Source organism: Xiphophorus maculatus, chromosome 21 (assembly GCF_002775205.1).
Source record: "Xiphophorus maculatus strain JP 163 A chromosome 21, X_maculatus-5.0-male, whole genome shotgun sequence".
In the NCBI taxonomy this organism is placed as follows: domain Eukaryota; kingdom Metazoa; phylum Chordata; class Actinopteri; order Cyprinodontiformes; family Poeciliidae; genus Xiphophorus; species Xiphophorus maculatus.
Window position 1 is genome coordinate 24884056 of NC_036463.1, and position 69550 is coordinate 24953605.

General features: G+C 46.6%; 4 protein-coding genes and 1 long non-coding RNA gene across 5 annotated transcripts in view; 3 read left to right on the top strand and 2 right to left on the bottom strand.

The window, feature by feature from the left end:
* Nucleotides 1-4075, top strand: part of LOC111606241 — a 4783-nt gene extending 708 nt beyond the window's left edge. Inside the window, exons 2-3 of the long non-coding RNA XR_002751993.1 lie at nucleotides 1-1007; nucleotides 2867-4075. The exon at nucleotides 1-1007 is cut by the window's left edge and continues 307 nt beyond it. This is a non-coding gene — a long non-coding RNA (uncharacterized LOC111606241). The remainder of the gene's footprint in view (nucleotides 1008-2866) is intronic.
* A 2299-nt stretch (nucleotides 4076-6374) lies between these two features.
* On the top strand, nucleotides 6375-44407 carry rreb1 (ras responsive element binding protein 1). The gene is given in 20 exon segments (XM_023326503.1): nucleotides 6375-6940; nucleotides 23997-24091; nucleotides 29250-29360; nucleotides 29451-29682; nucleotides 30447-30516; nucleotides 30874-30963; nucleotides 31035-31198; nucleotides 32786-32930; nucleotides 33004-33149; nucleotides 34417-34606; nucleotides 34686-34943; nucleotides 35021-35465; nucleotides 35539-35850; nucleotides 35852-37061; nucleotides 37128-37528; nucleotides 37608-37769; nucleotides 37887-38021; nucleotides 38105-38217; nucleotides 38992-39637; nucleotides 39841-44407. Coding segments are annotated over 18 exon segments (5352 nt in total). The 5' UTR covers nucleotides 6375-6940; nucleotides 23997-24091; nucleotides 29250-29254; the 3' UTR covers nucleotides 40368-44407.
* Nucleotides 44408-47749: 3342 nt separating this feature from the next.
* rmc1 (regulator of MON1-CCZ1) lies at nucleotides 47750-55088 on the bottom strand. Its single transcript, XM_005811704.3, has 21 exons — nucleotides 54868-55088; nucleotides 54592-54668; nucleotides 54414-54498; nucleotides 54269-54325; nucleotides 54107-54193; nucleotides 53898-54038; nucleotides 52909-53012; nucleotides 52693-52782; nucleotides 52500-52605; nucleotides 52160-52268; nucleotides 52049-52093; nucleotides 51163-51216; nucleotides 50967-51095; nucleotides 50794-50900; nucleotides 50598-50717; nucleotides 50223-50300; nucleotides 50043-50147; nucleotides 49887-49955; nucleotides 49690-49777; nucleotides 49470-49607; nucleotides 47750-49230 (listed from the first exon to the last, which is right to left on the bottom strand). Exons 1-21 carry the CDS (start codon nucleotides 54964-54966, stop codon nucleotides 49151-49153), a joined length of 1968 nt encoding a protein of 655 aa, XP_005811761.2. The 5' UTR covers nucleotides 54967-55088; the 3' UTR covers nucleotides 47750-49150.
* Nucleotides 55089-55770: 682 nt separating this feature from the next.
* On the bottom strand, nucleotides 55771-61447 carry riok3 (RIO kinase 3). The gene is made up of 13 exons (XM_014473578.2): nucleotides 61129-61447; nucleotides 59728-59843; nucleotides 59515-59651; nucleotides 59006-59113; nucleotides 58820-58929; nucleotides 58605-58748; nucleotides 58412-58539; nucleotides 57986-58168; nucleotides 57464-57623; nucleotides 56822-56902; nucleotides 56650-56739; nucleotides 56459-56572; nucleotides 55771-56164 (listed from the first exon to the last, which is right to left on the bottom strand). Exons 1-13 carry the CDS (start codon nucleotides 61162-61164, stop codon nucleotides 56051-56053), a joined length of 1521 nt encoding a protein of 506 aa, XP_014329064.1. The 5' UTR covers nucleotides 61165-61447; the 3' UTR covers nucleotides 55771-56050.
* Nucleotides 61448-62984: 1537 nt separating this feature from the next.
* LOC102217121 (clavesin-1-like) overlaps nucleotides 62985-69550 on the top strand; it is an 8252-nt gene continuing 1686 nt past the window's right edge. The window contains exons 1-8 of the mRNA XM_005811705.2: nucleotides 62985-63142; nucleotides 63975-64463; nucleotides 65566-65736; nucleotides 66321-66439; nucleotides 67285-67459; nucleotides 67551-67661; nucleotides 68177-68406; nucleotides 69498-69550. The exon at nucleotides 69498-69550 is cut by the window's right edge and continues 1686 nt beyond it. Coding sequence (XP_005811762.1) covers nucleotides 64362-64463; nucleotides 65566-65736; nucleotides 66321-66439; nucleotides 67285-67459; nucleotides 67551-67661; nucleotides 68177-68406; nucleotides 69498-69550 — 961 coding nt within the window. The 5' untranslated portion in view covers nucleotides 62985-63142; nucleotides 63975-64361. The remainder of the gene's footprint in view (nucleotides 63143-63974; nucleotides 64464-65565; nucleotides 65737-66320; nucleotides 66440-67284; nucleotides 67460-67550; nucleotides 67662-68176; nucleotides 68407-69497) is intronic.

A 69550-nucleotide genomic window follows, 5' to 3' on the forward strand; every position in this document is an offset into this window, starting at 1 on the left:
CATGTGTTGCTGTTGCTGGCCGGCAGCAGCAGCAGCAGCATGTGCTCTTCATCCCCCACACCACCGACAGGTGTTGGCTTCATGTGACTGCCTGCCTGTCCGGACAGCGCTCCAATGGAGGAGGAGGAAGAGGAGGAGGAGGAGGAAGAGGAGGAGGAGGAGGAAGAGGCGGGGTGTGTAAAGTTTCATCAACAACAACTGTGTCAACTGTGCAGCCGCTGGGTTGGGAAAGCAGCAGCGCAGGATGCCTCTCCTCCTCTTCCTCCTCCTCTTCTTCCTCCTCTCCTCTCCTCTCCTCCTCTTCTTTAACTCCCCTGGATGAATGGATGAATCCACCCTTTTGTGTGCGATGGGCCGTTCCTCGGCAACAGCTCCATGGTTACAGTCCAATAAATAACATCACACTCGCTCCTCTGCCTCTCTGGATCTCAGGATGCGAAGGAAAAGTTTCTTTGCTTTTGTTTCCTGAAACTGTGAAGCAGATTCAGAATCCCAAACTGAGCGTCTGATCGGCGTCTCTGCAGCTGCGCCGTTTGGTGACTGGGTGAACGCACGCAGAGCCGCAGTGATGAGCTGAAAACATGCAAAGCGGCTCATTAGAAAACCCAAATCAGCTCCGGCAGAGGAACAGGTTTGGAGTGGGACGCGCCGAAAGAGAAGATCTTTGTTTTTCTGCTGCTTTTTGTTTCGTTTGTTTACTTTATGAAAATATAAAGAGCAGTTCTGCTGACATGACAACCAGATGTGAAGCAGAGTCTGAAAACTCTTTTCATATAGACTGTCAGTTGGTTTCAGGCCTGGACTTTGACTAGACCATTCTAACCTTCTAACTTTGAACTCTGGTCATTCTGTTTCCTCCATGTTTCCTTCTTGGTTTCTTCTCATCCATAAAGCCCAGGTTAATCTCCTGTTAGCCAGGGATGTCCAAAGTGTGGCCCGGGGGCCATCTGGGGACATCCGGATGATTTTGTTTGGCCCTCCAGTCGAACTCATCCCTTCAGCACAGGGTGAGATTTTTACAAATAAAATCTTCTTGAATATATTTTTTAGATATGAAACAAAGTGTTTTCCTTTAGTAACAGTGTTTCTGGTTCTGACATTTGCTAAGAACAGCGAGCGCTGCCCGGCTGATGTAGCCAAACGGACCAAAGAGACACGAACAGAGATTCATTTCAACAGAGATTAGAATACTTTGATTTATTAAAATATCATCAGTTTCATAAGTTACAAAGAAGATAACAAATTTACCACGGCTGTATGTAAATATCTGGTTTCTCTTCAGAATGTGAAGTTAAGTGAATCGTTTCTGAGTGAACTGAGTCGTTTCTGAGTGAACTGAGTCGTTTCTGAGTGAACTGAGTCGTTTCCTGTCAGCGTGTTGAGGATCCACAGTGGATCATCGTTAGGCGGAGCAGCCATTAATCTGAACGGGGAAGTGAAAGGCTGTGATTGGATTAGTGACGTAACCATGTTATCTGTCTGCCTGTCTTTCTGTGTGTGTGTGTATGTGTGAGTGTGTGTGTGTGTATGTGTGTGTGTGTGTGTGTGTGTGTGCGTGCGTGTGTGTGTGTGTGTGTGTGTTTGCTTATTTAGGACTGTTTCACTGATATATTAGGTCAAATTAAAACAATCAGCTATAACGCTGTTTATTGGGCCGATTTTCAGTTTTTATGCATTTAATCAACATGACAAAGAAAGTTTGACCTTTTTTTATTGAACTTGTCAATAATCTTTATAAACAAGCAAAATAAGATGAGATGATTTGGTGCCTGTCTAATCCAGCGGTGTCCAAACTGTGGCCCGGGGGCCATTTGTTGACCTTGGAATAATTTAGTTTAGTTCCAGAATGTTGTTCAGACTTTTCAGAGTTTTGCTAATTTAAAAAAAGAAACAGGTCAAAAATTCACAGCAGAAATTTCATCTCCATGCACTTCCTGTTATTGAAGCTATTAGCATTAGCAATGCAGCACAGCTAGCCTTTACATAAAGTAAGAAAATGAGCAGTTTGGAGACATTTCCTGAAAAGTTTAGTCTGTTTAAAGTGTAAATATCATAGAAAAGGATAAAAGTGTTGATTTTAATTCTGCTAAAGCAGAGCTAATTTTCTGTGTAGCGGTTTAGCATCTTTTGCTAATTTAGCTTTATTAAGAAAATGGCAGATTAAGACAGATTAACAAATGAAGTGCACATAACAACACAACTTAAATTGGGTGATAATTAAACAAATATATGTAAAACAATCTCATGAATGGTTTTGAGAGCAGTGAGTGACATGGTTTGTATCAACATGGCTGAAGTTAGCGCTTTAACATTAGTTTCCACTAAACACTGTGGTTGTAGCAGTTTAGCATTAGCAGAGCTTATATTTATGATTCGCACGGCAGCGTTAGCACAGCTAGCTCTTTAGTTAGCGGTGCCCAAACCAACACAAAATAAAATCCCATTTATCATGTTTGTTTTTACATCAGCTAGCTTCAGCAGCTACAGGAAGTTGTAAAAAGTGGTAGCATCATGACTAGCATTAGCCTCAGAAAGCTAACTAAGAGCAAACTGATGGCTGTTTTACCTTCCAGATAGTAAAATTCATCATGTTTACATCAGTTTGTGAGTTTTAGACTCAAACTGAGACTTTTTGTTTGGTTCATTCTGAGCCTCAAACTCATTTAACCAACAACATGTTAGCTTTCCATAAGCTGCAGTTATTTAATATGGATTATGTGACTAAATGGAACAAAATGTTAGCAGATGTTGAAATGTTTGTGATGCTTCAAGTGAACAAATGATGGAGCGGAAGAAGCAGGTTACAAACTGGGATCTGCTTCAGAGCTTCTGGTTTTACTTTTCTAATAAACTGTTGTTGTTCCAGCAGGTCGAACCAAACTGAGGGTCAAACTGAAGGAAAGAAGCAGCAGCAGCCATGACTCAGAGATCTTGGTTCTGGTTAAATCTCCCCTCAGATCCTGTTTCCTCCCGAGGAACCGAGTTCCTCAAAAGCTCCGAGTCCCACAGGAAGCATCGCTGCCACGCCGGCCTGTCCGGAGCAGGAACGCCGCAGGAACGCCGCAGGAACGCTGCAGGAACGCCGCAGGAACACTGCAGGATGCCCCCTCTGATGCCGCACAGCAGGAAAACTTCAGGCCAAACCTGGAAACATCTCAACTGAACAGCAGCAGAGAGGAGGAAGTGAAAACAAGAACTGCCTTCATCTTAACTTTATCAAAACTCAGTAAAAGTGTCAGACAGCTGCTGCCTTCTCGTGGTTCGGTGTGAAAGCGGCGCTGCTGCTGCAGGGAGCCAAACAGGAGCAGCTCAAAATGTCTGACAGAGCTGGAAACACCCAGATCCTTCATCAGCAGCAGGCCGAACCAGCCCGAGACAGGCGGAGAGGCTCTTCCTGCTCGGCTGCAGCCGCCCGCAGGGGAGGAGGGGTGTGATGGGAGGAGAGCTGCCTGCACTCCCTCCAGCAGGGGATGATGGGAGGAGAGGAGGAGGGGTCTGTATCTGGAGATGGAGGGCTGTCAGGAATGTGGGAGAGCAAGCAGACATGCAGCGAGCGAGGAGTCGAGCCACTCGCACTAAATTTAACAATGAGAGTCGGCAGAACGTTTAAATTTAGTCTGCAGCTTCACCGAGTCGGAGCGGCTGCTGCTCACCCGGCACAAAACATCTTCATCCTGCGGCCGAGCGGCGGTCCGAACGGGTCAGGTTCTCCTCCACAAACCACCGAGGAGCCTCAGGGTCTTCCTGAACAAAGGAAACTTTTCTGAGCTTTATGTTCAAGAGTTTTACATCTTTCATGACGTGGTGAAGAAATGAAGCAAACTTCATCTAGATCAGGTCCAGAAAACACAAAACAGAAATAATCTGAAATCCTGACAACTGAACTGATGATGAATCTAAAAGCTCCAAACTGCAAGACGCTGATTTCAAAGAATCAGGAAGTTATCGTTTGATGTTTTCTGTTTCATCCTCTTTATTTTACCCGTGAAAAGGTTTGCAGATTATAAAAACTGAACAAACAAAAGAGGAAAATCTGAAGAAAAACCTTCAGAAAGGACGAAATAAAAAAGAAAGAGATGAAGATAAAATGTAAATAAATTGACTTTATTCTCATCCAGAAAACAAATTCAGCCTCAGTTTGTTAGAAAACATCAGAATGATTTAGAGAAAGAAAGAAAACAACCAACTAGAGAGAAAATCTCCTGGATTACACAGTATGCAGATGATACAGCGATCTGCACGAGATTAGAGGATGGATGGATGGATGGATGGATGGATGGATGGATGGATGGATGGATGGATGGATGGATGGATGGATGGATGGATGGATGGATGGACGGATGGATGGACGGATGGATGGACAGATGGACGGATGGATGGATGGATGGATGGATGGATGGATGGATGGACAGATGGATGGACGGATGGATGGATTAGAGTCTAAATTGATGTGATTTCTCTTTAAATTTGTGTTTTATGGTAAAATATTTCCCTTTTGGTTTTACTTCCTCAGTTAAATTGAACTTCTTGATTTGTTGTCCAGAGTTCAAACGCAGCAGAAACATCCAGACGACACAAATTCAGATTATTATGAGTCAACATTTAGACAACAGCAGTAAATTAGTCCATGTTATTCAGCATTTAATTCTTTTGAAATTATTTTATGTTGATTTTTACAGAAGTTAGATGAGTTTTAAATGTAAATAAGTCTTTATTTTGCTGCTCAGATCAGAAACATGACGCAGATCTGGAGCAGAACAAACGTTTTTCCTGCTGGATGTTGAAATCCTGCAGTTTTTCCTCTGTGTGGAAACGAGCTGGACTCTGGAAACGGCAGCGCTGCCCTGAGGCCGGCTGACAGCGGCATCCTCTCCAGATCATGCCTCGCCATGCCTCAGCCCCCAGGCTGCTCCCTGCCCCCCCAGGCTCCCTGCCCCCCCAGGCTGCTGCCTGCCCCCCCCCCCAGGCTCCCTGCCCCCCCAGGGCTGTTGCTCCTTATCAGCGCTCCACTCAGTAGCTGCAGCCACTCTGAAGTGTGGCTGGGACGGTTTCTTATCTCTAAACGCCTCCATGGTGAAATAAAGGCTTGTTCTTGGTTTCATTGTCAATATTGCCTTTGCTGAAAGTGAAAACTGTGAGTTTCATTTGCAGCCGGGTTAAATATGACGATATATTACCTTTATTATTACATTCTAGAGCAACTTTTCACATTAAAGGTGGTTAAACTTAAGATTTAGTGCTGATTTACAAAGTTTCATAAAGAGTTGTTGGAACATTTTGCTGTTACATATATAAAATATTCCAATAAAACTGTTAAATAAACAGTTTCAATCATCAAGATGAACAGATTAAACAGAACCGAGCTGCTGCTGGTGGTTTGGTTCCAGTAGGAACTGATCCAGAAACCAGTGAATCCACTAAGAGGGGACCAGTTGGACCAGTGGCTCATCCCCATTATTTCACACGATCAGACATCCTGACAAGGAGACTGGCTTCAAGTCTCAGAAGACTGAATTAGAAAATAAAGTAAACAATAGTTCAATTTAGTTTTATGCATTTATTCCCCACATATACAGAAAATAAATAAATACATAATCAAGGTCTTTTTATTGAATTATTTTTTCAAGCTTTGTACAAAATAATAACACATTGTGCATTATTCCTAAATAAACAAAGTCCAACATATAAGTTGAGAGTAATTAAAACAAAATAATATATATAAAATTAAATAACTTTAATGGATTAAAGTTAAACTGTGATAAAACTGGAGTGCAACTTAACTAGAAACAACCAATCAGACCCAGGAGGCGGGACTTAGCTCTGCCAATCACAATTTGTTTTCCCATCAACAGATTCTGTTGTGAATGCTAAGGCTAGTTAGCATAGCCACCAGTGACAGTGGATAAACAGTTTTCCTGGAACGGTAAGTTGTTTCTTCACCATTAGCATGTTTAGCAGCGAGTGCATGAGTTGAGTCGCAGTGCTAAGCTCCTCCCCCTACCTGTGATTGGTTGTTTTGGTCTGGAGCATTTCTTCAGACAGCAACAGTAGCTCAGGGATCGATCTCTCATAACAAACTGTCACAACATTTTGTTATTCAAATACTTAAACAAAAACAACATATTTGTTTAAGCAAATATGTAAAAAAAAAAACGTATTTTTCATAGAAATTACATACTGCAGCTTTGACTCCAGTGATAGCTTTTTAAAAAAGAAATATTAAATCTTAAATTAAGTGTTTATGAGTTGTAGAATATATTTTATTTATTCATCCCTCCCTATTTACATGGCAGCAGGATAACCAAATATGTTCATTTAAACCCATAAAGTTTGTTTTGGTGGTTCATGGCCCCCATCTGCTCCCCCCTCCCTGCCCGCGGTGCAAACTTCCTGGACGCGCCCCTGGAGGCAACGTGTGTCCGTGCGTAAAGGCAGAGATGCTTGGTGGCCACGTCCCCTTGGAGACTGGAGACAACACGTGATGAGCTTTACTGATCAGGTTCAGAGGCAGAGAGACACCGAGACACGGCGAGAGACAGGCCGGGGCACGGAGCCTGGAGCCCGGCCACCACTTCAGCCAACCTCCGGAGCGGCAGTTACACTTCTACAGTTGAGTTCGCCTTGTTTGTTTCCTCGGAGAGGAGGAAGAGGAGGAGGAGGAGGAGGAGAGGAGGAAGAGAAGCAGAGCAGCAGCACCAGGAGGAGGAGGAGAGAGGAGGAGGAGGAGGAGAAGCCGGAGTAAAGTTTGTCCAAGTTTGCACATCCATTCGGAGAAACGCCATTTTGAGTCCTCTCCTCTTCGGAGCGACTTTGCAGCTTCTTCCTCCCTTTTTTTTTTTTTTTTTAACTTCATCCCCCCTCATCATCATCATCATCATCATCATCATCATCCTCGCCACGATGTCTCGGCGCAAGCAGCCCAACCCCAACAAAGTCCGCGGTAAGTCAGCCTTTTTCTGCCGCTAGCAGCGACCTGCTGCTCGTCTCTCAGCAACAAGTTAAACTGCCGACTCAAAGTTAGCCTCCGCTCCGTGGAGTGGGCTTTCCACGGGGTTTTTTTTCGCTCTCTCCTCTCCGTGTTGCTTCCTAGTTTGATGCGCATCCAAGCGGAGGAATTTCAGCTCCTCTTCCGCCTCTTCCTCATTCACTCTGCGGCTAATTATCACCAGCAGCTTCATGTTTTCACCTTCTTTAGCGCAACTTTTAGCAGCCGTTTGCACTTTTTCTGGCTGTTATTCGGCGGTTATTTTCCGCCGTGGGGGGGTGGGGGGTAGAAAAGAGAGAGAGAGAGACACGGAGGGGAAGAGGGGGTGGGAGGAGGGGGGGTCAAAGTCTGCTCAGCCGGAGGCAAGCATCCATATCTGGGTGCACTTTGGTCGGAGCCTCGCTGCTAGTTACCATGTGTAGCGCTATCAGTCCCAGACGGTAAGAGCTGCAAGCTAGCGGTAAGCTAGAGCTGCTTCTTCCGGTCTGCATGTCACAATAAAACACCTGTTGAGCCACATCGCTGTAAACGTTTCGCTTACAGACTCCATTCTGTAAAATCCGACATAAAAGCAACATTAATTACTAAAAACTGTTATTTCTGATGGTTTATTTAAACGAATGGCTAATTAGTGTACTGTTAGTTAACGTGCTTAGTTTAAATCTCTGAAATGTAGAAAAACACGTCACTTTCAGCTTGTTAAGTTAATATTTGTTAGCTGGTCAGTCCATGTTCCCGCTGGTGTTCCGTAGATTTGTGAACGTTTCAGATGTTTTGGTTAAGAAGTCCATAAAAACGGGTTTTTACATCCACTGCGAATGTTGCAACCTTGTTGGGGTGAAAAGTGATGATTTTGAAAAGAAAAAAACTGTCACTAACTGATCTTGTGTAGCTGATTAATTGGTTTATAACTTGTTAGAGAAGCTAAATAATTGTGTTTTTAGTGTATGAATGTGGCAGCCATATTGGATGTTGTGTAGATGTTTTTCGTCATGATTGATTAAGTAAATGTTTTCATAGATCTGATAAGTTCTGATTAACGATGTTTCCTCTCAGAAAACTGATAGACTGTTACTTTATGGGAGCTCATCTGTGAGGATATCAAAGATTGTTATATATATGTGTGTGTGTGGAAATGTCAATGTAATTGTTGATATTTTGTTGTTTTTGATGGTTTTGAACGTTTGCTTGCTTTATTTTGAAGGTCCTCTTCCTCGTTTCCTGCTTTCTTCTGTGCTAAGTGCGTCTAGCTTTGAGCACCAACACGGTGACCTTGCCCAGACACATTTAGCCCTAAATCGAGCCCGGTTCATTTATAAACCGATCCGACGCGGCTGAGGCTCGGTCGGGGAGTCCCTGCCGCTCGGTTTGCGCCAGTTTTTGCGGCAGTTTGTCGACTTTTCGCCGTGTTTCTGACACTTTTTCCAGCGCCTTCCTAGCAGCAGCATCGACGTGACGCCTGTTGCTGCATCCTCCTCCTCCTCCTCCTCCTTCTCCTCTTCCTCCTCTCCAGTCCCTGTTTTCTGTCTCCCTCCGCTGCAACTTTAATCAAAATCATTAAATCAGATTTATTTTCGCACCGCCAGCACTTTTCAGCCCCACACCGTCGTCTCGGGGAAGTTCCCCCGGCTCAGTTAGCTGTTAGCCGGGGTGTTTTCCGCGGCGCAGGATGCTGTTATGGCCGCTAAATAACTCCCATAACTCGGCCTTAACTGGGCCAAAGAGTCCCTTATCACCGAGCCGGGTCAATGATTGACGGCCTGGGTTTGGTTTGGCCCTCGGGAGTCAAACCGAACGGAGTCTCAGGGCCGGACCGGTTAGATAATGGTTCAACCTGAGGAGCTTTAAGGTCACTTTTAAAACGGAAAACATCCAAGTGAAACTCATAAAAGTTTAATTTATGCCCCCAAACAGCAGAAAACAAGACTTAAAGCAATAAAACACCACAGGTTAGTAATGTTGGGTCTGAGATGCACCGATCTGATGTTTATCTGGGCCGATATTTCCAGTTTTTAGCTCTGACCGGGTGGGTCTCTTTTTTTATCTAATGGCTCCAGAATCCTGTAATACAGGCAGAAACTCATAATTAATAATTTATTTGATCGTTTTATTCTGATATACAGAACAGAACTTTCAGAATTGAGCAAATATTTCCTGTTAGGTTATTGGTTTTTAATCCGCTCCCCTGGTTTGGTCATCTGAGGACGCTCTCCATGTGAAGGACTGACCTGCTGATCTAATGGCTCAAAAATGTAAAGTCTAAATTTTGGAAGATTTTAAGATTCAGATAGATTTTTAACTGAGCTGGTTCTGATGAACCAGTCCATCTTTTGTTCATTTATGAAGCAAAGCTAACAGATTGGAGCAGATTATTTCTGTCTTCTCTGTATTTTCAGTTTAAAGGTAATTATTACAGAAAAAGTAATTGAAACTTTTTTGTTTTAGAGAATAAAACATGTAGGACTTCTCCTCTAAATGACATAGTTAGATTGTTTTCTGAAGCTGTGACTGATGTTAGCTGGAACAGCTCTGCTGTCGGCCATCTTGGTTCCTCCAGATGAAGCTTTCATCTTTAACATTTCCTGTTTTGAGGCGTTGAAGCTTCAGGAGCCAGACTCCGTCCTGGATGAGCTTTATGAGACAGGATGCAGCGGCGCGGTGTGTGTGTGTGTGTGTGTGTGTGCTGCAGCAGTGTGTGTGCTGCAGGATCTCCTCCATGTTGGAGCTGCATTTGATTCGGTTCAGATGAACAGTTACCATTTCAGTAACAAATTCAACACTGAGGCCGAGCCGACCCAGACTCTGGTTAGAGGGAGGTGTGGGCGTGGCCTGTATAATATGGGCGTGGTCTGTTGGATGGGGGCGGGGCCTGTGCAGTGGATGTGGATTCTTCCCTGTGGGTCTGGATGCTGTAAAGTTTCATCATCTGCTGGTTGGGTTCGGCCTGCAGGCGGAAAACAGGAAGAACAGGAATCAGTGGAGGAGAAGAAGAGTCAGGATGCCTCCGCTGTGCAAAAGTCTTAGTCCAAGCATGTTGGAGCAGAACGGAGAGATTCCAGGAAATCCTTGGAGGAAACAAAGAGCCGGACTCTTCCTCCCTACTCTTCTTCTCTACTCTTCCTCAGCACTCTTCCTCACTACTCTTCCTCCTTGCTGGATGAAGTGCGGCGCACAAAGAGTGCGTTGTGTTGCCGTGGGGACCGGCTCCCTGCAGTCGGAGTTGTGTGAAGACATGATGCAGCTTGAGGAAGAGGAGGAGGAGGAAGAGGAGGGGGGCAGCCAGCCGACTGATTCCTCATTATCTGCTCTTCATCATCCCTCCTCCTCCTCACCGGGTCTCTGACCCGTCGGAGCGACTCGGAGTGACCGGGTCAGCTCCAGAACCGAGTCTCTGCAGGTTCTGATCCGATTCGGTTCTTCTGACTTCAACAGTCAGGCAATAATTAAAATATGATTTATTTCTGATTTCAGGTTTAATACAAATATCATTTATTATTCAATAATAAAAAAAGATCATTTAACTGAATCCAGATTAAAAATAATATTGTCTCTAAAATGTATATTTAATAATTAAAACTAAAAATTTATATTTAAAAAAAAACAAAACATTAACCTTAGTATATATTCAGTAATCTATTATATTTAAATAATTATATTTACAAGTTATGGTTTAGTTATCGGATCATTTATATTTTCTTTTTGAGTTCAAAGGTCAAGCAGTAAAAAACGGAGCTTTTAATTAAAATACATCAATATTAATTATATATAAATTAAATGTATTCATAATAGTAATATGTATTTATTACTAATAAGAGTAATAATCATTTTATTTATCATATTGATTGTGATTTATGATTATATAATAAATAAAGGTAACTAAACATAAAAATTAAAATCAACACAGAATCTAAATACAAAGTAATGCAAATAAAAATGAAACAAAGCTGATAATATTTAGTTAATATATAAATAAGAAATTACATTGATTATATTTGCAAATAGTAGAGAATCATATTTATTATTATTTGAGTTATTGTTGTCGAAAATCCACTTAAACTGTATGATTTTATAGTTTTTAGTTTATTAACATGATCTGTGTAATAAATTCAATAACAATAAAACAGGAAGGATTAATTATTTACACGGAGAAATGGAAACTTTTTTATTTATTTAGATTCTTTTAATAAAATGAATCCATGAAGTTAATTAAGTGATCAAATGAAAACATGAGACCAACTGGAGCCGCTGACTCATTAATGAAACTAATGTGATAATTACGCTGCGCTCACGTGACCCGGCGGGGTGTGTGTGTGTGTGTGTGGTTAATGTGTAGAAACAAAAGTCTCGGGGGAGGAAGACGGCTTTTAATTAGCTGCTTGACTTCTGTCCCCCTGGACACAAACGTCCCACTGAAACTCCCATTAACCACACACACACACACACACACACACACACACACACACACACACACACACACACACACACACAGATTAGCATGTCGTTACACAGCAGAGAAATCCAGACCAGAAGCCGTTGATGCTGATGGAGGAGGAGGAGGTGAAGCAAGAGGTCACTCCTCCTCATCTTTCCTCCTTTCTTCTTCTTCTTTCTCCCTCCCTGTTTTCGCTGCTCTCTATTTATAGCGCCACCTTTATTTAGATGAGATTATGTTGCAACCCCCAGCAGAGAGGAGGAGCAGGAGGAGCAGGAGCCACGTTTCACCCATAAACATGAATATCGCCTCCTTCTCGTTAACATTTCATCTGCTCTCAGTAACGTACTTAATATGTTGGGATTAAATATTTCTTGCAGTTAAACAATAAAAACTTTGTTAAATTTACCAGCAGATTAATCAGGTAAAGAAAACTGACTGTTTAGTCGACAGAAATATAAAATGTAAAAATCTGCAAACAAAAGAAGCAGAAGAAATTGGTCAGTCAGACACAACTTGTTGTTTTTCTTCCACACTGCAGAAAACTCACATTTTTCTAACATGGTGTACAACGCTGATGTTGCTAACTGTGCTAATCTAGCAAACACAGTAACCTTTGCTATCTATGCTAACATTGCTAACACTTACTTGTGCTAACGTTAGCTCTAACGTTGCTAACTTTACTGAAACAGTAATATTATAAAAAGATCAGATTAAATCTAGTTTTCCTCTCCTGGCTGAGATTATAATCTGCAGTCTCTAAATGTTGCTGAAGTTCTGGTTCTGTTTGCAGATTTTGGGTTTTTGTGAGACGGTAATAAACGATTCTCTGATGTGGAGGTGATGAGGAGCTGCTCTGATTGGCTGAGAAGCAGACAGAGAGGAAGAGGAGGATGATGAAGGATGAGGGGGTTGGGTCTAACACCTCGGGCTGGACCAGATGGTTTCCCACCTTCATCCTCCTCCTCCTCCTCGTTTGAACCGGAGCGCCCTGAGAAACCAGGCCTCTCTGTCCCCGGGCTTTTATTTTGAAACCATCAGGTTTTCCCATATAACTCTTTAGTTTGGTGGTTTCATAAAGTTTATAAAAATTATTTGGGTCATTTTCTTACTGTGGTTCTGATGAAACGTTTGGGCTCATTGCAGCTCGTAGTTTTTCTGTTTTGTGTCTATAGTTTTAAATGAATCTGTGTCTTTTGTACGATTTTTTTCTCTCTGTTTATTTGTGAGGATTTTTTGGTGACAGTTTAAATTGAATCTCATTAAATGAAAGTTTCTCCATATTTCGGATGTTTTTGCTTTAGTTTTGCTCCGGTTCAGTTGAAGCTTCGTGGTTCTTCCAGGTCTTGATGAGCGTTTGCTCATCTTCACGTCGTCGTTTGGTTTTCAGGATGTTTTCCGTTTTCCTGATTTTAGTAAATATTTGGGAAAAGTTTCTGTAAGTTTTCTCTCAGCTGGACTTCGTGCCTCACCTTCCTGTTGGGCCTCAGGTGATGTTGGAAGCGTTGAACAGGATGAAGAACGGCGGAAAATGGCGGCAGTTCGGCTTGGTTCTGCCCGGTTCCTCGGCGTTGCGTCAGGCTGACTCAGCGTTATGGGATGCTGTCTGAGCATGAAGGTGTTGCTGCTGAGTTATTAGCTGGAGGGACAGAAACATGGATGCAGGAAGTCCCATCCTGATGCTGGATTTCAAAATAAAACGGGAGGCGAGAGGCTGGGTAGTTGCCGTAGCAACCGCTGTGGTTGCATTGCATTTCTCAGTGGACCTGAAATGAGGAAGTGGTCATCTGCAGGATGTTTGGACCGCGTTTCTTCTTCTTCTGTAAAATCGATGTTAACGCTGATCTGCAGTCAGTGATGAGCTGCTGCTCACACTGAAATGTTTTTCAAATTTCATTTACTTTTTTCCACTTTTCAGGAAATCTTTTCACCACATCTTCAATTTTTTTAGATCTTTGTTATTAATAAACACAAAACAGGCAGATTCTGTTTGGTTTTGCTTTTATTTTACTTCTCCAGGTTTGTGTAACTTTGGGGTTTGTGTTGAGGTCACTGTGAGTGGGGAAACTCCTGCTGGTTGATAGGCGATCGGCTGCTTTTCCTGCTGTTGGTTTGATAGGCGATCGGCTGCTTTTCCTGCTGTTGGTTTGATAGGCGATCGGCTGCTTTTCCTGCTGTTGGTTTGATAGGCGATCGGCTGCTTTTCCTGCTGTTGGTTTGATAGGCGATCGGCTGCTTTTCCTGCTGCTGGTTGATAGGCGATCGGCTGCTTTTCCTGCTGTTGGTTTGATAGGCGATCGGCTGCTTTTCCTGCTGTTGGTTTGATAGGCGATCGGCTGCTTTTCCTGCTGTTGGTTTGATAGGCGATCGGCTGCTTTTCCTGCTGCTGGTTCATAGGCGATCGGCTGCTTTTCCTGCTGCTGGTTGATAGGCGATCGGCTGCTCTTCCTGGCCAGCTGGCCGCTCTGAGGATGAGGAGCGTCTCTGGCTGCGGAGGCCTCACAGAGAGCAGCTATTGTTTCCACACTTCCTCCTTCTCCTCTGCTCTCCTGATGAGAGGCTGCCTCACTTCCTGTTAGCCGTCCTCTTCCTCATTCTCTGAGGATGGACCAATCAGGCGATGTGGCTTAGATCAGCAGAAAGAAATGTTTTCAACTCTGAAAAAGAATGTAAAAGCCGTCTTGATGCTTGTTGACAGAATCTGAACATTTTGTTCAGCTTTAATCGTTCCAGCGGTCATAACTCATCATAACTGAGGAGTTGTGAAACAAACGATCAGCATCACGTTTGGTCAGATTGTAGCCTGGATTTAAACCTCTCAGTGTTTCGGCTGTTTTCCAGTTTCCTGGAAGGTTAATGGAACAACAGCAGGTCGTTAATATATTCATAAATGACCTTCAGGTGACAGAAGGTCGATTTTCTAACCGTCTGAAGGTTCAAACAAAGTATTGGCACCCCTCACAAGTTCAGAGTCACACACAGCCATAAAGTTTAAGATCTGCTCCTCCAGCATCTTCCTCCTCTTCATCCTCCTCCTCTTCCTCCTCCTCCAGTCGTTGGGACATTCTTTCACAGCAGAGCCGCTCGGACTTTGGACTCGCTGTAAATACGGCTTTATTTGCAGCCAACAAGGTGAAGGTAGCTCCAGCCGTGTGTGTGTGTGTGTGTGTGTGTGTTCTAACCGTCACACACACTCCTGCAGGGTAGTTAGCTCCACAAGCTGCTTATCAGCAGCACAGTCTCACCACACCCACACACACTCTAACACACACTCAGAGCTGCTGGCATCTCACATAACAGGTCTGTCTGACACCAACACACACACACACACACACACACACACACTCACTCCTCCACCCTTCATCCTTCCATCCTTTCATCAAACACTCCTTCGCTCTCAGGGTCAGACATGTTTCTACTGTTCTACTGATGATGAGGAGGAGGAGGAGGAGGAGGTTAGCTAGCTGCTTTAGCGGCCTAAGCCCCGCCCCCTCAGCAGGAAAGCCCTGTTAGATGTTATAGGCGTCTGAGTAGAACGCCTGCAGCCTGCAGCTGTTCTGATCGCGTTCTTATAGCAACATTACATCACAGATTAGTGCTGAGTCAGCAAAGTAAAATGGTGAGTCAGCATATTGAAATGTAAACAGAAGAGCTGAATCAATGCGTCCCCCAATCCCAGCCATCATACTGCCACCACCATGTTTGGATGGAAGCCCCCCCCCCCAAACCCCTCCTGTGCATTTCTGCTGACTCATCATTTCTACCAGCTGCTGAGGAAGACGAGGCCAGAAATCCTCAATAAAGGTCCATCCTCCATCCATCCTCCATCCATTCATCCATCCATCCTCCATCCATTCATCCATCCATCCTCCGTCCGTCCGTCCATCCATCCTCCATCCATTCATCCATCCGTCCATCCATCTATCCATCCTCCGTCCATCCATCCATCCAGCCGTCCGTCATCCGTTCATCCATCCATCCATCATCCATCCGTCCATCCATCCATCCATCCAGCCGTCCGTCATCCATCCATCCGTTCATCCATCCATCCATCCATCCATCCATCCATCCATCCTCTGTAGTTGAGCTGCAGCATGTGAATGGAGTTCTCAGAGCCTCATAATCCCCATTAATCTGACTGTTAGCTGTAATCTGACACACACACACAGGGCTGCAGGTTCTGCTGTTTGTTCTGCAAACATGGGGAACGCCCGTTACCATGGCGACCACGGGACAGCATGCCCCCACACTTTGTTGTTCTTTTTCTCTCCCTCTGCGGATCAGAAACTGGTTTCAGGGGCGTGGCCTGGTTCACCTGAACCCTGCCGGTCGCCACGGCAACGTCTTCAGGTTGATCAGTGGTTTTGATCTGGTTCTGGTCTGGTTCTGATACCTGCTGGTACCGTTGGATCTGGACTGATAATGATGCTGACAGAATTTTCTTTTTCTTCTGTTCATTAAACGCATCACAGCTGAGAAGTCCAACAGTTTTAATGCGTTTAAATGCACCAGACAGCAGCAGGGAGGCTTTTATTTTGTAGGAGCAGTTAGTGGGGTTGCCTCGGACTTCCTGTTCGTAGAATGTGGTCATACTTCACACTAATGATGACAAACACTCACCGGGGTAAATAACAGGCTGAATCACAGACACACTCCTCGATTTTCAGTAATTACAGCCTGTCTGCACGCACACACACACACACGCGTGCACACACACACACGCACACACACACACACACACACTCCCCTGGTGTGTGTGACACAGTGAGGCATCCTGACTCCGCCCTCTGACACACACCTGAACATCGTCACAGTAAACCAGGAGTTCAGATTGAGTCTCCGGGCGTGTCGTCGTCATGGCGACGGCTCATCCTGTCCTCCTCTTCATCGTCTCGGTGTGTGAAGGTTCAGGACGTCTCCGTCTTCCGCCTGCAGACAAAACATCCACAAACACTCGATATGATGAGTGTCAACACTCTGTGGCAGAAGCGGGCTTTGACTAGGAACTCCAGGATATATCAACTTCCTGCTTTTTGTTAATAAAATATGAAGCTAATGAACTTCCTGTCAGCTCAGCAGGAAGCTGAACTTTTCTCATGGTGATGTTAGAAATATTTAATCTGCAGATGATCGAGATTTCACCGAAGGAAAGAAAATGATTCTTATTTCTAAAAGGAATTGGATTTTTTATTCATTTACAGTTTATGTATTTTTAACATCAGTTAAAATGTTTGTGGTTAAATGAAAGAGACAATTTCAGTCAAATGTTTACAAAAATGCAAATAAAAACATCCCTAAAAGTTTTTTCAGCACAAGTAAAACAAATAAAAACAAATTTACTCTGCATTAAAAATAATGACATGTGATACATCAGCATTAATATCAGGATGTCAGCCATGTTTTATGGTCCAGTCGGTAAAACTGGGTCGATTGTTTACCTCCGTCTTGTTGCTGTTTGTGTCTCTGGGGGGGGCGGAGCTTGTTGGTCATGTGACTGTGATGCAGCAAAGCATTATGGGATGTTTACCTGAAGCAGAGCAGCATCTGTTTTATCTACTGGTAAATATCAGTAGTTATCAGCCTTCAGTTTCACAGTGACAGCAGGGGGCGCTGTGACGGTTGCAGGTCTCTGACCAACCAGACCGGGTCAGAACCAGGAGAACCTCCAAGCCCAGCTGCTGACAGGAGGCTCAGGGTGTGTGTGTGTGTGTGTGTGTGTGTGTGTGTGTGTGTGTGTGTGTGTGTGTGTGTGTTCAGAGGATTAAGCTGCTGTCTGTTTTCCAGGGAGTCTCTACCTGTGAAGTGGGCGGAGCCTCAGGTGTGAACTGGGATTTTCATGAGAAGGTGTGTCCATCAGAGTCCATTCAGCTTTTTAACAGGAAATAACAATAAACCGTCCCAGGGGAATCCGCTGCACACACACACACACACACACACACACACACACACACACACAGCTCTCTGGGTGTGTGTTTGTGCCTGCAGGCAGTTCACAAAGAGGCTCAGATTCTTTTCATTCGTCTGAAACCTGGTCCGGCTCGGCGCCGCGCCCCGCACCGAGCCGCTGGCGACACCACGCAGAGGTGCATCATGGTTGGCTCTTCCTCAGGAGGAAGAGGAGGAATAAAGAGCATCTTTGGTCTGTCGTCAACTGAACTGCATCATCTCGTTACAGCTGTGTGTGTGTGTGTGTGAAACATCAAGGCTGTATTCTTCCAGCACAAAGACGACTCTATAGACAGAAAAGGGGCGGAGCTTCTTCCTGCTCCTTATTGTTCTGACCTCCAACATGAGTCACCTTCTGACGCAGTGCATGCTGGGAAATGTATGCTGCTGCTGTTCACTAACATCCTCATCATCACTACAGCAGCTCTGGGCTTTTGTCCCTTAGTTCAGTAGTTGTTGCCATAGCAACAGGTTCAGGCCTTCCTGTTACCTCCAGGAACTGTGGCTCTCTCTCGCTGTCCTGCAGCCTCTGCACGGTGCGTTCAGGAACTTGAAAATTGTTGGATTTTAGAACCAGACCCGAGTGAGCTGGACATGAACTTCCTGTGGTTCCATGATGGGACCAGAACCAGAGTTCCCCTCACTGCCTGCTGTAGCGTTAGCCCCGCCTCTCCGCCGGTCCAGGCTTTAGCCCCGCCCCATGCAGTCCAGGCTTTAGCCCGGCCCCATGCAGTCCAGGCTTTAGCCCCGCCCCATGCAGTCCAGGCTTTAGCCCCGCCCCATGCGGTCCTGTCCTGATCTCTTCGTGTCTCTGATCGGCCTTTGCTGGTCGTCAGTTAAACTTTTTCCCGCCCTATCGGTGACTCAGTTCCTCCAGCTTCAGTTTCCTGGGATTCCTGCAGTGGAGGAGAAGCGGCGCGGCGAGTTTCGGTCTGCGGTGGGTGAGCGCGTCGCCCCGAGGCCCGGCCGCGTGCCGCGACACGCAGCAGCTCCTCTGGACTCAGTCAGCCTGAACCGCCGGCGATGAAAGAGTTTATCCTGCAGAGTCACACCCAGCCTGCTGCTTTCTGTGAACTCCAGGGGAAACAGCAGAAATCAGTTTCCAAACAGCTTCGCTTCACATCACAACACCCAACTTACTGCAGCAGACGGAACAGATCGGGCCGGGTTCTGTAGAACCAGAACAGCTGCTGTCAAAACGTAACAGCTGTAGTTTATAGTTTAATAGTTTATTTAGCCTGAAAACATGGTTCATATTTACTTGTGTCAAAGTTACAGTTTAACTAAATAATTAAGCTAAATATAGATAAACATTTAGTTAACTAGACAAATATTTAGTTTACAAACTGAATATTTAGTCAGAAGCTAAATATTTAGTTTTCAAGCTAAGCAAGCTAAATATTTAGTTATCCAGGTAAATATCTAACTATTTTGTTAACTTGTTAAATAAGCTAAACATTTAGCTTAATGTTTAGCTACATATTTGAAGCCGTGACGTTTACTTTGACTATGCCTGGGTAAGTCGGGCTCCTTGGCTTCCTGTGGAGTCGCTGCTGTCGGTTTCTGCCTAGCTGTTTAAACGGCTGCTGTGCCGTTATGGATGTGGCCAGCTGTTTGAGAGAACAGGCGGGGTTTCCCTCCTCGCGTGTGTGTGTGTGCAGCAGCTGCTGAGTGTGTGTGAGCAGACGATGAATGTATCGCTTGTTGAGCAGAGAGACAACTGCAGGAGGAGGAGGAGAGTTGGAGTCCTCTCAGGATGGATGGAGAGCGCAGGAGGAGAACTGGGCCGTCTGAACCGCAGCGACACGCAGGAGCAAAACCTGGAAGACGTTTAAGGGGCATAAACAGCAGCTGGTCGACGAGTCGGGAGATCCAATCACAAACTGATTGATCATTATTGATCAGCAGAACCAAATGAAAACACGTTTGGCTCAGCAGGCATCAGAATAACAGAAATATAAAATAATCTGCTGAGATGAGGTAACTTTTCCCTGACTGAAGGCAGCCAGGTTAGCATCTGTTAGCTCTGGATGAAAAGCAGTCTGAGAGGTCAGAGGTCGCTGTTGTCTCTGACACCTGTCTGTGCACGGGTGTGTGGGTGTGTGTGTGAGACAGCTGCTCCTATGTTACTCCTCTCCTCTTCCTCCTCTTCCTCCATGTCTGTAATTACAGAAGAAACCTGGACAGAGGAAGAGGAGGAGCACTGACACGTGATGAAGAACGTCCAGTTTGTCCCTCTGTGTGTTTTCATAACGGGAGGCTGTGTGTGTGTGTGTGTGTGTGTGTGTGTGTGTGTGTGTGTGTGTGTGTGTGTGTGTGTGTGTGTGTGTGTGTGTGAACGGACAGAAGCTGCAGGTTTTATTCTGCGTAATGAATCTTTAACATCAGAATAAAAGCAGAAATAAATCTAACACACAGAAACAAAGTCAATAAAAACAAAGCTTTAGAAAACATGAAAAATTAGAAAGTGAATCAATAAATAGATCAGGATGAAATAGTTATGAGCTTTATGGCCACCGGATCGGGCCGGGCCGGGCCGGTTCCTGCAGAGGAACTGGAGATGGTTTCATATTTATGATGAAACCATCAATAGGATTCATTTTATTACAGTGTGACCTTTGAACCCAGAGGTCAGTGATAGGAGATGAACCCTGCTGACTGAAGCGGTTTCTGGAGGGAAGCGGCCATCTTTACCGGTTTGGCCCGATTCGTTTTGGGTTTGTTCAAGTTTTTCTCATCATCAGCTGATGAGAAAATCTGCAGCGTTTCAGTTTCTGTTCGCTCAGGAGCCGGTCGCAGGGACAGGAAGTGGCAGCGCCGCGTCACGCCGGCCCAGATGAGCGCGGGTCAGAACCGGGCCGGTACTGTGGGTCTGAACAGAACCGGGTCAGGAGCGGCCGTGTCCTCCGGCCTATCGGCTGTCGGCTTGCAGGCAGCCGGCCAATCAGGGCAGAGTTTGCTGGGAGCGGCTTGTCTGGTCTGACTGGATTCTGAAGACGTTTGCTTCTTTCTCGGACTTTCCGTCTCCTCGTCTCACTTCCTGTTTTGCGTCGCCGTTAGCAACCGCTCTGCCCATATTCTCTCTCTCCCCTCATTCCTCCTGTCGCTCGCCCCTCCATCCTGCTGGGATTGTGAAACTTCCTGAGTGTCTGAAGCATCTCTGAACTTTCCCCAGTTTTCTCTCCTCACTTGGCTCAGGTGCTCCTCCTCCTCCTCCTCCTCCTCCTCCTCCTCCTCCTCCTCCTCCTCCTCCTCCTCCTCCTCTCTGCCTCCCTCTCCACTTGTCCATGCCTGTCACCAGAAGCGGAGCAGCATTCTTTGGCGCTCACATTCCTGCTCTCGCTCTGCGGGTTATTTTTACCGCCGGTGTGCTGCTGCTGCTGCTGGCGTCCCGCTGCAAGCATCACTTCTTCCAACTGCACTCTGCCCATCACAGCTCTGGTTTTCTCCCAGTCAGCCCAGTTACAGTGTAACAGGCTGACCAGGACACCGTGTGAACGTCTCGGCTGGCTAATGTTTCATGCCTCGTCACTCGGTGTGGTTAGAGGAAAACAGGCTGTTCCTGTTCGGCAGCAGAGACAGAATTTAATTCACTTTTATGACATTTTGTTTCAGAAAAGCTGCTAATAACCATGATGCTAATAACCATGATGCTAATGTCATTAACGCTGGAAAAACCTTTTTGTTTTATTTGCTTCATTTACATCTTAGGCATTAAATGTTTCCTTACATGTTGTTTAAAAGCAGGTCAGCATAAAGGCTGTTAGCTTATAAAACTATATTAGCTAACTTGCAATAGTTTTTATAAAGTTTATCTAATCATTTAAAATGAAAATAATTATTTTGTCAGCAATATCATCATCAGTCTGAGTTTCTACATCAAAATAAAACCTTTAATTGGTTTCCTTTTGACATTTTGAGGAAACGCTACATTAGCATGCTAACGCTACTGTTAGCATGCTAAAGATAATCTCAGCATGTTTTTTAAGCTTTTTTTTTCCAGGCAAACTAATCCAAGCTAAGCAGCTAATGCTAATATGTAACTGATTTTTATTTTGAGTAAATAAATTTGTTTCCTTTTAACATTTTCATTTTGTTAAACACTTTTTCTGTCGATGGAAGTGGAGGCTGAAGCTTAGCATGACTCAACAGAAATATTAATCCGAAATTCAAGATTTATCAAACTTTATGGAGATTTTATAACTCGGCATAAAGCCTGATATGTGTCGTCTTTGTCAATGTTATCAGGACTGATTATAAATCATTAACCTTTGTTGAAGCGTTTAGCTGCCAACAATGCCTCTGACTGTAGCAGAACCAAGCTAACGTCAGTTAGCGAGCTAGCTCATTAGCTGCAGGCTTATCGGTGGACTTTGTGGCGGCGGGGGGGACATGGTGATAAATCCTGGGTTAGGTGGGAGCCGCAGCGCCTCCCTGTATCAGCTTACACCTCCTTTATCTCCAACAATGCTCAGCTCATTAACAGATCCTCCTCTGGACAGTAATTTGGCTCCAGAGTTTTTATCGTCTGAAACCGTTAGCCTGTTAGCTGCATGTAAACCACAGATCTGTTGCTGTGATTTGTAACTAATTGAGCTTTAAGACATCTTTATTTTGGAATATAATTTCTGTCAGCTATTATTGGTCAAATAAAACCTGGGATTTGACTGGATGTGTGTTTTCTATGCATGCATACCTCTGCATGCACATCCTCAGATTATCTGCAGTTTTTCTCCCAGTTGCTCCTGATCGGTGATGCAGACCGAGTCGGTTTCTTTCCTCCTCACCTCCATCCTCAGTCGCCTCCTCCTAATTAGCCTTACCAACCCTCTAAGCTCTTAATCTTTTCTTCTGTCTCCATCCCCCCTCTCCTCTTCTTTTTCTTCCTCATCCCTCCATCCATAAATACGTGGCTGAGCCCTGCAGCCTGTTGCTTCCCTTTTATTCGCCCATCTTTCTGTCTTATCTCTTGTTTCCGTTAAGTTTCCTCACTTTGTGCTGCCTGACAGCAGCAGATTACCCTCTTTGTGCCGTGCGGCTAAGCCTCCATTTGCAGCAGACACGGCCTTTGTTTCCTCTGCTTAGCATCCTCTTCCTCCTCTGCTGGATGTTCTTATTTTGACTCCTCCTTTGGATCCGCTGCTGTCCAGCTGTCATTATTGTATCAAACGGTCCATACAGACGTACAGGGTGTCCTTGTTATCTGACTTTGGCCTACATGCTGCAGATACCAGGTATCTGTTGGCTTCCCATCATGCATCGGGCCGCAGCGGGCCCGCATGGCGCTCCCGTTAGCGTTATCAGGCAGCGGTGATTGCATCAGCAGGCTGACCTCTGACCTTCAGACATTTGGAGCTGCGTGTGTTCAGAGTTTAACTGTTGATGCCTCAGAGCTGCTGCAGGCTGATTACAAACTGTCTGCTGCTTTCTGTCCATGATGCTAAAACAACTTCCTGTTTGTCACTTCCTGTTCTGGTGTGGCATCGTTTATGTTTACATGTTGGTCAACATCCCAGATCTGATTGCAGAGAAACGGACTAAATAGACAAACTGGTGCTATAAATGTTCAGAATGAAATCTGTTGTTTTATTTCATATTAATAATAAAAAGTTAGATTGTTGTTGAGCCCTAAACGTCTTTCAGACCCGGAGAAACGTTTCACCGTCTGCAGGAATCAGTCTTTAACAAACGACCCACAGAAAAACGGAAAGTTCTGTTCTGATCCGAGTTTATGGATCATAATCCATCAGGGCTTCACCCTTTCATATATATACATTATTTATCTATAATCAATTCATTAAACTTTCATTTCTGTCATAATTCAGAATATTTGCATCAAGACTTTCTGTCCTCTGAACATGAGGTTCTGACCCGATATCGATCCAGTCTGAGCGACGTCCTGCCAGATATCATTTATTAGCCAGAAGACTTTCTGTACAGCAGAAACAGATTAAACATTTATAAAAATGACTTTACATCACCTGCTGTCAGACATGGAATGGGTCCAGAACCGGGAACCGGGTCGGTGGGTCGGTACAGAATGTCTGTATGAGATCTGATGAGAGAAAATATCAGTTTCTGTTATTATTTTATTTACATTCATTTTATTATAAAAATAAATCAACAAAACTCTGATTTCAGCAAAAAATATTTCTTTGACTTAAACAAAAAGTAAACATTTAGTAATTTTAGTTCTAACTGGATTTTAAACTAAATATCCAGATATTAACGAGTTTATTAACGTTGGCTTTGTTTTTGCTTATTAATATTTTAGATTTGTTGTCATTTTGTGACGTCTGAACATGTTTTCTGTTAAATGTTCAGAACAAGTTTGGTTCTTATTATTGATTGTTAAAAAGTTTTTGTTATTTGATGCGTTTTTGTTGTTGTTTACTTCCTGTTATTTCCTGTTGTGTGTAGGTGTGTGTTATTGTGTTATTGTGTTGTTGTGTATTGTACTGTAGGTGTGTGTTATTGTGTTGTTGTGTATTGTACTGTAGGTGTGTGTTATTGTGTTATTGTGTATTGTACTGTAGGTGTGTGTTGTACTGTAGGTGTGTGTTATTGTGTTGTTGTGTGTTGTACTGTAGGTGTGTGTGTGTGTTACTGACCGTCTCTCTGTTTCCCCCGCAGTGTGAACGCTCCTTCAGACTCAAACACAACAAACCCCGCCCCCTTCCGCCCCGCCCCTGAGACTCGAGCGAACATTGATTAACGAAAAAGAACGGGTAAATATGCTCCTTCCTCTCATCCCTCCATCCATCACTGACCTCTGACCCCTGCTCCTCTGTCCATCCACCTGTAAACCTGCCCTCCTCCTTCCCGTCAGATTTCTCTCTGAAATGATGGAACTTTGTTTCTGATTCTCATCACGTTGGGCTCTGTCTACTTCCTGGATGTCTCAGTTTCCTAAGCTGCAGCTTCCTGCCTCACTTCTTCTGTTTATAGATGCAGCCAGAGGTCATCCGGGGTCATCCAGGGAGACCTGTTGACCCTTCCAGGGGTCAGCAAATATTAGCTTCAGGCAAATATCAGGATTTTACTTCAAACATGGAAAAAGGAACATGAAGTTGAGTTTCAGACATTTTTCTGGTTGCATCCTTAGAAAATGCAACTCACTGATGGATCCCACTGATGGATCCCACTGATGGTTCCCACTGATGGTTCCCACTGATGGATCCCACATTCACCAGTGAAACGGGGCATTCTGCTGCTTTTTGGGCCCCAGGAACCTCAGGGTGTAAAATGGGACCTGGATCCGGTTAAAATCACAAAGTTCTGAAGCTGAAATTTGTAAATTTTTATAAGCAAGATGAGGTATGAAAGTTTGGCTGCACAATATTAGAGGAGAAATATTTTACATTATTGGCAATAATGTTGGCAAATATTGTGATGATCAATCAAATTAAAATAAAATGTACTATTATAAATTAGAGATAATGTTTTAAAAATATCACTATAAACAGTTGTCTTTAACACAGTGTAACATAATAATGTCAGTTTACATAAAATAAACTAACCAATCTAAGCTGTTTATTCAGCGTTTATTAATATAAATGTTCCCTAGATTCCTTTACACCAGTCCTATTTATTATAAACAATAAAAACTGCAGTAAGTAATTTCCAGACCATCAAACTGTCCCCAGCCTGCTTCCGTAGATGAGATAAAGCGGCTCACAGACATGGATAAACCTGTGTGTCTGGGAGGAGAAGAACCTGCCTCCTGATTGGCTGGGAGCCGGCAGATCGCTCCACTCTGAGAGGAGCTCTCTGATTGGCTGAGGTGCTTCCCTCCCCCCGCCCCTGCTGCGGTATGCCGTACAGTGGAGCTAACTCATGGCTGATGCTATCTCTACACTATCACGGCGGTTCTAAACTCCACTTTGCTCCACCGCAAACACAGCAGTCAATGTGTAACCGAACCGGGCCGGGGGGGGAGGAGGGGGGTGATGCAAGACAGAAATAAAAGATGGAGGCAGGAGAGGTGGAAAGCTGGTGTCTGTCAGTCTGAGGCGCAGAGGAACCGAGGAGCAGAACCTGCCAGCTCGGTTTCATAAGAGACGGTTAACAAGTTTGGGCAAAGTCCTGCAGGGAGACAGGAGTGGAGGATGGGTGATGGCAGCTGAGTGTTAGATGGAGGCCTCGGAGGGGACGGGACGGGCGGGGGGTCAGCGGGAAGGTCCATCAATCTCTCGCACATGAGCGAAGCAGCGAAGCGCTCTCTGGTGACTCCCGAGAGTGTCAGCTTCCTGTTGCGGTCGAGAGTTTGAGAAACAGAAAGAGATAAAGAGAGATGTTCTTTCAGTTTCTGCTGCTGGATTCAAAGACAGCGGCAGCATCGTTTCTTACGGCGCTTTCTAAATTTAGCTTAAAAACACAGTCAGTTATTCAAGCCGACTGCCTCTACAGTAAATGTGCCAAACATCGGACACTGGTCACAGTGATGAGCTGCTGCTCTTCAACACGAGGCTGAAATGTTTGATTTGGTTCCTGTTTGAACAATTACAGCCTGTTTTAACAGAGATAGTTGGTGTTGAGGTGAGAGGAATCCGACAAAGTTCATATTAATCTAAAATGCATCATGGTTTAGCTAATTAGCAGTGGCTAGGCTAATTAGCATAGCAGCTCAGTGATGGGAGCTATTTTCTATATTTAAACTTGAAATAGTCATTTTGATGTTTTAGTGTAAAATTATATATATATGAATATTATGATTATTGCAACAATCAACGAGTAAGCAAAGTATTAAAATGAACAAATTGCCTATACTTCAAAGCATCACAGTTTAGTTATAGTAATGGTTTGGTAGCTTAGCGGTTTGCTCAGCGTTGGATCTGATTTCTGGTTTTAAATCTAGGATTAAATAAATTATATTGTTGGGTTTATATTTTAATGTAAAATATTAATATAATTCCTGCAACAGTCAAGAAATAAAGTAATATAATAAAATGTTAAAACTTCACTGCATCAAAGTTAAGCTAATTAGCATAGCAGCTCAGTACTGGAGCTGTTTTCTGGTTTTTAATCCAGATTTGTTTCTTTTGTAGCTTACTTGGTGTAAATTCATAAACTTAGTGTTATTGTTTGTTAGAAATGGTTAGTAAATTTATCCTGTGGTGTGACAGCATAATAATTATAACTTTAGGGTTACAACCACCTGTTAGCTATGCTGAAAGGCTAGTTTTTTTATTTTTAGCATTAATAAATGTCTCAGTGAAACGCAGATATATGATGAATAAAATGTTTTTCAGTCCAGGAGGAAGTGTTCCAGTAAAAAATATAAAAGTATTTTCTATCAAACTGGTGTTAATGGGCTGAAGATTTATGTTCCTAATAAACACGGAGAGAGATTCAACTTCACAGCTAATCTCTGGAGAGAGAAAACAAAACCTCAGATTTAGAAAGTTGTTTTTTCTTTGTTAATCCTGACTTTAAATCAAATATATTCATCAGAAGCGGTAATAAACGGCGGTAGTGTAGAGTTCTGGTGGCGGACGCGTTTCTATGATGCTTGGATGCATAAATCTGGAGCAGTGGGAGTTTGTTTGCGTTTGATTCCCAGGTCGTATCTGATGGTCTGAAACAAAGTGATGGATGTTCAGATGAGGACAGAGAGACAGTTAGACTGAGGTAATAAATAGCCAACATATGGTGAGTGGATCCTGTCCTCCCCCCACTCCTCTATCTGTCTCACCATACATCCCTCCATCGCTCCGCTCTCACTCTGCCAAGCTCTGTTAACCGACACCAGATATCCCACCTCGCTCCAGCCGCGATGTAAAAACAGACGGAGGGAGTTAAAATAAAAGACTGCAGCAGCATGAATTTACTGGGCTGAGAGCGAGTCAGACAGCTCACAGCCAATCACACGGCTGCTTTTATTTCTGTCGAACTCTCAGAGACGGCCTGGGCGAATGAAGAGGCTGCAGAGGATTTATAGGCCTTCCTCCCCCTCCTCAGCTCTCCATCCTTCCTTCCATCTCTCCGTCATCCCTCCGTCCCGTCTGTCACAGAGTTACATCCTCACACAGGTGCCTCTCAGCAGGAGGCGGGACAGGAAGCCTTCGCCCTCAGTTTGGGCTGCAGGCGCCGTTTCCAGATGCTCTGCTTCATTTTCACAAACAGCCTGAAACATCAGTAATCAGCTAAATTAATTCTTCTGATCACTTTCTTTAAAACATGAGCTCCAATAATTAATATTTGTGCTGAAATATTAAAATATTTTTGTACCTTTTCTGTAGGATTTATTTAAATAAACGTTTCAAACTCTTTCCCTTAGTTTTGTTTCAGCCTCTTTAAACAGATTATCTGCTGTGACTGGATCAGGAATTGGATTATTAATAACAATAATAATCCAACAGTTCATGTTTAACAGGCCTGTTATTACTGGATTATAAAACCCAGAACCTTATTTGGTTCTGAAAGGGTTAACAGTCAGATCGGACCGCCCACTTTATCACTTTCCCTAAAATGTCTCGACCCGGCCCGGAGCCGAGTCCGACTGACACAGATCGCTCCTTTTACTCGCCGACTCGCTCGCTGTGACCTTTTTCCAGCTTTTGCAGGGATGTGCAGGAATGTTGGAGCGTCAGCGCTCTGTGGGGGTGTGTGTGTGTGTGTGTGTCTCTCTGTGTGTTTGTGTGTGTCTCTGTGAGTGTGTGTGTGTGTGTGTGTGTGTGTGTGTGTGTCGCAGTGAGAGCTGACGGCCGGGAACAGATGTAGTAACATCAGTTCTCTCTGAGGTGCTGAATATTTCCTCTGAGTCGGAACCACCGGTTTGGGTTTAAGCTCCTTTTCAAAGCAGAAGCATTTCAGAACATTGGCCTAGTCCAAACCCGGTCCAAACTGAAGCCAAACAGCATTTCTCTGGCTCTTTAACACATGAAACATAAAATCACTTTAACAGCATGAAGCCTACCATCTTAGCCGTGGTTCTGGTTCCTGCAGCAGCTCTGGATCTTACACGAGGTTCTGGATCTTCCCGGCTCCCCTCACCGTCCTCTGCAGGGCTCTGATGGAAAGTTTAGGAAGTTAAAGTTACTAAAAGTTTTCTATTTAACGCCTCAGGGGCTCTAAATGTTGCTGAAATTGTTTTTATTGTATTTCTAAAGTTTGCAGCTAATTAGCAGCAGCTAAGCTAGTTAGCATAGCATAGTTAAAAAAGTATTGGTCTGACGATTCTGGTGTAAAATATCATTAATATTATTATAAATGAATAACCAAAGCATCATAATGACCTTTGTTGTGTAGAAGCCCAAAGTTGTTTCTGTTAAATTGTTAGTTTGATGTTTTTACTGTTAATATTATTTAAATAATCAAAGAATAAACAAAATATTCAAATTCAAAAATACTTTATTGATCCCAAAGAGAAATTAAATGTTGTCAGAACCGGATCTGGAACAAGTTTCATCCTTATCCAGTTCAGTTCACAACAGAACCGGAACCGGGTCCAATTCAACCCGGTCCGGTCAGCAGAACCTCCCCAGCGTTCAGCGGGCCTGAACTCGGCTAAAGATCCAGATCGGATCATTTCCATTCCGACTCTGAGGGAGGGAGAGGTTCTGGATCACAGGAAGTTCTGGACTGCTTGGCGATCAGAACCGTCTCCTCTTCAGCTCCTTCCTCTTCCTGTCGGAGCGAAGAACAGCGACTTCCTGTGGGGGCGGCCCAACAGGAAGCAGTAATTACCTGCTGCTGGGTAGAGCCAGGTGTGGAGGCCTGACCCGGTCCGGTCCGGTCCGGTTACAGCCGAGCCAGACAGAAATACAGAATGTTGATCAGCAGGAAGGTTTTCCCTGGGAATCTTGGGAATGCTGCAGCTTTCCAGACTGCGGCGTGACTTCCTGTTTGACTTCCTGTCTGACTTCCTGTCTGTTCTCCTTCCAGCCGTCATGGAGAACCCCACAGAGGAGCTGCAGGAGGAGGGCGGAGCCAGCGGCGAGGCCACCATGGAGGAGGCGGAGCTACAGGACCAGGCTGCGCACACCAACCTGAAAGGTAGGCAGCCGCACGCCGTCACGGAGACGCCATGATGGACGCCATCGTGGCGTCTGCAGCGCAGCAGGAAGTAACGGTCTGGTTTCTCAGCAGCGATCAACGGAGCGTCTGACGGAGCGAAGGAGGCGGCGAGCGAAGGAGAAACACTCCAGAACGGAGAACGAGGAGGAGGAGGAGGAGGAGATCTGTCCTCCATCAACGCCATGATGTCCACTGTGATGTCAGCAGCCGGGACCATCAACGGAGGAGGAGGAGGAGGAGGAGGTGATGAAGGAGGCAGCGGCGTCACCTCGGCCAACTCCTCAGCTGGACCGTCTCCCAGGTGATTCCAGATGTTCTGCACACCTGCAGGTTGTTAAACATCCGGAGTCCCTCAGAGCTCCTGATGAAGACCATCCTCATCATTACTAATATGAATTAAAATAATTTACAATAATAATATTCAGCAGCAATTGATTAATTCAGTTTATTTAAATATTTAATTTTATTCATTTTAATATTTTTCTTAATAGGTTGTTTACATAAATAATTGCATTTTTATTTTATTCTGTACATTTAAATTATATATTTTCTTTAATTAAATTATTATTATTTTGGGCGTGCCGTGGTGGCGTAGCGGTTAGCGTGACCCGTATTTGGAGGCCGTCGCGGGTTCGACTCCCGGACCCGACGACATTTGCCGCATGTCTTCCTGCCTCTCCTTCCCCGTTTCCTGTCAGCCTGCTGTCATATCAGGGGCACTAGAGCCACAAAAGACCCTGGAGGGGTAAAAAAAAAAAATATTATTATTTTAATCAAACTTTATTCTATCTTTAATATTTATAATAGAAGAAAATTAAATAAAATTATTCAGACTTTCTGTCTTTAAAATAAATATTTTCTCTTATTTTCAGGACATTTTGCTGCCTGATTAGTTTTTGAACGTAGATTTAAAATGTTATTAAACGATCATCAGATGTTTTCCCTTTAATCGCCGAATCAGCAGAAATCTGACAGTTGATCCGTTTCCTGTAACGATCTGGTAGCTGCTGCCTTGCTTCAGGGAATCAAACCTGCAGCGTTCTGACCCGCTTCCTCTGTCTGCAGCCCGTCGCCCAGCAAGTCCCTGACAGCCGCCATGCGGGCGCCGCCCAGCCGCAACGCCCGCCGCAACCAGGTAGGCCCGCAGGCCCCGCCCCTCTCCCATCATGCAATGGGGCATTCCTGCTGCCGTCAGGGCTTCCTGTGGCTTCAACAGGAAAAGGGAAGTTCTGGCGGGGTGTGGTGTGTGTGTGCGTGTGTGTGTGTGTGTGTGTGTGTGTGTGAGAGCAGTAATCTGCAGAGATTGTTTGGTCAACGTTTCCTCAGAGTTCAGCGGCTCAATGAGGCGTCTGTCCTGCGGTAGGGGATGCATCCGTATGGGGGACGCGTCCCCTACCGTCAGGATGTGGAGCTGGGGTCCTCCAGTGAGGTCCATCAGAACCAGAACCAGTTGAACCAGTATGTCCGGCTCACACTGCTCTGATGTTTCCAGGACTCCAAAGACGACGGCTCGGCCTTCATCTGCCCGCTCTGCGACAAGAACTGCCAGACGCAGCACCAGCTCACCATGCACATCCGACAGGTAGGCCCCGCCCCCGCAGGTCCGACCCACACACCCGCCGACACACACTGACACACTCCTCCGCCCCGCAGCACAACGCGGATGCCGGCGCCACCGACCATTCCTGCAGCATCTGTGGGAAGTGTCTGAGCTCGGCTTCGTCTCTGGACCGACACATGCTGGTCCACAGCGGGGAGCGGCCCTACAAATGCACCGTCTGCGGCCAGACCTTCACCACCAACGGCAACATGCACCGGTACACACACACACACACACACACACACACACACACACACACACACACACACACACACACACACACACACACACACACACACACACACACACACACACACACGCACACACAGCAGGGCCAATCAGAGCAGAGAACAGTCACAAGCACAGCAGAGAATCGTCCTGCTTGTTTTCAGCTGCTGCAGCCTGAGGCATCGGGGGAGACAGGAAGTTTAAGCAGATTCAGATCCAGCCGCCATCACACCCACCAGAGCTCCACCCGGCCAATTATCAGCCGGGTCCAGGCGCCATTGCCGGGGCCGACGACCCATTAGGCTGCAGGAAGAGGCCGGGTCCAGAATCAGGTTTTAGTAACCAGTAGCTGGTCCCAGTCCTCCCAGCGCTCCCTGTTTGCGGCGCTGTGGTTCTGTGAGCGTTTCTGTCGGCCCGCTAGCCGTGGGCAGGAAGGAATGACGGAGGCTGACGGACACACAGCCGTCATTCTGCTCCAACACCACGATCCGTTTCTGTCCTGGAATCAGTTTCAGTTCAGATCTGAACTTTAAACGACAATTAGAGTAAAATATTCCAAAAGGAAAGAAGAGGAGGAGAAGGAACAACGAAGGAGAACGCAGCGACTCAACGCCAGAGAAACCCAACAAATCAGCAAAAACCACCAGAGACGTTACAGCAGGAGGAACATGGAAACAGAAACTTTAATTCTTTAAAACAAGAATTAAAGTTTTGCTGTAACTTAAGAATTAGAGCAGAGGAAGAAGCAGAACGAGGATTCAGTCAACAGAAATCTGTTCATTTCATCCAACTTTCACATTTTATGCAAAATAAGTTTATTAATAACAGCTTATTAATAACAGTTTATTATTAACAGTTTATTAATAACAGCTCCATTAGTTTGACATCACTGTTTCCTCTGGTTCACTGGTCACCAGCCCTTCCTCCTCCTCTTCCTCGATGTTTTCTCAGGTCTTAACTTTCTTCCTGACTCTCTTCTTCTTTCAGTCTCACTTTCCTCTCATCTTTTTCTTCTCATTCCCCCTCCTCAAACTTTTCCTTGTTTCCATCCCGTCTCTCTCTCTCTCTCTTTCTCTTTCTGCTGACTCTGCGTGTTTGCTGCTCTCTGACTGGACGGTTCAGGGGTCACGGGTTTGTTTGCAGCAGCCTCTGCTCCCTGATTGGGCCCCTGCTTCCATGCGTTCTGATTGGTTGATGAGCGGTTTCCTGTCAGCTGCTCCAGATCTGCTGACTGGCTGTCAGGACCTCTTATGGTCGTCCAGCCGGCTGCCTGAGGCCGCTATTAATAGATGACACCTTGGAGCCCCTCTTCCTCTTTTTACTCATCTTCCTCACTGGTTTCCTAGCAACCTTCCTCACCTTCGTTTCCATCTCCTTGTGTCCTTCGTTTCTTGCTCCCTTTTTCTCTCTTTATTTATATTCTTTCCTCCCTCTGTCTCTTCATCTCCATCACAATCTGCTGGCTCCGCCCACTTCCTGTGGACTCAGTTGGCTCCACCCAGAATGTTTTCCCAGAGTTCGTCCTGCAGTTCCTTCCTGATGAAGGTAATGACCTTTGACCTCCTCCCCCCCTCAGGCACATGAAGATCCACGACAAAGACCCGGCCAGCGGCCTGGTGCCCCTCAGCAGCCCCCCGTCCCCCACCAAGCGGCGCCGTCCCTCCGTGAAGCGGCGCCAGGGCCTGGAGGACGACCCCGGAGACGAGCCGCCCGCCAAGAAGGTAAGAGCCGCGTTGCCCCTGCCGCTCCGCCGCGGCGCTCCGCAGGGAACCAACATCCCGGCTCTGTGTCCAGGTGACGGAGGAGGCGGGGGCAGACGAGTCGGCGGTGCTGCCGGGGGCGGAGGAGGAGCTGCTGCCGTGTCCCATCTGCTTCAAGACCTGCAGCTCCAGACTGGACCTGGACGCCCACATGGACACGCACCCAGACACCCTGCTGAGGTAGGGAGGCCAGTTACCCCAGTTACCCCCATTATCAACCAGCTACCTCCCATTATCAACCAGCTACCTCCCATTATCAACCAGCTACCTCCCATTATCAACCAGTTACCTCCCATTATCAACCAGCTACCTCCCAGTTACCACCCGGTTCTGGGTGAACAGAAGTTCTGCTGGATTTTCAGCCACCAGATCAGTTTTCCTTTCACATTGAGATTTGTTGGGTTTAAAGATGGTTGGATGTTTGGTTGGATGGTGAAGTTGTTGCATTCTGACAGGCTGTGTTGTCATGACAACCATTCCCCAATGAAACAACAACTGGCTGTCGCCATGGAAACGAACTCACCTGTCCCACAAGAACAGACACAAAGTGAGTTTGTTATTCATGGAGATGGAGGGATGAGAAACTGGAAGAAAGAAAATGATCAGAATAAAATATGGAGAGAAAATGATGGAGGGATGATAAAAGGAGGAAAAAATAATGAATAGAAAAGAAAAGCTGGGAAGAGGTCAGCAGGCGGCGCTGAGCTCGTTATGGAGGGAGGAGAATATTTAGAGGTAAATCCTCGTTAATCAGCCGGTAAGAGGATCGACTGGAGGGAGGGATGGAGGGAGGGATGGATGAGGGAGGAGGAGGGATGGAGGGATGGAGGAGGAGGAGGATGGAGGGATGGAGGGAGGAGGAGGAGGGATGGAGGGAGGGAAGGATGGAGGGAGGGAGGAGGAGGAAAGGTGAGATGGAGGGAGGGAGGAGGGATGGAGGAGGAGTGATGGAGGAGGAGGGATGGAGGAGGAAAGGAGGGAGGAGGAGGGATGGAGGAGGAAAGGAGAGATGGAGGGAGGAGGAGGGATGGAGGAGGAGTGATGGAGCGGTGGTTTAACGGAGCAGCAGGATGAATTTCAAACTTTTGAGGATCAAACTCCTGATGTTCTGGTTCGGTTCTGCTGGTCTGGTTTCAGTCCCAGGACCTGGTTCTACAGGTCAGTCCATTATCAAGTACTGGTACCAGATGCTATTAGCTTCCTCATGCAGCAGAACCGATCCAGGGTCCAAATGTTTCCAGGAACTGGAACCAAACGGGTCGTAAAGCTGAAGAGATGAACCGGTTCTGGGTTTCATGTCCAAATCATTGTTAAAGAATCAATGACAGAGTAAACAAACCCTGACTCCGCCCACTGTGACGTAAACAACCAGTGACTCCACCCACTACAACGTAAACAGAGTTTTAGATTAGATCTAAATCTGGTTCTCCTGGTTTCTGCTCTCCAGGTGTGATCTCTGCTGCCTCTCTTTCCGGACTCACCGCGGACTGCTGCGGCACAATGCGGCGGTCCATAAGCTCCTCCCCCAGGACCCCAGCGGCCACCCCTTCATCCAGAACAATCCCTCCATCCCCACCGGCTTCAACGACCTGGCCTTCATTGACTTCTCCTGCAAGAAGTTTGCTCACATCGCTCAGGTGCGTCCCGTCGGACCGGCTCCTCGCCGTCCCACGGTTCTGCCTGCGCTCTAACCCGTCCGTCTGTCCGTCCCTTCAGGTGTGGTGTGAGACCAACCTGCGGCGCTGCATCAGTAAGTTCCACCGCTTTGTCTGTGACTCCTGCGACAAGGCGTTCCCGCTGCGCTCTGCCCTGGACCTCCATAAGACCGCCTCCCACCCGGACAGACCTGCTGAGGCCGGCGAGACGCCGAAGGAGAACGGAGAGACGCGGGCCGACGAACATCAGGAAGCGGGGAAGCCGCCGTCAGAGCAGAGCGGCCTCCTGGAGGCCCTGGGCCTGCAACACGTCTCCCAGGTTTGCTCCTCTCCTGCCTCCTGAGGCCCAGAGCTGCCCAGAGCTCTGGTTCTGATGCCGATGTTCTCACGTTCCAGGTGAAGTCCGGTCCGACCGACGACGAGATCCATCAGGCCCATCTGGACAGCATCAAGGTGATCCACGTGGAGCCTCCGTCCTTCAGCCTCCCTCAGGAGCCGGCCTCGGCCTTCCTGTCCGGCGGGCTGGGCGTGGCCCTGGGTCTGGGCGGCCTGGCGGCGCTCAGCATCCCGCTGCTGGAGGCGTCCGGCTCCGCCCTGCAGGGCCTGTCGCACCGGGACGCCCTCGGTCTGCTGTCGCTGCAGCCCTTCCAGGCCGGCTTCCTGCTGCAGCCGGAGGGGGGCGCCGCCACCGCCGGCGCCGCCTCCTCCAGCTGCAAGCCCGGAGAGTCCGGCGGCTCCGGAGTCATGGAGCTGGCCGACATCCAGCAGATCCTCAAGGTGGCCACCGCCGCGCCCAACCAGATGGGGCTGCCGCCGCTGGCCAAGGCGCCGGGCTTCACAGGTCAGCCCTTCACCAGCTTCTCCCAGTCTGACCTCCAGACCGGTTCTGCTCTCTAACTGGTTCCGTCCTCCAGGTCAGCTCTCGGGTCAGAAGGCGATGCCGCCGCTGAAGCCCAAGCCTCCCATCAGCCCCCGCTCCAGCCTCAGCACCACCACCCCTCCGCCCCTGCAGAGCTCCCAGCAGGCCTCACTGGGCTGCATCAGCCCCAGCCTGCCTCCGCCCACTCCCTCCATCTTCAAGACGCCCTCCTCCTCGGCGGGGGGCGGGGCTCACATGGAGGCCGAGTCGATGGGCGACGCCAACACGCCGCTGTCCGACTCGCCGCCTGCCGCCACCACGCCGCTCCAGGAGGAGGCGGGGCTAAGCATCAGGAAGGCGGGAGGCAAAGCGGGGAGCACTGGCGCCTACGGCTAAAGGCTCGTTCCCCTGCCGCTTCTGTGACCAGGTGTTCGCCGTCTCCGGCGCCCTGCAGGCCCACATGCGCTTCCACCTTGGCATCCTGCCCCACCAGTGCAACATGTGCGACTACGTGGCGCCGGACAAGGCCACGCTGATCCGCCACTTACGCACGCACAGCGGCGAGCGGCCGTACGTCTGCCGCATGTGCCACTACCCCTTCACTGTCAAGGCCAACTGCGAGCGCCACCTCAGGAAGAAGCACGCCAAGACGTCCAGGAAGGACATCGAGAAGAACATCAAGTACGTCACCTTCAGCAGCGGCGCCGGCATCACCACGGCGACCACCACGCAGGAGGCGGAGACGGGCTGCGAGACCACCTGCCGGTTCTGCGGCGAAGGCCTGAAGACGTACCGCGCACTGCAGATCCACCTGCGGACGCACAACGGCTGCCAGAGGAAGCCATTTGAGTGCCGGCGCTGCGGCGCCGCCTTCCTGGCCAAGCGGAACTGCATCCACCACCTGCTGAAGCAGCACCCAGAGGTCCAGGAGCGCGAGATCGAGGGCCACATCACCACACTGCTGCCCTCTGCCGCCGCCGGCGCGGCACTGAACGGCCTGGGAGCGGTGAAGGCGGAGGAGCTGCTGTACCCGGCGGAGCTTGACCAGCCACTCGACTTCTCCGCCAAGGGGCGGGGCAGCCGGACGGCGTCTCCGGCCATCAAGACGGAGAACGCCTCGCACGGCTTTGACAGCGCCGACCCGGACCAGCCCATCGACCTGTCCATCCCCAGCAAGCGTCAGCGCCGTGAGGCCGGCGGCGGCACAGAGCTGAAGACGGAGCAGAGCGCCACTGTGGAACAGCAGCTCGCTGCGTCTCCAGAGGAGAAGGCGGCGGGCGCCGTTCTTCCTGTGCAAGCTCCGCCCCCGACGGGCTGCTACCAGCTGCCTCCCGCCGCCAGCCGGGCACAGCGCCTCAAACCGCTGCTGCCCAAACCCTCCGCCTCCTCGCCACCCTCGGTGAAGGACTTGGCGCCGCTGGCCTCTATCGCTCAGATCATCAGCTCCGTGTCCGCAGCGCAGGGCATGCTGGACGGCGCCGCCCAGACCGCGGCGCCGTCCTCGCAGCACGATACCGAAGCCTCCGGACCCGCCGCCCCGGACCCGCCCAGCGACGACGTGTCCGACGGATCCTCCAGGTACTTCCCCTCCTTCTGCCGTACTGAGCCACCATCTGCGGCGTCTGACTCTTCCTCTCCTCACAGGCGGCGGGCGCGGAAGAAGCCGGCCGCTCTGGCGGCAAGGGAGAAGGCGGCGAGTGGCGCCATCGACCTAGAATCCAGCGGAGAGTTCGCCAGCGTGGAGAAGATGCTCGCCACGACCGACGCCAACAAGTTCAGCACCTACCTGCAGACCAGCGCGCCCGAGCCGGCGAAGAGGCCCGAGACGGCGCCGGTGGCGACGGAACAAGCCGCAGCCACCGGAGTGGAGGAGAGGGAGTCCAGGGCGAGCGAGGAGGGGAAGCCGGCGGCGGCCATGACGGTTCCTCAGACTAAAGGAAAGAAGAACGCCTACTCCAACTCGGTCCAGAAGATGACCTGCCCGTTCTGCCCGCGCGTGTTCCCCTGGATGAGTTCGCTGCAGAGACACATGCTGACGCACACAGGTAACCCGCCGCACAGACTGCTACAGCAGAGCGGCAGGAAACCAGGCGGCCAACTGAAGCGTCTCTCCGTCTCCTTCAGGCCAGAAGCCGTTCCCGTGTCCGCGCTGCGACGCCTTCTTCTCCACCAAGTCCAACTGTGAGCGCCACCTGCTGCGCAAGCACGGCGTGACGCACCGGACGCTGCGCCGCAACGGCGCCATCGTGAAGAAGGAGGGGGACGACGGCTCACAGGAGAGCGCCGGTACGGGCCCCGACCACGCTCCCCTGCGGTTTATGACCCGGTCCACCGCTGCCACCCGGAGCCTCATGTTGAGAACCCCGGGTTCCTCCTCTTCACGGTTCCTTTGTGTTTCCGCAGAGAGCCAATCAGAGACGGAGCAGCTGCCACCAGAAACCAAGGACCTCGCCCCAGAATCAGGCTCCGCCTCCACGGCCAACAGTCCCGCCCACTCTGACATCACTCCGCTAAGCCCCACCCCCAAAGCAAGCCAAGGTCAGCCAACGAAAACAGTTCAATCTATTAATACCTCAACTGTAAACAGTAAGCTAATGCTAACGCTAACATTCGTGCCTCAGGCTGCAGTCCATCTGCAGAGCAACAAGACACAGAAACCACTGAGCAGCCTGACCAACAGGGGGCGCCAGAGACCAAAGGAGCAGCAGCAAAACAACCTCCGCAGAGCAGCAAGGTAACAGCCTGTCAGACAAGATTCAGGGCTAAAACCAAAACATTTACTGTCCCTTTAAATCCTCGGCTGAAATCATAATGCCTGATTTTATACCTAATTAAGTTATTACCTCTGTTCTGTTAGATGTTAAATTAACTAGATTAATTTGAACACTACTAACTCACCATTAGCCTAAATGTAGCTATGATGCTAACTAGCTACACAGCTAACTTTGTGATGCTAATTTTCTACCTACACACACACAAAACACACCTGAGATTAATCTGCAGAGTCAAATAATTCTATTATTACCATTAAAATGGTATTTAATGGTTTTTTATTTCACTTTATATTTAATGTTGGCCTTCAGGGGTCACATGATTCTGACCCCCCACTTGGTGTCTGCCACACGCCCAGGGGTCGCGACCCCACATCTGAGACCTCTGTTTTAAAATGCATCTAAATACAGAAAGTTCAGTCCTACAGGCTTTTAAAATAAACAGTCATAGGTTTCATATTTATGTCATTATTATTTATCATAAAAGTCTAAAATAATTCTTTGATTTAACGACGATTCAGTTTTACTCATTTCTGACGCTAAAAAGTCTGAAACCCAAAATAAAATTCGTTTTTATAATTCTGGTGAATTTACAGATATTAGTCTAATTCCACACAGTCGGCTGATTTCAGCCTTCTGCCTCCCATAAACCACATGCAGTTCACACTCCAACCACCAGATGGTAGCAAAGCGAATAGCATCTCTAGCATAACCAACATGTCTTCCTGCTCCTTCAGGCCGAGAACACGGACGACGACGACTGCCACAGCAACAAGAGTCTCGACCTGAACTTTGGCAAGAAGCTCATCGACTTTAAGCTTTCCACTTCCTCCTCAAGCTCCGCCCCTCCAGAAGAGCCACGCCCCCCATCTCCTTCAGCTGCACCCCAAGACGCCCCGGAGATCCCCGAAGAGCAGGACAAGCCGGCGCCCTCCTCTTCCTCGGCCAGCAGCCCAGCAGGGAAGCAGCAGCCCGACTACAAACACGTCTGTCGGGTTTGTACAAAGAGTTTCCGCTACGCAATGACTCTGGCTCGCCACGAGAGGGCGCACCTCTCAGAGGAGGAACAGGCGGCGGCGGTGACGGAGGAAGAGGAGGGTCCTTTGCCTGCGAAGGAGGAGGAGAGCAGAGCTGCTGAGGCGGAGGAGAAGGAGGCGGAGATGGAGGAGGAGGATGGAGGAGAACGGGAAGGAGAGAGCGACGGAGGCGAGAGCGGAGAGTCGGAGGAGGAGAAGGAGAAAGAGGAGAGGAGCGACGAAGAGGCGTCTGAACCAAAGAACAACGAGGGAGGAAGGGTGGACAAGAGGAAGAAGATCTGCACTGAGTGCGGGAAAAGGTTCTGGTCTCTGCAGGACCTGACGAGACACATGAGGTCACACACAGGTAGAGGACACCTTGACCCCGCCCCCAGGGTATATAGGCTCCGCCCCCATGGCAGATAGGCCCCACCCCCAGATCAGATAGACCTGCCTCCATTGCAGATAGGCTTCGCCCCTTAGCTCAGGTTCTTGGTGGAGGGAGGAAGCTGTGGTTGCCATGGTGACTCCCTCCTCTGTGCTGCAGCGTGACGTTGTGTCTGTCCCCAGGCGAGCGGCCCTACCAGTGCCAGACGTGCGAGCGGACCTTCACCCTGAAGCACAGCCTGGTCCGCCACCAGCGGATCCACCTGCGGCCGCGCGGCGCCGACGGCGACGCCAGCGAGGACGGAGACTCCTGCGCCCCCACCCCCACCTCCACCTGCCCGCCGTCCGAGAACGAGAGCGAGTGCGGCAGCGGCGCGGCGGGGGCCAAGGAGCTGGAGGAGGAGGAGGACTCCAAGGAGGAGGTCGAAGGTCAGCGGGAGGGTTCCGGGTCGGCGGAGGAGGAAGACGTGGAGAAACAGTCCGACCCGGCCCCGCCGCCCTGCGCCGACCCCCACCAAGCTACTGAATCAAAGACGAGCACCAGCACCGACTCACCCGCACCACCAGACGGCGCCAAAGATCCCGCCAGCTGCCCAGCAGGGGGCGCCGCGGCGGACGGTTTCATCCAGGGGCTGCTGGAGATCCACAGCAAGCCGCCGCTGGAGCGCCGGCTGCCCAACGGAGAGCCCCCCCTGGTGGGCGTAGACTGAGGGACCCATCACCGCAGTGCCATACGACGAAGGACGACGACGACGACGATGATGATGATGCAAAAACCAGAGCGTAAAATCTTCTCCTGAAAGACAGAACCTCGTTTTCTTGAAGTGCCTTACTACTAGTCCGACTTCTAAAGATGTTTTTGTTGCTATATCTTTATCTGCGTTATTCTGGAGGATGGATCTAAATTTTTATAGCTTTTTATGATGACAGTGATTTACTATTTTTGTGCGGGAAATCTATATTTCAGCAATAAAAAGAATAAATGATTACGATTTATTGTTCTAGATTTGTGTTTTGAGAATCGATGATCAACTTGGAGACGCGGACGGACTTGGGAACTGTTCGGGTCGAACCGGAGCGGCGACGGACTTCTGTTTGCTCCGGTTTGAACATCATGTTTCAGATTTAGACTGAATAAAATGGCGGCTGGCGGTGGGACTGAGGAAAGCTGTTGTAACTGGAAACCTGCCGGTTTAACCGCCATCTCTGCATGGAAACCTTCAGACTGATCCGAGTGTCTGGGGGGGGGGTCTTCGTTCCTGTTTAAACCCATCACACTATCCCCCCCAGAGGCGTTTCTCTCATCATGATTCTCAGTTGATTCCGCGCCGTGCAGCGCTCCACGCCGCTCGCCGCGCTCGGCTCTTTCTGCATGTTTGCATTCATATTTAGGTGTGTTTGGGGGGGGGGGCTTCTTGTTTTGTGGATTTTCTTTTTTTAACTGAACAAATTGAACGTTTTGTTTTTGTGTTTTTGAGTGTGAATGTGGCCTGTCTCTGGCCTGTCTCTCATCGTCGCCCCCTAGTGTTTGTTTTTAACTCGCAGGGCCTCCGACATGCTAACACGTAGCGGCACTAACGCCTGTTTCAGGTTCAGTTTACCTCAACTTTTGCTTTTTAACTGAAGCTGTTAGCGCAGCTCCGGTCGCAGCCCTGAAAATCCAACGTCTTCCTCCCGGGTCGCCCGGTTAAACCGAGGCGGCCGCCGCTAACGGCCGCTAACGAGGCGATGTCGGAGGTGTTTCTTGGCTCAGACAGACACGCTGTCTCGAAGTGTTTTCAGCTCCGTGTCTCAGAACGGGACAACTCTAGATCAGTGTAGCTTCATCCAGACAATCTGACCTTCAGCTCAGTTAAACCTGCATTTATTCCCCTACAGTATTATCGTCTGTCTGGCGTTTCCTGCGTCCTGTCTGGTTTCATCTCCTCTCTGAGGGTCCGCCTCAACGCGTATTTCCTTTACAGCTGACCCCAAAGGTCTTCAGCTGAGCATTAGAGACAATCATTGGTTTCCAGAAGAAGATAGGTGACAGCGGATGGGTTTATAAAGAATAAAACAGGTTGGTGTGAACACTATTTGGTGTCTGAAACCTGCTGCACAAGTTCTTAAAGGGCTAAACGTCCATTAGCACCAACCTTAGCAGAGGGACGGTAGCCTGGCTGTCTCTTCTTTTCTTGCTTGTGTGTAGAAAACTTTGCTTCTTGTACATTTTCTTTTTTAATATTAGATGACCTCATAAGCAAATCAAACCTCAGTGGCTTATATTGGAACTGTACGGCGGTGATGGTCGGTTGTTTAATGATTCTCTAATGTCTCTATTGATTCTTCATTAGAGACAAATCAAGGATTAGAGAAGCGGAACCGCTCCGATTGGCTCATCGCTGCCCTGAACTGGCACTAACGTTTTCCAAACCTAATACTACCACCTCTTCTGTTCGTACTACTAACTACAGTCAGGAGAGAAAGGCTCGGCCTCTTTAGCTGCTTCTGCAACAAACAACTGGACTTTATGACTTCAAAAACTTTACTTAATAATTATGTTCAACCATTAATCAGGTATCTGAAGCTTAAAAAAGCTGTTGAGTTGTAATTTTCTACCTGAGGTTGCTAACGCCAGCTAGCGAGCTGCTAAAAGCTTCTTTAGCTAATTTGTTGCTTACTCTTTATGCTAATATGTAAAAAAAAAGGCTAAATAAAATCTAAATTGGATGTTTTCAGTTTAATTTTTGATTAATTGAAGATAAGAAAATGGTTTGATGGGTTTTAGTCAAGATGCTACTCGGCTAACACGCTAACAGGTCGCTGTTTCGTTTTAGTTTTCTGTCAGATTTCAGTCAAAAATTGGATTCAGTTTTTCTTTCATAATGATGAGCAAATTCTGTTCGATGAAATTTACCAGTTTGGTATTAATTTACCCAAACATGTAACGTTGTTGATGCTAGCAAAGCTAACGGATAAAAACTGTTTTATTGGCTAATGTTTCCATTCCCTGAGTAGAAAGTTTTCTGAATAATGTCTGAAATTTTATGGCAGATAAACAGAACTAAAAACTCATTTGCTGAAACCCAAAACGAGCTAGCTGCAGCAGCGGTTCAACCAGGCTAGCTGCAGCAGCGGTTCAACCAGGCTAGCTGCAGCAGCGGTTCAACCAGGCTAGCTGCAGCAGCGGTTCAACCAGGCTAGCTGCAGCAGCGGTTCAACCAGGCTAGCTGAACTGTTACAAAAACAATAAATCTTTGTGTTTAGGAATGAAATTCTGTCATATGAATTTTTATTACTTATTTTTCTTTCTAAAACTATTTTGCAGAGATTTATAGATAAATGTTTTAATTCTTAGTGAATATGGGACGTGGCTAATAGGCTAACTCCGGTTCACTGAAACTAAGCAGGAAACAATTATTGTAACTTTTCTTTTTACGTGAGATGAAATAAAATTACCACCAAATTATTTGCAAAATGTGCAAATTTGAGACTAATTTTCACAAACCTGCAAACAAAGTTAGCGCTAACGTTGAAGTGAAGCTAATGCTAAACCTTACCTTTACTCTTTAGTAAAAAAACATAAACTATTTTTTAATAATTAAGTTGTGAATATAGTCCATAAATATCTTTGTTTAATCTGAAATGTATTTTGATTTAAGATGCTAACGGGCTTCGTTAGCTTCTGTTGTTGGTGTTAGCTGTGCTTTTCTCATGAATTCAACTTCCTGCAGAGGTCGGTAAAGGAGCGGCCCTTTCTCTCTCGATGGTTTCTGTCTTGTCCGCTTCCTGTGTCCTCCCTGTCCTCGGGGGGTTTGTCTCCATGTCTGTCCCGTCTGCGTGTGCGGCCATATGAATACTGGACTTCCATTCGAATGCACATGGACTGTTTTTATTGTATTTATTTGGAGCCCAGGCGTGTTTCTGTGTGTGAGTTTAATTGTCTGCAATGACTTGAGAAGAAGCCATGTATTAAAATGTCACATTTATGCTGCAGAGTTGTTGAGAATCTGGTGTTTTTGTTGTGGCCCGACCGGCTTGCTCAAGGGCCCGGCAGGAGAGACTCGGACTAGCAATAAGAATCCTTCTGAATCCAAAAGCTTTATGTAGATTTTCCTGTGTGAGTCGAGAACAGTCTGTCTGGGTCTGTTGGTTCTGTTTATTTTTAGTTTTCTTATATGACATAAATGCATATAAAACTGTGAAAATCTATTGTGATTAATTAAAGGGTGAGTTTTAGGTTAGATTTTTTTTGCATGTTAATCTAATTTGTTCATTATGGATGATTTCTCCTTTCTCCATCACTTCTTGTGCTACACACATATAAAAATATCAAAATCTATATAATCTCGCTCTCAGGGTCTTTCACAAATCCATGATTTGAAATGCTTCTTGTTGTTTTCCTCCTGAGTCGCAGCTTGTCCAGATTACTTTGTCTTTTTTAAAGATGACATCATGATTCAGATCTGTAAATCACTACATTTAGCACTTGACTGTGAACTCGTCGTTACCAGACACAGAAAATGTGGTTCGATTTTTGGTCTCCAAACTCTCTGATCTGAAGCCTTTCTTGTTTTATTTAATGACTTTTTCTTTGTGTACTGGACCTCAATCACAAAGCATTATAAAAACACAGTCTGGATCTTTTGCTGTCCCCTGCTGTTGGCAACATGACAGTGTTTCACAGAGTCTAGAGATGTAAGCCTCCTCTGTATTCAACCCAATAAGAAAAAGCAATAAAGATTATGTAAAGGAAAGGTGTGTGAATCAACACGGGTCATACTTCTGTCTTCTTTCATCGTCGGAACTGGATTCTGGGCCTTTCAGTTCTTTCATTAAGGCTATTTAACACCTGATAGACTCAGTTCTCTTTCTCACTGAGTCAAACCAACCTGTTCCCCTCCTGGCCTGTGGGGGCGCTGCACCAAGAACCACTGAAGGAAACGACACAAAAACCTCTGAAGACACTGAGAGCAACTTCCTGTTTCACCAGATGGAAACAAGATGGAGGCGTCAGATTTTAGTGTTGGAGGATTTCTCTTTAGTCTTTGGCTGAAGACCAGGAGCCATTTCTGCTGATAGCGCTAGGCTAGCATGTTAGCTTTGGTTGTATTTACCCAGAATGCCCTGTGCTGTAGTCCACTTCCTGCTTTTGGAGAGGTTTCCAGTCCGCTTGACGTTGACATTCAAACCGAACCAAAGTTCACTTCAACCAAACCCAGACTGAGGTTTGGAGGACCAGAGGTCAGAGGTCGATTAGCATTCACACCTCACCAACTGAACTGGACTTTCTAGGCAAACGGACTGAAGTTGGTCTAAACAGGTCTGGTGTCACTGCAACTTTAAATCTTCAGTACCGTAGGAACGTTTGGTGACAATCTGTTGATGTTCCAGCTCTTGGTTCTGTGGTCAAGAAGATCTTCAATTGTCCATCTCTTCAAGAACCCAAAGATGGATTATTCTATTTCTCTGTAGAATCTCTAGAACTTCTCTAGAACCTACTGACTGTGGCTCTTTGAGTCTATAAGGGCGATTTAAAGGTTTTTCTCTAGTACCGGTTATGATTCAGTCACTGGGTTAGACATCAGAAGACTGACAGTCACTGATTGAGTCATGAGCTGGACTCCCTTTCAACAAGCCAACCCACCATTTTAAAAAAGGTACAACTGAGCAGAATGTCCAACATAACTTCCATCTCCTCCATCGTTTGTGTCAAGTATAGATCACATTTTGCTACTTTTCAGACTCTGGGACCAACTAGATGACGACACATTCACTAGAGCACTTATTCCACTGTAATGGAAAACAACCCAAAAAGGGCAAGGGCCCTTTAATCTGGGCTTTGACATCTGGTGTTCTGCAACTTTAAGAAGTGTCCCTGGGGCGTGCTGTGGTGGCGCAGCGGGTTAGCACGCCCCACGTTTGGAGGCCTTAGTCCTCGACTCGGACGTCGCGGGTTCGACTCCCGGTCCCGACGACCTTTACTGCATGTCTCCCCCCTCTCCTTGCGCTCCTTCCTGTCTGCCTACTGTGGAAAAAATACGAGCCACTAGCGCCGCAGAAACTCTTCGGAGAAAAAAATGGAAAAATAAAAAAAGAAAGAAGTGTCCCTGGTCACTTGAATCAGATGGCTGAATTAACTCATCGTGCATTGAAGTTCACCAATGACCTGATGGATTCAGGTGTGTTGAAGATGCAGCTAACGCCGCGTCTTCAGGCCTGGATTTGAGAAACCCGTGGTGTAGAGTTAATCAGTCGGGCCTCGCTGTAGCAATGTGTCTCAAAATGTCTGCCTGTCACTTTTTCCCAGGATGCTTTCCCAAAACCATCTCGACTTTTAGTCCATGACTGAGATTACACAATCAAGAGTGGAGCTGGGAAGGAGGCCAGACTTTATGCAGCTTGTGAAGACATCGCAGAGACACGATGAGGTTTTTGTGGTTGGAGGAGTCAAAGAAGATCTTCCTGATTGAACCGACGGTCCCACAGGACAGTGTGAAAGACTCACAGCTCTGGGAGTAGCAGCAAGGAGGGTCAGATTGCTGTCCACAGGCTGGGGGAGGCAGCAGAAGGAGCAGCTAGGCAGCTAGAACAGGAGCAGTTCAGCTAGAGACCAAGAGAGGACAAGCAGTGACTGGAGGGTGTTGGGGTTAAAGGTCAAAACGTCCAGTGGAAGTTGGACGCCACCTAAAGACATCCCCTCGAGGCTGAAAGCCACAAACATGACTGAAGAGGCATCAACTAGATGTTTTCTGTAGTGTGGCTGGAAGTGGCCCTAATCTTCTACTATAGGTTAAGTGATTAAAATTTTTTTTAAAAGTTTGTGTTGTTGGCTTTAAAACACTTTAAATATGTCCCAATGATCTGGTTATGAAATATTAAACAACTTTCAAGTCGCAAAAATATAATAATAAAAAAAAAAGACATGCAGTTCTGTGAGCCGCCAGATGGGGGCAGTGTAGGAGAATTACCTGAACCTGGAGCTGTTCGAGTCAGAGAAGAAACCAGCGGGACTGAATTTATGTAAGTTTATTATCTATAATAAAAGTTAATGTAGCTCCTTTTAATATTCTAGTTGCATCAATCCCTTCTCAGATTATAACAGACTCTTAATATTTTGAGTTTTTTCCCCCAGACGTTAATTTAACTTGAAGCTAAACATGCTAATTCGGCAGTAGGTTAGGCTAATGTAGCATCTTTGCTTTTAAGGTTTTTCAGAGGTTTTGTAGGAATGATGTGCATAAAGTGCCAAGTTTTGGTATTATAAATATCTGCTTAGTTAACTTTAATCTTCAAGTGGTCAGAATGAAGCTTTTTAAATTAGGTTAAACGGCTAATCTGATGGTTAGCCGGCTCAGTCCTGCCCCCTGTTGGTCAACAGGTTTATATGGTGCAGCTTCAGATTATTGGAATGTTTTCAAGAGTTTTATCAAAAATCATCCTGTTGGGTAGAGCTTTGTGCAAACATCCACATCCTGGATTATAATAACCATAAACATAACTGCATTTTATTAGATTTCAGCTGAATTTTATTTGTAGAAAATGTGGTGCATTATTTTCTTCCCAAACCTACTTTATGAACCATTTTGTGTCCAACTGCAGTCTCCAGGCTGCTTCAGGCTTTGAGTCTGAAGGAGCCACAAGTTTTTATAAAAGATTTGTGACTTACTGAAGGAAAAAAGTTAAGCTTCTTGTTTTAATTATTAGTTTTAGATGCAGGAAGTGTAATCTTGAGCTCCGGGTGGTTTGTGAGCACCGTCGCCCCCTGGTGGCTGTCAGGATGTCTGCAGCTTCAAACCTGCTCAGGTGAACAGAGGTAAAGTTTTAAATGTTGTGATTGTTCTCAGTCAGTGAAGAAAAACTGTTAAGTTCACATAAAATCCAGATTTATTAAAATTATTTATTTTACATAATGAACACAGATTTACATCAGAGTTATGCAGCCTCATACCGGCATCGGCGTAAAACCCGGGGGGGTCAGACCCCCCAATCTTGGAAAAGTCTAGAATGCCCCCCCCCACCCAAAAATAAAATCATTGAAGAAACGTTTAAATAATATCAATATGTAAAGGCAAAAGAAACACAAAAAAATATCTGCCATTTATCTCAGAAAAAATACATATTTAGGCCCCCCCTCCCATTAATAGAACAATGGTTCAGTCCAAAGTGTAGGAGGAGCAACAGCAGCTGAACGGTACCGGCTGGCAGAACCGCTGGAGTAAAGAGCTAGCTGTTAGCTGCTAGCTGTAGCTCTGCATCACAAATAAAAACCCTTCAGTAAGTAAATACTTAAAGCAAAAGAAACATTTTATTTTCTTCTGCTCAGTGGGAAGAAACTCATTATCAATAAAAAATCATTCTGCAGTTTGTTATTTCATTACTTTGAATCTTGATAAGCTGCTTTATTAGCAAAACTGCTGCACTGCTTTCATAAACGTAAGCTATTTTGTTAAAGGCAGCAAACATATTTAACTCTTTAACTTTTAGTTAATTAGAGTTTGAAACTGGAGGAGGAGCTGAGGAAGTGGACCAGCTCAGAGTGGAGCCCAGAACGGATAGAAAAATCAGAAAGTTATAACTTTATTTATCATAGAGCCTTTAAAACCACAAAATAAAATCTGAATATTTTTCTATATAAACCCTGGTGCTTTAAATGTTACGTTTAAACTATAATATTCCCCAGATATTCATTTCTATCTACTTGTTGGTTCTCAGTCATCCAGGATACGGCAAAACTAAAAAGGCTTAAAAATAAATTAAGTTATAATTTAAACAGCCCATAACTTGTATTGGGAACCATTTCAATAAATCGATGTTTATGATGAATTTTATTAAGATCAGTTACTCATTAAAACTTTTTTATTTAGAGCCTTAAATGTTTGTAAAGGTGCAGCAGAGATTAGACCAGACTGAACAAATCGTACCTAAGCAACATTTAAATTTTAGTTTTATTTCTCTGCAGGTTTTTTGCTGAGAATAAAACATGTTAGATGTGCATCACTAATCATTTTGATCCTGCAGCTTGAATGTAGTTTAAAAACTTTTTAAACCACATTTTACGTTACATTCCACTGTAACTTTGCCGACCCCCCCAGAATTGCTCTTAAGAGATGTTCCCCAATAATGAGATGGATTTACGCCCCTGCATACAGGTGCAGCTCAGGCTCCGCCCACAACAGGTGACCCAAATACTGATTTCCTGTTTCAGTGCTCATGTGTTTATAGCTACACAATGTTGAAGCTTCTGCTCTGAAAGTCGCCGTATTTTAGGGATAAAGTTACATTTCACACTTTCTAATCATCCAGAAAAATCATCTGCAGTTTATGGAGTTATAATAACTTTATAGTTATAATGAAATAAATGACAGATTAGCAGTGTAGATATTTCCAGCTGGAGTTATTCAGAGAGAGATTTAAGCTGTGAGGAAGAGGAGGATGCTGGAACCTTCCTGGTGGCTCTGCTGGGTCCGTCCGGTCCTATGGGGGTCAGAGGTCATCATGTGGGGGCGGGGGGTCACACTGTGGTCGGCTTCATCAGCGCCTGCTCCCCAAACAGCTGCTTGAAGTGCGCCACGTGCTCCTCACAGTGTTCCCCTGGTAACGACACATCAGACTGTAACTCAGCTACCAGCTAGCATTAGCATCTCATGACAGTCGCTAAACTGCTGCTAATCTGATTTAATCGATTTCTGCTTCTTTCTCAAAAAGAAATTCTAAATGACAGAAAAAATAAAAACAGGATTTTAGTTCAATCTTTCCTCTGAATGAACACCAGCTGGAAACAAGATGGCGGCCGTGCATCACTCTGAAACCTCAGAGGTTCTGGTTCTGACCTGGGTTGAAGGACGGGTTTCCTCGGAGGCGCTGGTTCCGCTGCTGGAACGACCGGAACACGGTGTAGAACAACATCTGGTCTCCCGTCTGCCGCGCCGCATCCAGGAACTTCCTGGCCGACACGTTGTCATGGCCGCCTGCGTCAACAAACCGGGTCAACGGTTACAGGAAGGCCTTATATGGTCGAAGAGCTGCGGAGCTAACGGCTAACAGTCGTACCGACGCTGCGGATGAATCTGAGCGCGCCCAGAACCTGCTGCTTGGACAGGAGAACCTCCACGATCTCATCGTTAGCCGTCGACAGGCGCTGGAGAGACAAGATGGAGGGAGACAGATTATCAGGATGGACAGAAGGTTAGCGGGTAGCGTGGAGAGGTTCTGGTTGGTTCTGGCCCAGTTCCTGTTCGGTTCTGTACCTTGAGCATGTCCAGAGACAGCTGGTGGGCCGGAGGGTAGGTGCTCTCCAGAGACAGCAGCAGGCAGGCCTGAAACACAGAACCAAACAGAACCAGCTGAGTCGGGTCGCTGCCCCCCTCAGCATGATGCTGCCGCCGCCGTGCTGAGGTTCTGACCAGAGGTTTGGAGTCACTGAGGACGTGGTACTGCAGGAACTGGTGCAGCATGTAGAACAGGTTGTTCTGGACCAGAGTCTTGATCACCAGTTCATACAGGTAATGCTGCAACCAATCAGAGGCAGAGGCGTCAAAGACGGGGAAACGGGAGGCGGGAGCGCTCACTCGGCCGCGTTTTACCTGGACGGTGATCTGGTTCTGGTTCAGGGAGCGGATGTACTCCATCAGCACGGCGATGATGAACTTATGGGACACATCCTGCAGCAGGTTAAAGTTTTGAATCAGCATAAATAAGTTTTAGTTGGAGGTAAAAACACTTTATGTGAAATTAATTATAAAAATTAAAGCATTTTGGTGGAAATGTACTAACGTGTGTATTTTTTATGTACAATATGTATGAGATTAGAACAGTGTAGTTACAGCGTGCAGCCATGTGGGGGCGACAAACCGCTGAACCTCTACAGGAACATCAGATGAATAAAATCTGATATTTAAGGAAAAATTCTCCATGTTTTGATGACGGATCATTATGGGATGCCTCCCAGCTCCTCCCACCTTCCTCTCTGTGAACGCTGACAGGACGTGTGTGTACATGTCTGATTGGTCGATGACGGCCTGCGTCCGGACCGGCCGCTTCTGGGCGCCGCCTCCTCGACTCGGACCCGACTCCATGGCCTGCAGACCCAACAGAGACTCGTTTAGCCCATCCGGGTCGCCGGTTGTTCAGAGAGCCGGGGACTCCCGCGCTCACCGCCGTGTAGCTCTGCTCCGCCTCCAGGTACTCCTTGTACACCTGGTTGAGCTTGTCGAAGACAGTCGCCACCACGGGCAGGCTGCCCTTCTCCTGCCCGTCCAGAACTGGAACAGAAACAGCCGTGAGTTTCCCGCCTGGCAGGTGGAGACGCTGACAACTGGGACACGCACTCTGAGAGCACACGGACAGGATCACCATCTTGCAGTCCCGCCGCCGCAGCAGGAAGTCCATCAGCTTGCCCTTGTCCTGCAGCAGGTGGACAGTAGGCGGCAACCTCACCTGCAGGTACCACAGGTAACCTGGGGCACAGGTGAGAGGTTACAGAACAATCCAGCTACCGTTAACTCTGGCAGGAGGAGGACAAACCTTCACTGGCGCTGATGATGATGTCGGGCTGGAAGACGCTCCAGGAGGAAGAGTCTGGGTCAGAATTCAGGAAAACAAACTAAACGTCTTAAAGGAAGTGACCTTTGACTCTCAACGAGTCAAACAGGAGTTAAAGTGGATTCATAGACGCAGAGAGATAAAGGAGGAAGTTCAAACAATTATAACAGAGAATCATCTCATCCCCTACTCCAACATCATCTCATCCTCTACTCCAACATCATCTCATCCTCTACTCCAACATCATCTCATCCCTACTCCAACATCATCTCATCCTCTACTCCAACATCATCTCATCCCTACTCCAACATCATCTCATCCCTACTCCAACATCCTTCTAACCAGACAGATTCATAAAAGAGAAGCAAAAGTAAAGGAGGTGGGTTAGCAGAGCTACCCAACTTGTTACTGTTTCATTTATTTAACTGAATGTCTCCATCATGAATCTCACCATCATCAGAAATTCATAGGATGAATAAATAAAATTTGCTTCATTTCTAAAGTAAAATAAAACAATAAATGATGAAATCCTGGAGAAAAACCCTTTGACTTGTTTGATCAGGAATTTTCCTCAACTGAAATGTTTGAAAACAGTAAATACTTTTTTTTTTTGGGTCAAAGTTTGAACAATCAGAAGACGACGTGATTCTATGAAAAATAAACGTCTGGGTCAAAGAATCGGGTCTACTTCCTGTCGGCAGGTGAAGAACATCCCACTGACCTCGTTGAGTTTCCACAACAGGTTAAAATGCGTCTAAAACAGGAAGTGACCTGCTTTCTGCCTTCCCAGTCATTTTCTGAAACAGACCCGTAGTTTTAACGAGTCAGCGGTTCTGACCCAGTTCTGATGCCAAGACCTAAAGGATACAGAGTTGACATGGAACCGGCGGCTGAGACGGGACGGCAGCCGGACCTGCAGAAACACTTGGAGTCAGGTTTGAACGTGGACTCGAAGGGCAGTTCTGACCGGGTCGGGTACCTGACAGAGGAATCCTGTAGGGATGGATGGACCGGGCCGGCAGAACCGGCTGGTGGGTGTTAACGGCGCAGTCCGGTTCCTTCAGCCTGGTGTCGAAGATCAGAGACGTCTGCCGGAGAAAAACTCGGATCAGGACACGTCAGAAACGAGTCCGCCAGGTAGCAGGTCCAAACCCGGAGAGTCACAGGTCAGATCTACAAGTTTACCATCAAATAATCAGCGAGGCTGAAAATACAAAGCAAGACTCGAGTCTCAGGCTACAAGTCCTGTCTTTAGGGGACCAGTGCAAGTCGAGTCCTGTATCTGAGTGAAGTCCGAGTCCCGGGTCCGGCCGGCTGACCTGTGAACTCTGGTGGTGAACGACGATCAGGTTGTCTACGATGTTCAGGGCGAACTTCCCGGTGGTGTTGAGCTTCAGGACGTGGCTCTTCTTACAGGCTCCCTCCCTGGAGCAGAGCAGAACCAGAGGAACGGGTCGGCGTCGGAACCGGGCCGGTCCTGGACCGGGTGTTCCGAACGCAGCGCCGACTCACCTGGGCAGGTGGTAGAGCACCACCTCGGCTCCGGGGCTGTTCACCGTCCGGGAGTGGTGCTTCAGGTACATGACGTACAGCTGGCCGTAGCTACACACACACACACGCGCACACACACACACACACACACACACACACACACACACACACAGAGCGCTCAGCTTCATCTGCAGTCATCATCATCATCATCAACCGCCCCAACGAACCGCCACCTACATGGTTGCCATGGCGATGTCCCTCTCCGACAGCGTCAGCTTGGCCGGTTTGGGGACGACCGGCAGCTCGATCTCGAACTTGGTCATCCTGGTCATGGTTCCGTTCTAGAGGACAGAGAAGAAGATGGTCAATATGTCAGATAAATAAATCACTACACCTAACATGGCCACCGAAAAATTCAAGATGGCCGCCATGGTAAATTCATTTTTGCACTAAAATCACAAATTAGATTAAATTATTTCATGTCAGATCATAGCCTACTTTGAATAACAGAAATCAAGTATATTTTCTTTCTTTCTTTTTTTTCTGTTGTACATGTTTCAAAATGGCCGCCGTGGTTGTCATGGAGAATATTTTTTACACCAACACCAGCAGTAGTTATAGGACACAGTTCATTAAAAAGTTAGATTCACCAACTACTAACTTGCTAAACAAGAATACTAGCTTTGACAATGCTAACAAACAAGTTAGCAGAAGCTAATTCTAACATCTTGACCTCTGATCTCCAGTCAACCATCTTCATCTCCTTTCAGCTGACAATAAAAAATTGTATAAGTTAACAAACATAAAAGTTTGCTCAACATCAAACTTCTAAAAGCCTAAAAATGGGTTTAAACTAGTGATAAACTGCTACAGACAAAAAGTTAGCGGAAGCTAACGCTAACCAATAAGACAACAGTCTTCCACACCTTCTTCCAGTTGGTGAGACTCAAACTGCTACTTATTACTTTATAGTTGCATGAAAATGTTGACCAAAGTCGAAAATGTGATGTGACAAAGTTTGTCCAAGTCATGAAAATGGGGAACGTTAAAAACAGCGGCCATCTTGAAAAAAATCTATCAACCTGAAATACAAGATGCTAATGGGAAACATGGAAATCATACAACCTGAGGGGTTAGCATGCTAATGTTATTAGCCTCTTAAAGGCCATTACAGTAAGGTTCTGCGCTACACCAGAACTTCCAGAAGCGGATCAGGAGAGACGGACCCGGAAGGCGAACGGCTGCAGAACGTTGCCCTGCACCGTGGTGGACAGCAGGATCACGGCCGTTTCCGGGCAGTACTGGTACCAGTTCACGTTGATGCTCTGACTCTTCAGCAGCTTCAAGCTGCGCTTGTCTGGGAACACCTGGACACACGGACACACAGGTGAGCTGCGGATCAGAACCGAGTCTCCGGGGAATGACCCGGACCGACCTGGTAGAACTCTATGCCCTGGTCCGTTATGAAGACAATCTCGTTCCAGCTGGTCCAGCAGAACCCCAGAACGCTGGCGTTCTTCGTCTGCAAGAGCAACAGAAGCAGTTAGCGGACAGAACTGCCTCCACTACATGACCTTTGACCTGCAGTCGGACTGACCTTACACTCCTGGGTGAACTCTGTGTGCGGATAGTCGGGGATGAAGTTGATGAAGTCCTGGAAACGCGGTCAGACGGTTAGGAACCAGAGCCAAACAGAACCCAGATAACTTCTACCTCCAAATACAGACGGTCCCTGAACTCACCACGGACTTGGAGGTCCGCTGGACCGCCAGGATCTTGTTCCCGATGGAGAACTTGATGCACTTCACCTCCCCTTTATCATCCATCCTGCAGAGGAAACCATCAGCCTGACCTTTGACCTTTTCATTCTGGACACTTCACAGCTTCATCACGCTTAGAACCTGATATGATCTGATGTACCTGAAGGCAACGCTGCTTTTGTCATCAGGCCCTTTCACCACCACACCTGTGGCTCCACCTGAACGCACCGCAAACACCTGCAGACAGAACGCAGGGCACAAAAGTCCCGCAACTTTTAAAATAGTTTTAAAAGAAAATACACCTGTTCTCCCTGCTGGTACCGATTCTGCTACAAACAGCTAATTCAAACACATCATTAGTTACCTGTGTAACCAGGTGTAAACCAAGTCTTGCTAACAGCTTGCTAACTGAGCAGAGGCTAACGGGTTAGCTCACCTGTTTGTTAGCTTCATCGAAGAAGACGTTGTTGACGCTTGACGCATGCTCAAACTGGACCGGGTTCTCGCTCAGCTCCAGGTAATGCTCCTCCGCCATCCCGACTCACCTGGCCTTCACTTTACCTGCAGTTTGAAGGCGGAAAACAGCGCGGAAGCAGCGGAGCATTAGCTTTAGCTGAAGGACAGGACTTCCGCTTCACTCCTTCAAAATAAGAGCATAACCAGGCTCAACTTCACGGGGAATTCTAGTTTCAGTTTTAAATTAATTATCGGTGTTTAATTAATTTAATTACTTGAATAAATTGTATATTTTATTTAATCTGCTTATTTTGATGTGGAATATTTTATCTAAATATGAGTTACAATAAAGATTATGATTGTTTTCTTCTCATTTTTCTGTCAGACCATCTTCCTGTGAATATTTTTCAGAAACTTGGTTTCTTCAGGTTTTTTCAGATAAAGATCATGATCTCCAGCGGGTTGAAGTTCAGTGATGCTGAATCACTGAACTTCAGCATCAGTGATTCTTGTAAGATCCCTCTTGTAATTTGAAAGTTTTATTTTGACAGAGCCAAACCGGAAGCATTCACTTGTCTAGTTATGTGAAACGTCATGTTTCACGTGCTTCATGTTTTTCAGCAGAAAAGCTGTGAATGGTTGTAGTGTGAATAAATAAGAACAGTAGATTCTCATGTTTTCTCATTTCTTTATTGTTTACCTGCTTCGTATGAGTTTGAATAAAAACATTTATGTTTTCTCACAGCAAACATTTCATTTTCCACATTCAGTCGATGAATCCTAATATTCCTCCTTCGTCCCACTTGGTTAAAATCAGAAACACGGAGCTACAGCAGGAAACCTGAGCTCAACACCTTTAAAAATCAAAACACACAGACACTGATTCATGACGAAAACACTCAGTTTATAGCTGCAGCTCTGTGGATTTAACTAGGACGTCTGATTGGCTTTCACCCATCAGGTCCGGAGTGAAAACCTTCATCTGCTTCTAGTCTTCATCACATCAAACAGCGATAAGCAGGAGGACATGACGCTCTCTGCCTCCTGCAGCCAGGAGGTGGCGCTCCGTCCCGCCTGGGAGGAGGCGGTGGGACCGGACGCCAGCGGTTCTGACATGGCGGATCAAAGCGAGTCGGGCCGTTAGAGGGAGTGGGGGGGGGGGACTAGTCATCAGAGTCGGGGTCTAAAGGAGGACCGCCATCCTCCAACGTCACCGGGAACGTCTTCTTCCCCCGCTTCTGGACGTGGTCCTCGTTCCGCTTCTCCATGGCAACAATCTGTGAGGACAGAGGGAGGTGAGGGGTCGCCGCACACGCTCAGAACGGACGGGTCGCCGCACACGCTCAGAACGGACGGGTCGCCGCACACGCTCAGAACGGACGGGTCGCCGCACACGCTCAGAACGGACGGGTCTGAAATGTTTTCTTATACTTTGACCTCTTTCAATCAACACCCATATCATGATGCTGAAGGTAAAATTAGCAGCTAACTGGAACCAGCAGTCTGTTAGCTGGCACCAGCATTATGCCTCCAGAACCGGCCCGGTCCGGTTGTTCCCGGCGTTCCGTTACCTCAGCCAGGAAGCGCGCGTCGTCGTCGGCGCTGACTGGGATGTTGAGTCCGGTGACGGCGTTGAAAAGGTCGTAGACACTCAGTGCCTCGCTCACTCCCCTCTTCTGGAAGAACTGGAGGACCAGAACCAGAACCGTCAACCACCACTACTCTGATGAAGCGGCCCGAACCTGAGTGGAGCAGCCGTTACCGTGGCAACGTTCCTGCAGTCCCTGAAGAGGAACTCCAGGCCGTGAGGATGGGTGGGCTCCACCGACTGGCTGACGTCTATCAGCCACACCTGGAGGAAGAGGAGCAGGAGGAGGATGAAGGTGAGGCTGAGGACCGGCGGACCTGAACAGAACCAGGAAAACGGGCCGTACCTTCCCCTGGTACCACAGCATGTTGTATTCACTGAGGTCGGCGTGAACCAGATTACAGTCCTGATAGAGGAGCTGCATCAGCTGAGGAGAGATCAGAGGAGATCTACTGAGGATCCAAACCCAGGGTCTGATCCAAACCCAGGGTCTGATCCAAACCCAGGGTCTGATCCACACCCTAATGAATTTAAGGCTCAACAGCTTCGTACCACTTACATAATGAAAATGGCTAACTAGCTATATGCTAGCTAGCCAGTTTGCTTGCTTAGCAAGGTGCTAGCAAGCAAACAAGCTAGCTGGCTATATGCTAGTTGCTAAAGCACCTTGAACTGCCTTGCTACTGAAATGTGCTACACAAATAAACTTGACCTGATGACTTCTTTGCTTGCTGGCTAGCACAAAGCTATCAGGCAAACTAGTGAGCTAGCAAGTATTAGCAGCTAGTTGCTAGCAGCGCTAACCATCTCCAGTCTCAGAATGCAGCGAGTGAACATTTCTGCACGACTCAAATTTTGCCTGATATAAAAAGTCCAGAAAAAAAAACCCCTCTGTAGACTGAGAGGAAACAGTTCAGCTAAAACAAAATGTAAGGCCTGTGATTAACGTCTTTAATGAATTTCAGACATTTTAAGGGCGGTGTCCTACCTGCAGCACCTGGCGGTACGCCTCCGCCGCCTCCTCGGCCCCCAGCGCCACGTCTTTGAGTTTGGGCGCCGGGACGTGCTCCTTCCCGATGAACGACATCACCAGGATGTGCTTCTTCAGCAGAACCACGTCCGGACAGGGAATCCCCGCCTTCTTCATCCTGAGGACAAGGTTGCCATGGTTTCAGTCCAGGGTTTCCTCTACATTAGCACTGCGCAACGCCACGACAAAATAAAACCCGCCACGCCTTCAGAACCATGTTTACGTTTTAATAAACAATGTAAATATGAATTTGAATAACCAAGGCCTCCTCCTTCCTGTCTGGGAAAATGTTGCTGCGCCGCTTTCAGGTAGAAGTAGAGGGAGAGAAAAGGCGAAAGAAGAATGAGATGAAAGTATTTCTAGTTCAATCCTGAGAAAACGACCCTAAAAATAACCAACGTTGGATCCGGAGGTGACGGCGTCCGTTTAAACACGGCGGCGGTTCTTTCTGCCGGTTAAACATGGCGGCGGTTCCGGTACCTGGCCAGGTTGTGCATCTCCTTCTCGGCCCAGAGCCGGATCACCTTCCTGGGGTTCAGTTTGCTGAAGCGCTCCTTGAAGCGGTAGTCGTCCTTGATGTAGCGGTCCCGGTTCTTGAACTCGTTCAGCGTCGTCTTGAAGACTTTCAGAACCACTTCCTCTGGGACCGGCTGCTCCTCCAGGCTGGGACACAGAACCAGACGGATTGGTCGGATTCAGACCCTTGTCCAAACAAAGTCCCGACACTATCCCAGAAACAACCCGATTCCTGACCCGTTCCCGTCTGAACAGATCAGAACTCAGTAAACTTCTGATTTGACGAGGAATCGAATCAGGAATCTGTCAGAACCCGACTGCCAGTCCAGTTGAGTTCTGAGCCAAACGGTTTGGGTTCTGGCCCGGTTCTGACCCGGATCCTGGCCTCACCTGCCTCCGTCGGCGTGGAACACCACCGACTCCTTGCCGGTGCTGATGCAGCCGTTGATGTTCTCCAGAACTCTGCTGTTCACCATCTTGTACATGAGCAGGCGGGTCCGCGGGTCCACGGCTTGCTCCTGTGGAGGGAAACGGGTCAGAACCGGAGCCAGAGCCGGGTCCGGAGCCCGGGACGGGTACGTACGGCGGTGGAGTGCTCCTTCTTCTCGTGCAGCCGGGCGCTGCGGCGCTGCTCGCTGTAGCAGTGCTGCTTCAGGGAGTTGAAGACCTGGTTGGACAGCTTCAGGTCCATCCCCAACCCGTCCCCCACGTGGACCTCTGGGGCGAACTGGGCCAGAGAGACAAACTGGTTACCATGACGACAACCAGAACCAGGCAGAACCGAGCAGATGGACTCACGTTGTCCATGCGGGCCGTGTTCTTCCGTCCGCAGGCGTCCTCGTCGTGTTTGGTGGTGATGTTCTTCCCCTTCCCACTGAAGCCTCTGCGGGGCGCCGCCTGGGGCTTCACTGGACCGCACACACACACACAGGTTAACCGCTGGTTCCGGACAGTACCCCTGACCCGTCCAGCAGTGAACCTCACCGGCCCGGTAGGGGTCATGTCTCGTGTCCTGCCAGTCCACCTCGTCCTCTGAGCTGTCGCTGTCCTCATAAGGATGGACTTTCCGGTAGTTCTCAAAGGAGATGGACACTGGAGACAGAACCAGAACCACATGGAACCGGGTCAGAACCTCTGCAGGACAGAGTACTGAGCAGTCTGGACCACGGGGTTTCCCCAGCCAGGCTGAACGTTGCTTTGTTTTAAATAGATTCAGTTATACAAGAGGAGTTCATTAGGGGACTGGGTCGGGAATCAGTTCTGATTGGGTCGGGAATCAGTTCAGATTGGGTCGGGAATCAGTTCAGATGTGGACGGACTGGAACTCTGCACCTCTGGAAGGAATCAGGGATAAATTCAGCCTAAAACATGAACCGGTTCTGGACCTGATGTCTCAGTGGTTGGTGGACTAAACAAGTTCTAAATATGCAGATTCAGCAGCTGGTCCAGAACCAGAGCCTGTGAAGCCGGTCCAGAACCAGAACCTGCTCTACCTTTGCTGTCTCCGTTGAGCTTCCTCTCCTCGCGGCGCAGCTGGTCATCGAACTCGCGGTCGAACTGCATCTGCAGCATCTGGGCCAGCATCAGGTCGCTGTCCGTGTCCGGACCTTCCTCCGGGTCGGCTGCCGGGCTGGGACCGAGCAGAACAAGGTTACAGAACCCAACAAGCGGGTCAGAACCGGGTGGTTTGTGTGAACCGGACTCACTGTGGGAGCGCTGGGAAGCCCTGGTCCTCCTCGTCCAGCTGCCGGGCCAGCTGCTCGCTCATCACCTCCGTCAGGGAGCAGGCCGGCGCCGCCGGGCCCACAGAACCCCACGGACTCTGGAAGAACAAAAACAGAAGCGGTTCTGTTGGGTTCTGACCGGGTCATGTGAGGAAACCAGAACTTTTCCTGTTTTTCTGTGAAACCAGAATAAATACAGGAAGTAATCATGTTTGGTTGTAATCTGATTACACCCAGGTGGAGGCTGTGGAGATCTCTGCTGTGATTGGCTCTACTCCTGATGAGGTCACCACCCAAAGGAGTCATGGAGGACAAGTTCAGACATGTTCAGAGCTCATTTAGGCCACGCCCACAGCTGATGACATCACACAAACACTGGTTCAAACGCATTTAAAGGTTTATTACAACAATTCCGTTAAATTCCATCTGCAATGTAATAAGATTAACATGTTAATTCTGATTTTATATTTCATGAAGTCTAGATGAAAAACGCTTTTATTTAATTCTGGCTTAATGCTCTTTTTATTAAAAAATGTTTCCATTGATTATGAAGTTTCAGAAGAAAATCCTTTTTTTTTTTATCAACCACAGAGCCTGGTATTATTCCTCTCAATGATAATTAACTGACGTCATGCATGACTGCATGCCTCATATGTCGACCAAAGTCTGGGATCATAAAAATAAACTGGAAATGATTTTCACTGCACTGTTAATATTTCAGGTTTCATCAGAAAAAAACTCAAAACTTCAACTGTTCATGATTCAGGGCAGAAAATCCCCTGCTGCCATTTTAACTAGTGAAAACTTTTTACTGTGAGAAACGTTAAACCTTCTGGATCAATTAAAACACTAAGAAGCTCGTTATTTAGACAAATTAAAACGGTGAATATGTATCAAAGGTCCTCTACGAGAACAAATTTTGTGATATCTAAAAAGGGTTTAAAATTAATTATCACGTTTTTACTTTAAACTGAATAAAAAATGCTTCTCCTGATTTGTTTTTCTGACCTTTATTGGTCGTCCTAATTAAGCCTCACATTATTTAGGTTAGTTTATGAATAAATTAGTCATTTTTATCCGTTCGGTTTGGTTCTCAGCACTGAGCTGCTGTTGTTGACTGATGGAAACACCCAGTTATTAAATGTTATGCCCTGTCCAGCAAACATGGCCGACATTAGAGAAACATCTAATCTAGAAAATAATTTCTCATTTTCACACGAATAAAGATGATTTATTTAGATTTTAAAATGAAACAAACTATGTCAAAAAGTCTCGGTTTCAGCTACCAGCTAAAAGACGGAGCTAAACTGTTTAGAATCAAATAAAACTAAAAACAGCCGCGATAAAATGTTAAAACCTGACCTGAGCAACATGTCTGCTCACCTTCTGCGTTTGTGCTGCGACTCCTGATTGGTCCATGCTTCAGATCTCGATCCGCTGATTGGTTCTTTTACGGGACGGGATGATGCCTAGCTCTGGAGCTAACTGCGATTGAACTTCGACAAAGAAACGCCGGAAAAGACACAAAAACTGACCGGAAACCGAAGTGACGCAAACAGAAAGTCGCAGTTTGAACTTCAGTGAATCTGAATAATGTGAAATGATTCAGTAGCAACAGGTTCTGGAATGTTTTACAGGCGATCTGAGGTGGAAATAAGAGAGAAGCCGCAGATAACAGGGTGAACCTTAGACAGGAGGAAGTACGTCACAGCTTAATCTACATACAACACGCCTTCAGAATAAAATACAGTTTGTCCAAGATGGCTTTCATTTTGGTAAAAACTATGGAAACTAACCGAAAAATGCTAGAAACAACTGCAACAATATATTTTTATTTTAATTTAAAAGAACCAGACTGATATTTTATGGTTGAGAATCATTTCAGTGAAAATCTGTTGAACTTCGATTTATATTCAAATTTGGATGGATTCAATGTTTTTAAAATCCAAATAAAGCCTAATTCGAATTTAGTTTAATTAAAAACAGCCCAAATTATTATTGTATTTAAATTTACCTTATTTAATCTAGTCAGTCCTATAAATAAAATCGAAATAAAATGGAAAAATATAAACATCAAAATATTATTTATTACCACACATGATCAAACTATAGAGTATAAATCAACATCTTCAATTGAAAGAATTTACATAATTTTACATATTATAATACTAAATATTAGCAGATAAAGGTTACTACGCAAAGCAAGCTAAGAAGTGAAAATATTAAATTTGTATCTTTTCACAAAAGAAAAAGAGAACATTTTGGATTCACTATAAACTCATATAACCCCACCATCACAGGCAAATGCAGGAAAATTGTAAATAAATAATAAATTATTATAATTTGACCGCCATCACAATGAAAAGATGCGCGTTCCCGCCGGCGCGCGCTCCAGTTTGTCCGGGGTGAGTTGTGAACGCGCATCATCAAAGCTGCCAGCTAAAGGCGCGCGTGCAGGTGGATAAAGACGACAGGAAACATCACGGAAACCCGGGAGGTTGGTTGTCAAAATAAAAGCAAAAAAAGAGACTTAAAAGGCAACTTAAGTCCTGAGAATCTGATAAAAACATCAACTATTTGATATTTTAAAAATTACGTAATCAGACAGACCAAAACATAAAGTTATGTGGATTTTAAGGACCAAAATGGGGAAAAAAATCATATAAATATGTGAATTACAAAATAATAAAATAAAATAAAAAATGCAAATGAATTTATGTGAATGTAAGAAACAGAAACTGCAGGTGTGTTTGGTAAATTTTTGTTCTCAATTCAGTGAAGTTTCTCACAGAGAGGATACAGAAATTTAACTCAAGTAAAAATAACAACAATTCATAGAAAAATCACTGAAGTACAAGAAAAACGTAGAGCGTAGTAAAAATACGGTTACTGAAGTAACTGTAACTAGTTACATATTAACTCTTGTAATATGTTTGTGTTCATCTGTTTTATTATATTTTGAATCCTGAAAATGTAACTGAACTTTTACAGCTTTTATTTTTTAAGTCCTAACCGGAAGCTGTCCTGGTTATTGAGGCTGTCTGGACGGAACCGAAGCATCCTGACGTCTTTTCTGAGCACAAAGTGAGATCGCGCCTCCTCCTCTTCCTCCTCCTCCTCCTCCTCCTCCTCTTCGAGCCACTCGGACTCACAAGGACGAGCTTCCTCTCGGACTCGTTCAGGATTTATTCATTTTTATTTCGGATCTAATTTCTCCTTTTTGCTTTATTTTTATTTAATGCGGGATAAATCTGTGCTATCCGCGGGATGCAGCCCTCCTCCTGCTGCTGCTCCTCTTCCTCCTCCTCCATCATCATCATCATCAGCAGCAGCAGCAGCATCAGCACCAGAGGGCCGATGGGCCGAGCAGGACGGCCGGGATTCAACCACCGAGCAGGTCTCTGTTCCTCCTCCTGCAGGAGGTTCATGGAGGAGCAGCAGGAGCTCCAGCTGCTCCTCCATGAACCTCCGTCCATGTTGATGGTTTTTGTCCCTCAGTGGGAACCGGGAACATCTGACCCGGTTCCTGATGGAGGCAGATGGGGATCAGCTGCGGAGGGTGGGGTCAGTGGGGGGTCATCTGTCTGGACTGACCCTGAATAAACGGATCACTGGAAATAAAAGCAGCACCTTTTCAGCCCAAATGTCTAATTATTTGAATTTGTTTTAGCTCTGAGTCCATTCTCATCTTCTGTTCATATCTGTTTGTGTTTTATTAGAAAACTAATTTTTTCCCACATTTATGGCTGTAATTTTAAGCGTGGGGACGTAAAGGAGCTGCCATGTCCAGAGCAGCCACCAGGGGGCAGACCTGGATGGAGTCACAGCAGAGTCACGTTAGCCGTGTTTCCATAGAAACTTTAATGAAATTCAAAATAATTTCACAAAATGTTTTTTAACTCTGGAGACCATTTTTGAAAAATTAGTAGCTAATATGGAGATGAAAGCAGATCTGTGAGTCTGTGCCTTACCAGAGGAACCAAACTCTCTACTTCCTGTTTACCATCAACAGGTCCAAACCAGCAGATGGAAACCTGCCTAACTCGCATTTTCAATTTTTCTTCTTTTTTTTGAAACATTTAAACATTTTCTCCACAGTTGGATGAAAACATGGCTGCTGCGGGTTTGGATCTGATGATCGGTCCTCTGCTTCAGTTATGGACATCAGAAAAACCAAAATAAAAGCAGAACTTCCTGTAGACTCACAGCCGGCTGTTTGTGTCCTGCAGGCTGCACCGAGGCTCCCTCCCTTTAACCTCCAGATGTTCCCAGATGTTTGCTGATCCGAGCGGACCGAACCTGGAGCGGCCATGATGGGAAGCAGCCGGAGGAGGAGGGCCTTTCAGGAAGCCATGGCATGTGAATCTACAGCATCGTCTGCAGACCCGGACCGTTCTGAGATTTAGATGATCCAACATGTCCGACGGGTTTTAACTACAAACTGACGTTTCCGAGCCGACAGCCGAGATGATTGTCGGTCCAAACATCCTGATTGTTTTCTTCTCCTTCTGATTGTCTGATTGTTTGAGATCAAGCAGCAGCAACGATTGTCTCTCATCTTCAGGCCTGAGTGGAAAATAAAAACTGTGACTGGATTAGATTTATTCTGGATTAAGATGATAAACCACGTGCCTCCCGGTCTGAGCTCGGACACCACGGAGAAGGCCCGGATGGAGCTGAACGAAAACCCGGACACTCTGCACCAGGACATCAAGCAGGTACCGCCGGACCGAACCGCTCAGAAAACGGTCCAGATGATGGAGAGAAACAAACACAGCATTTATTTAAAACAATTCAAATGACATCGGCTTATATTTAAACAAGATCAGGTTTGAGCAGGAAATCCTGTAACTATGGCGCTGATCGCGAATGACGTCACTGTTGCCCGGATGTTCGGACAAAGCTAGTCTGGAGAGCAAAACGTCTGGAGAGCAAAACGTCTGGAGAGCAAAACGTCTGGAGCTGCGTTTCAATATTTATAGATCCAGAAGCTCCGCGCAGAGAAACTGGATGATATTAGAAATGCAGAGAACAGAAACGGAGCAGAAAGAAGGCAAAGTTTCCTCAAAGGCAGCTAGTTTGGTGGCTAACGCCGCTAGCACTAAGGCTAAGCTATCCGGAGCTACCTGGTCAGGTTCCCGCCGGTAAAATATTGATTCATTAATGGTTTGACCTTCATTTTCTGATTAAATATCAATTCAGAAAATTCAGAATCGATCAGATTTCAGTCACTATCAGCTCGGTGTCATTAAACATTTCTGCATCTTAAGTTTATTTGAAACAACTATTAGTGTGAATTAAATTATATTAATAACCCAAATCAGCCGATTACAAACCAAAACGCAGCTAACCGGGATTTTCTGTCCGGAACTAAAATGGCGGCGCCTTTTGTAGCATTTTGACGTCATTGCTATCAGAGCTATTAGGTTAGCTTAGCTGCCTGTTTTTTTCCTAAATAAAGCATATAAAAATTATAATATTAATATTTTTTTATATATCTTTGAGCATTTTCAATTGATTCAGGATTCCCAGGAGAAATGGAAATTGAGATTCTCTATAATATCGATTTCTTCTTACCAAGGAGAACTCAGTAGAGGAACCGGACTGGGAACTCTGGAGCACCACTGGTTTTACTGGAGAGAAGGACGTCCTGTCTGTCACCCTAAAAACCCAGAATATAAACCGAATCCAGGAAATCTCAGACCAGAAAGCAGAAACATTTTGTTTCCCAAATCGTTTCGTCTCTTTAAGAGGAAAAAGTTCCTCAGGGTTTCTGGCCCGTTGAATGAAGTTCCTCTGTGGTCGGTTCTGTTTCCGTAGGTACGGGACATGATCGTGACGCGGCCGGACATCGGCTTCCTGCGAACAGACGACGAGTTCATCCTGCGCTTCCTCAGAGCCAGGAAGTTCGACCATGTGGAGACGTTCCGCCTGCTGGCCCAGTACTTCCAGTTCCGCCAGCAGAACCTGGACATGTTCCAGAGCTTCAAGGTCTGGGCTTTTATTCTGAAGGGACCATTTCAGGAGCGTTTCCACTCCAGAACAGATAAAACAATAAAACCTGCAGGACTGGAATTATTTCAACATTCCTGAAAACATTTTCTGCTGTTTTAACATTTAATCATTTTAAAATTCAACCCTGATCAACTGAATTTGGGCTTTTTTGGTCAAAAAATAAAAATTTAATGTGAAAGTAAAAACTGATTTCTGCCAAATAATGACAATAAAATAAGTGATTGTATAAATTCACCCCTTCATCGGTTCTTTGGCCTGATGATTCCAAAATGGCGTCTTCTGGTTTGACAAGACGCCCGGTTTATTTTTCAGAAGAACGAGCCGAAGCTACACAGAAATGGACTTTATTTTGTAGGAATCAGTTTTCACTTTCACATTAATGTTGTTTTGCATCAAAAAGGTAAAATGCTGTTGATCCATTTCGATCTGTAGAACTTCTTCAGCTTCATAGAACAAAACCTTCAGGCAGTGGAGGGTGTCGATAACTGATTGATTGATTGATTGATTGAGTATTTGTGCAGCCGTTGGTCTGTAGTTTGACTCCGCCGTGTCTCCATCAGGTGGACGACCCCAGCATCAAGCGGGCCCTGATGGACGGGTTCCCCGGCGTGTTGGAGGCTCCGGACCAACATGGCAGGAAGATCCTCATCCTGTTCGCTTCCAACTGGGACCAGAGCCGGTAAACACACAGAAACATCCGAGATGGACGGAGAAACTGGTGAAATCCAGAAGGTTCTGAGTATCTCACCGGGTCAGAACCATCTTTACACTCGAACCTGAACGTTCTGGAGGAAAATCTGGAAAAATCCTCAAAATTAAACTGTAACCTGAATCGTTCAGACGGATTTTCAGAGATTATTTCCAATAAAAGCTGTTTGAGGAATAACTGATGAAACCACCGTCAATCTGCCTGTCCAGAACCAGAACCAGTGCGTTCTGAACGTCTCAGCAGTGGTGGCCATTGCTAATTTAAAAGCTAGCTGCGCTAACAATAAATATTAATTCTGCTAACACTAAATCGCTAAAATAACGTGATATTTACTGTTAGCTAATGCTAAGTTGCTATGCCAACGTAGTAATTAGTAGAAGCTAAATTTCAGCCATATTGACTCCAACCATGTGTTACATCGCCCTCTACAGGCCACAATTGATCTACAGTCAAAAACCAAAACTTAAAAACTTCATGAATTTTATTCAACTACAAAACAACCAGATAAATTAGAGCTTTATCATTTATCAGGAAAATTAATGTAGGGGAAGCTAAATGTGCTGAACAGTTAGTGAGAGCGCTAAGCTAAGCTCTTTCAGAACAAACCTTCAGAAATCCTGACAGCTGTGGATCAGAACCAGGTTCAGGCCCAGTGAGAGCGGCGCCGGTCTCTGGACAGAACCATCCGTCTTCTGCTGCCTGAAGCTTAATGACCGTAAGACAGGAAGCGGCTCGGCTCGCTCCACAGCTGTAGCTAACGCTCAGGGAGCGTTTACTGATCGATCGATCGGCTGATCGGCCCCTCCTCCCTGCAGGAACTCCTTCATCGACATCCTGCGGGCCATCCTGCTCTCCCTGGAGGTTCTGATAGAAAACCCGGAGCTGCAGATCAACGGCTTCACGCTCATCATCGACTGGAGCAACTTCTCCTTCAAGCAGGCGTCCAAACTGACGCCCAACATCCTGAAGCTGGCCATCGAGGGCCTGCAGGTAACCGGGTTCTGGTCCGACCGTGTTCTGATCCGACCGGTTCTGATCCAACCGGGTCCCCTCCCTGAACTCTTCCGGTGTGTCTCCTCAGGACAGCTTCCCGGCCCGGTTCGGAGGGATCCACTTCGTGAACCAGCCCTGGTACATCCACGCCATGTACACCATCATCAAGCCCTTCCTCAAGGACAAGACCCGGAAAAGGGTGAAGGCCCATCCTCCTCTTCCTCATCGTTTAAAGGGGCGGTATCATGTGTTAACTATGTTACCTTCAGTTGATGAAATGGGGCCTCCGTCTCTTTAAGAGGCTCCAGCTCTTTCTGAAGCTCCGCCTACAGGAAGTCATCCCAACATGGCTCCTCTATTAACCCTATAAACGTTTCACCAGCTGAGCAGCAGCTCCTATAACGAGCTCAGCAGCTCCACCAGCTGTTTGCTAATTGCTGCTGGCTAGTCTTAAGGAGCTGAGTGGAAAAACGGTGAGCAAGCGTTTAGGCACCCCTAATGGTTGCCATGGAGATTAAAGGATTTCTAAAACATGCATGAAAGAATAAAAGCAACAGTCCAGGAAAGTTTTGAAGAGGGAAAAACATTATAACTCGATTTTAAATGGTACCGCCCCTTTAAGAAACTGTCTCCTGTTCTCTGTCGTCTTTTATCCGTTTTCATCCCTCTATTCCAGACTCGTTCTCATTCAGACTCTTTTCTCTCCTACCTCAGATCTTCCTCCATGGGAACAACCTGAACTCTCTCCACCAGCTCATCCAGCCTGAGTGTTTGCCGTCCGAGTTCGGCGGGACGCTGCCGCCGTACGATATGGGGATGTGGGCGCGGACGCTGCTGGGACCCGACTACAACGACGAGACCGAGTACACGCTGACGTACGACGCGCTGCACGTCAGGGAGAGCTGCGGCGGCGGCGGCGGCGGAGAAAAGGACATGATGAAGAGGTGAGGAGCTGCTGCTGCGTCCGCCTTAAAGGGACAGGACACGCCTTAGTTTATTATTATTATTATTATTATTATTATTATTATTATACATTTATTTACACTGTAGTGACTAGTTCATACTCCACTGCTTCACAGTGTAAAATGTGTTATAGTTTTTACTCCGGCCTCCAGAGGGCGCTGTACTTATGGCAACCTAAAGAGGGCAGTGATGTCACACATTCCTGGACATTCTATTGGTTGGAGCTGTTGTTGCTAGGCAGATTTACAGACCTGCTTGTCAGGGGGGACGGGTTGAGTCCTTTAAAGGAATCAGAACATTTGTCTGATTGGACCAGAACAACGGCGCTACAGGAAGAGAAACATGTCGAATAATTCATGTCATTATGTTTTTAAACTGATCAAAAGTTAGCTGCACTAGCAATAAACATTAGCGCTAAGGATAAAAGCTAAAGCAACATGGTATTTAGCAGAGGCTAATGCTAACACGCTAACTTAAACATATGTTTAAGTCACCAATAGTCAATAATGCAACATGGATAACACACAGTATATCGCCCCCTACTGGGTCACATTGGTTATTGGACATTTGTTAGCATGTTTAGTCATTAAATGATTGTTTGGAACAAAACGTTTCTGTTTGAAAGTTGTTGCCTAATTGATCACAGCAGGTGGTGCTAAACGTTTCCAGATTTAGCTAAAACGCTAAAAATTAGCGTTTTAACTATTAATTAATTAACTATTAACTATTAATTAAGTTACAGTCGAACTTTTAACCTGAAAGGATTTAAATGAAGGGATTGTTCAGGTTAATAAAACTGTCATGTCCTGTTAGTCATTTCTGTCGTTGTTGCTGCAAATTTTATGAAACTGATTAATTAAAACCAACGGGTCCGAGAACATGAGCCTGAGGTCCAAAAGATAATAGAAACAGCTCTGATGGTCAGGGATAACGCCATGCCTCACCTGTCCTGTCTCACCCTGTCCTGTCTCACCCGTCCTGTCTCACCCGTCCTGTCTCACCCGTCCTGTCTCACCTGTCCTGTCTCACCCTGTCCTGTCTCACCTGTCCTGTCTCACCTGTCCTGTTTCAGGTCTCAGTCGACGGTGGAAGCCGCGGCGCTGCGGCAGATGGACAGAGAGACGA

Bases quoted from the DNA above. Each gene is read 5' to 3' on its own strand.
- riok3 (XM_014473578.2), bottom strand. From the start codon at position 61,164: ATGGACCAATCAGGAGTCGCAGCACAAACGCAGAAG. The intron at 56,740-56,821 runs GTACGGCCCGTT...CTCTTCCTCCAG, and splicing joins TGCTGTGGTACCAGGGGAAG to GTGTGGCTGATAGACGTCAG. The intron at 56,573-56,649 runs GTAACGGCTGCT...CTGGTCCTCCAG, and splicing joins ACTGCAGGAACGTTGCCACG to TTCTTCCAGAAGAGGGGAGT.
- rmc1 (XM_005811704.3), bottom strand. From the start codon at position 54,966: ATGGCGGAGGAGCATTACCTGGAGCTGAGCGAGAACCCGGTCCAGTTT. The intron at 51,096-51,162 runs GTTTGTCCTCCT...CCTGTGCCCCAG, and splicing joins CATCATCAGCGCCAGTGAAG to GTTACCTGTGGTACCTGCAG. The intron at 49,231-49,469 runs GTCAGAACCAGA...TGTCGTTACCAG, and splicing joins AAACCCGTCCTTCAACCCAG to GGGAACACTGTGAGGAGCAC.